The sequence below is a fragment of the Juglans microcarpa x Juglans regia genome, chromosome 5D (assembly GCF_004785595.1).
Source record: "Juglans microcarpa x Juglans regia isolate MS1-56 chromosome 5D, Jm3101_v1.0, whole genome shotgun sequence".
Classification (NCBI taxonomy): domain Eukaryota; kingdom Viridiplantae; phylum Streptophyta; class Magnoliopsida; order Fagales; family Juglandaceae; genus Juglans; species Juglans microcarpa x Juglans regia.
Window position 1 is genome coordinate 33,818,510 of NC_054602.1, and position 70,874 is coordinate 33,889,383.

The following is a 70,874-nucleotide window of genomic DNA, read 5'->3' on the forward strand; positions in this document are numbered from 1 at the left end:
CGGTTGTTAGCTAGGCCGATCGTCGGCTGCAGCAGCAGCAACATCTGTGGGTTGCCTTGTCCATTTCAAGCACGATTCATCAAAAAAAATCAAGGTCATTACATTGTGAATAGCTTTGATTTCTAAGCAATGATAACTTTTAAGAAGGAATATATACACATATATATATATATACACACACTCCAAATAGAGTAAGATTATTTGAAGTCCTTTATCATTCATTATCCATGTGCATGATTTTTAAAATTTATCTTTTAAATTAAATTATATCGTATACGTGAAAGGATCTATTCATACCAAATATCTTATTGGTAATACTTAACTGCATTGACAATTCTGCAAAGCATTGTTTCCCAACATGATCTCTGAAAGCTAGATGACGTTAAATGGCCCACAACAAATAGGACTCAATGATTAGGAGTTAATGAAATAATTGCATTTAGTTAATGCACATGAGCTAGTGGAATTAATTGATCAAACCCCCCGCAAAGTAAGACAGGCATACAAGGTACTAATCCTTGATAATTTGGTGGGACACACTTCATCATCAAGACAATTCAAGATGTCTTAACAACTTCAAGGCTGTATGTTTCCATATAAAGAAAGTTTCCAAAAAAAATTTTTACAAAAGGCTTCTCATCTTCAGTCTAATTTAGATCTCAAAAAGAAGTTTTTATTTAATTAAAAGAGTAATACTACATATAATTTTGAAGTACACAATCATCATATAATTATTTTAAAAAAGAGTGAGGTAGATTATTAAAAAATTAATTTTTTTCATGTGGGTCTTTTATTTATTAACTTTTTTCAAAGGGATTATGCAGTATTTACGCACTCCACGATTGCAAATAACATTTTTCATCTAAAAAATACAATTTTAAAAAGTCTTAGGGAAGGTTTGGATAATGAGTTGAGTTGAGTTGAGATGAGATGAATTGAGATGAAAGTTAAAAGTTAAAAATTGAATAAAATATTATTAGAATATTATTTTTCAATATTATTATTGTTTTGATATTTAAAATAGTTGAATTATTTATTGTATTTTGTGTAAAAATTTGTGAAAATTATAATGATGAAATGAAATGAAATGATTTTTGTATCCAAACCTAGCCTAAACACATTCCCAAATCTCTCTAATTATACAAACTCCAATAGAAAACATCTTTTAGAAAAACATTATCTCAAAATCCCAAGGGGTTGGCCACAGTGGTCAAGGCCTTGGTCTTGGAGTATCACTCCATTCAAGATCTATTGTTCAACACCTCATAGCTGCAAACAATTCTTTGGGGCCACATCTCTTGGTGAAAAGCGATTTAGCCAATTTTATGTAAGAAAACTTCATAGTGTGCAGTGCACGGGATCGGGGTTTACTTTGCAAAGGTAGGTCCGAATGAGCCTTGAAGAGGTTCCCGACATATAAAAAAAAAAAAAAACCTCAATTTTTCTATATGTTTTCACAAAATACAATAAAAAATATATCTCAATTTAAAAAAAAAAAAATCTCAAATAATGAAATCCAAGAAAAACAGTTTCTCTAAGGAGTAAATCTCGAACCCCCTCCTCTTTTGGAGGATATAGGTGGTTTTCTCTTCCTCCTCTAGAGGATGGAGGTTTGGATACCCTTTCCTCATTTGGAGGTATGGATGGTTTTTATCTTTGTTTTCTTACAGAGAGTGATACTCATTATGAAAGTTTCTAAAAGTTAAGACAATGTTCGTCGCAAAGAATTTGTATGTAGGGGAGGTGTATAACAAATGTTAATTAGTTTGGCTTATATTCGGAGGTTTTCTCTGTATTGACTAGTCATAGTTGTAACTTTTTTTATAGATAAAATGAGGTCTATTTCTTATATATATATATATATATATATATTGAAAAAGAAAAAACCTTAGGTAGAATCTCGATAAATTCAAATAAAACAAAAGGACCTAAAAATAATGAAAGACTGAAAAATCATCACGATTATTCAAGATATATCATCGATTCTCAAAACTTTCAAAAGGCTACAAAGTTCAAAAAATTCAACGATATCATCATCGACTTGCACTCAAGGTTGCAATAGGTAGCTGCTGTCTTGGCAGCATGATACCCCTATACAAAATTTCTTTGAGTAAGGAGAGATATAATCACAGAGTGGACAAGCGTTGTATAATTTTTTTAAAAAAAAAGATGTAATTTATTTTTAAAAAATTATTTTTTTATGTGAATTTTCTATTTACTCAATTTTTTTAAAAAAATTTGCAGAGTTTACGTACTAATTACTGCAAATATAATTTACCTTCCCTTTTATCTTCTCTCATTTCTGGTGGAAATGATTCACCGCTATAATTAAATAATTAATATATATATATATATTTGTAATAATAACTTTGTAGCTTGTTTTATGAATCATCGTGATTAGGAAAAGAACACAAGCTGTAAAGGTTTCTGTTATCAGCTATATTGATATTTGATCTTTGTGAATGACATTTCTAAATTCTAATTATCCCTAATCTGGGTCACTACCATTGATCCAAAATTCCAAATTCCATAAACCAGCAGAAGGCTCCGTACTATTCCCTGATAAGACCCCTGGCCTTTCACAGTGACAACGAATTTTTTGAGGACAGGAGTCTTTATCACCTACTGTTATGGAAACAATACGGAGTCTCACTATTAAGCATTACCATTTCCACTAGAAACTGATCGATCTATGATTGGAAATCCAAACATACAGAGACAGAGAGAGAGAGAGAGAGAGATTTTCTTTGTACTCTCTTTTAGCAAGTTGCAGCAAATTACCCAATTCTCACCTAATATTAATTCTAAAAGGTCAACAAAATGGCATTAGCATAGTGGTTGGACCATCAAGTAATCTTCCAATATAAAGACATGCAAGGTGCCCAAGATGTTAGCCTTTCAACTTAATTGCTAACCTCCATTTATATTTTGAAATAGGTAATAACGCCCAACCATACATGGCTTTAGCTTTACTCCTACTCAAAAACCCCATATATACATAAAATGGCCACCTCAGAAACCACTACTTTCAAAGTCCTCATCATTTTGTTGCTTAAATTCCCCCACTCTTTTTTTCCACCATTAAGCTAATTCTGAGATCTTCACTCACGATCATCTCCTCCAATGAGTTTACCAGCTTCTACTTCATCAGGCACAATGAAACCTTCCAGAGGAAGGCCACCTCTTCCCGTAATTATTATTATAGTTTGTGTTGTTGCCTTCATGGCTCTCTTCTATACAGAAACCAGTACTTTTCTTTCTCACAGCTCCATTTTCAGGCTCAAAACCTGTACCAGAAAAAACTCTGTTAGAAAATCAAGTAAGTGTAAGCGCTGCAACTTTGTTGTTCAACACCCACCACACCCCCCCCCCCCCCCCTCTCTTAATTAGTGATGTTTCCCAGCTTGTTTATCGTTATTGGCTATAACGTTGCACCGTCATTTTCCATGATCAGATGATAGAGCTGCGGAGATTAATCATGATATGGATAACTCCATTGTAGATGATAGGTTTGAGTTTGACCCGGAGGAATGCAATGTCGCTAGTGGAAAGTGGGTTTTTAACAGTTCTATAAAGCCCTTATACTCAGACATGTCATGCCCGTATCTCGATATACAAGTTTCTTGCGTCAAGAATGGACGCCCGGATTCTGATTACCGCCACTGGGAATGGCAGCCGGAAGATTGTACCTTGCCTAGGTTGATGATCATAACATGATCAACAGTTTAATATTAATTCTGTGTACAAAAGTACTCTCACACGTACTGATCATTACATGATACTTGGGCTGCTTTATTATATTATATGTAGGTTTAATCCAGAAGTGGCTCTTAAGAAACTGCGAGGAAAGAGGCTACTGTTTGTGGGAGATTCGTTGCAACGAGGTCAATGGCAATCTTTCGTATGTATGGTTGAATCCATTATACCAGAGGACCAGAAGTTCTTGAGACGGGGCCGCTCTCATACAGTCTTCAAAGCTAAGGTACTAAAAGAGATTTTGATTTAACAAATTAAACTATTCCTCCGAGGAGTATGTGCTAAGAAAAGCTAGCTAATATTTTCATTTATATATCCTTCAGGAATATAATGCAAGTATCGAATTTTATTGGGCCCCATTTCTTGTCGAGTCCAATTCCGATATCCACATTATAGCAGATCCAAAGAAGAGAATACTGAAAGTGGATTCTGTTTCAAAGCATGCCGAAAACTGGTTAGGTGTGGATATGCTAGTGTTCAATACTTATGTTTGGTGGATGAGTGGTACTAGACTCAAAACACTGTAAGTTTTCTTGGAACCTAGCTAGCTGTTTCATTGAGAAAACAAAATGTCTAGCATGAACGTTATTATTGTTGCATGCGCAGTTGTATTATCGGTTGATTTCGGTTTAATGTCTAATTGAGCGCAGATGGGGATCTTTTGCAAACGGGGAAGAAGGGTTTGAAGAGCTGGATACACCAGTTGCTTACAAAATAGGTTTGAAGACGTGGGCCAACTGGGTTGACTCAACCATCAATCCCAATAAGACACGTGTCTTCTTCACCACCATGTCCCCCACACACACAAGGTCTCTCTCTCTCTCTCTCTCTCTCTCTCTCTCTCTCTCTCTCTCTCATTCATTTTTAAGGTTTTAAGTGCACTTGAAACAAACTCCAGTTAGGATATAATTAAAGAAAAGGACTAATTTTACTTCATTGACACTTCCATCGGAACTTAAACATCTTGCACCAACTCAAGCCCTCTATACCACTTGCAATATGTCTCGTCTGCACCTACTACTGCATTTTCAGAACAAACTTCGATTTGAAGAATACATACTCTCTCTCTCTCTCTCTCTCTCTCTCTCTCTATATATATATATATATATATATATTATAATGAGTGTATAGATAAAACGATGTTCTTCTTGCTAATGATGCATGGTAGCGATTTCCAAATTTGAATATCTTCACTGCAGAAGCGAAGACTGGAACAGCACAGGTGGATTATTGAAATGTTTCAACGACACAAAGCCAGTGATGAAAAAGAAGCACTGGGGAAGTGGTTCGGACAAGCGAATGATGAGCGTGGTAGCAAGTGTAGTGAGGAAAATGAAAGTTCCAGTAACAGTCATCAACATAACACAAATCTCAGAGTACCGAGTGGATGCTCACACATCTGTTTACACAGAGACAGGGGGAAAAGTTCTAACTGATGAGCAGAAAGCTGACCCACTCCACCATGCAGATTGCATACACTGGTGTTTGCCAGGTGTCCCAGATACTTGGAATCAAATCTTTTTGGCACATTTGTAGCAAGAAACAAGTCCACACGGATGGATCCTTGCGCACGTTTGTGTCACAAACAAGACATGATCAATTATACATACCTTTTGTTTTGTTTTGTTTTTTGTTTCTACATTTGTTTTTTTTTTACTTTTTTTTTTTTTTTTTGTCTATATCCTTTGATTTTGTTTGCATGGTATCATATATAACAAAGCATTCACTCATGAAATTTGATCTTCATGTCTCTGGCCGTAAAAACCCAATCCACGGACTTAATTACCTAAAAAGAGCGTTATCATGATTGTTAGCAATATGACATGGGAGTTTCATTACCGTGAATGTATAGGCACCAACAATGCAGTTTTATAATTTCATTATAACGTGGCCATCACATTAATTTAGTCTAAGGTTTATTACTAAGGTTTAAGAATATATACTTGATGATATGACACATCTTATAATGTCCTATCCCCTAAAGCTTAAAGTATTAATTAAGTTAATTGTCATATATGTATATACCTTCCCAAAAGCCACACTTGGCCAATATCAACTCTCAAATTTTGACAATAACTTAACATCGAAAAAATCATACAGACCACGTTTTGTATGAAAGAGTGTGTAGTAGCTCGATCGTGCGTCGACATTGCAGTAGTATTAAGGATATCTCTCAAGATCCTCCCGATTCAAAGGGATAGCGCACAACTGAAATCTTCTCCTTATTCATAGGGTCAAATAGTCAAATGTATTATAAAGGCTTGATTATAGGAATCTGTTATAGCAGTATATTAGGAATGAGTTTCCTTAACGGCAGCCAAGGTTGCCGTGACCCCTGTCGTCTTTTCTTCCTAAATGGCCTTCCCTACCACATTCTCACCCGTTAACGTACAAAACTTGGTCACCGTTAAACTAACCAAGGACAATTACCTATTGTGGAAAGCCCAAGTTGTTCCCTATCTACGTGGGCAAAAATTGTATGGTTTTATAGATGGAACTATCTCCCGTCCTCCCACTCATATCAGAAATCCAGAAACAACTCTGTCCACCATTGAACCTGCAGAAATTGTCAACCCTGCATTCACCAACTGGTTTGATCAAGATCAGATTGTTCTTAGTGTCTTGGTGTCTTCCTTGTCTGAAGGCATTTTGGCTCAAATGGTGGGGATATCCACATCTCTGAAGTCTGGTCAGCCTTAGAGAGGATGTTTTCATCTCACTCTAACGCACGAGTAATGCAAACACGCCGGTCTCTCTCTAATCTAAAAAAAGGAAATCGGTCCATTTCAGAATATTTTCAAAGCGTCAAAACACAAGCCGATACCTTGGCTTCCATTGGACAGCCTCTTCGACGTGATGAGCTCCAGTCATATGTACTTGGTGGCCTAGATTCAACATATAATGCTATCACCGTTTTGACCAGGCATATCAAGGCGCACATCCCACCATGGCTGCCTACTTGACCTCTCAAAATTCTGTTCCGGACAGCAATTGGTATCCTGATACTGGATCAACCAATCACCTTACACATGAGTTCCAAAATCTGAATCTACATTCAGAACCTTATACCGGCAGTGATCAAATCCAAGTCGGTGACGGGACAGGTTTGCCCATTCAAAATATTGGATCCTGCAACATCTCTACACGCTCTCATACCTTTACTTTATCCCATTTATTGCATGTTCCATCTATTCAAAAGAATCTTATTTCTGTGAGTCAATTTACTAAAGAAAATAAGGTTTTTATTGAATTTCATGCTTCTTCAGTTTTGGTGAAGGACGAAGCGCCGGGGAAAGTTTTGCTGCGCGGCAAGTCTAAGGATGGACTCTACACCTTTCCGTCAACCTCAAACGCTATCCTTTTGAATCAGGAGGATCTTGAGAGATATCCTTAATAAGTAGTACATCTTCAACTTTAAACAAAAAATCTGTCATGTCATGTATGTTTGAATGAAACTGGAAAAAAATATTTATTTTAATGCTAATTCTGTTAACGTTATGTATTATCAACGTCCTGCATCCAAGCAATGCATCACAGAAAGAATAAAGTGAAGAATTCCACCTCAGTTGATCCACTAGAACCGTCAGGAATATTCTTATTTTTACAGCTGTAACCACCTTTGATTCCCTTTTCTTCTGTATATTCTCATTGCCTTTACTTGCAACCATGAGACTATATAAAGGGACGAATGTACTGAATATATACATGGAAAATATTCACAGAACATTATAGTCTTTCTTTTCTTTTCTTTTCTCTCTGTTTCAACATGTATAAATCTGTTCAAACGTTTCTTATGACAATTGTTCTTCGAATGGTTCATTTCTCATTCGAATGATGACGAAGTTGTTCGAACACACCAGTATGTGTTCGAATGATCAAAAATTCAAGAGTGTTCGAACCTACTATTAATATATTCAAACCAACATGCTGAACTATGTTCAAACAGTGGCCAAAAATTGTTCGGACGGTAATAAATAATAAGTGTCTGTTTGAGCTAAATATATTACGTTCGAACGATAATCATGATAATGTAAACAACGAATTTAAAATAAGAAAATTATATTTAAATATTCTAATTAAAATATCACAATTATTTAAATGTTACATTACAGCAAAATAAATCAAAAGACAAAAGTAAGAAAATAAGAAAATAAGTTTTAAGTTGGAGGTGGCATAAGGTTCTGGGCTAACATTAGTAATTAACTGCATCGATTCGAACATTTTTTGAGATTGAGTCTCCATCTTATTTTGCATGTTTTGTTCCAATCGCACCTCTATATCTGTTGCCTGATTTTCTAATTGTGCCTCCATATCTACTGCCTGATTTACTAATTGAACTTCCAACTCTCTTTGTTTAGATCTCAAATGTTCAATCTCGACCTTTCATCTTCTAACTCTTGAGAGTTGTTATTGAATTTGACTTGAGAATATGATAATATTGAGAAACAGTTTAAGCAACGTCCTTAACCCATCAAATATCCAAAACGGGATTCAAGAACCTGAGAAAAAATCTCTACATTACTAATAGAAGATTCATCAGATGCAGCAGTAGCAACAACATTTTTTTGAAGTGAAACCATATTCTCCTACAAAAAAGAAAAATCATTAGAGATAGTATAAATAACATAAATATTATTATGCAATACAAATAATAAAAAAAATTGAACTTACATAATTTGCTTCTGTCCAAACACCATCATGATTTGTATTCGATTTAGCATACAATTGAATCAGATTATACTCAGTAGGACTATCTTGTTCCTGTAGAAGGAAAATTTATATTATAATTTCAATCAATGTTGATATGTTAATATTTAATGAGAAGTAGTATAACGTTACTAGTTTTTTTTATAGTTGATGAAAAAATCTAGAACTCGCATGATGGTGTATCATTAAATTTGCTCTATTTGCTTTGTTGACAGTACTTATTTGCTATAAGGAAAGAAACAACATTATTACTATATATGTTTAAGGAATCTAACATATAGAATAAAAAAAAATAGCAGCGAAATTACCACATATATTGGATCTTCAAACATATCGCAAAACTTCTTCCATTCGTTTAGTGGCATATTTTGAAACGGGTTTTCACGCGTCTCCATTGCACTATTAAACTTTTGATGGTGTGCATGACATCTACCTTTTGTACCTTCGGAATGCATTTCTCATCAGCTCATCAACCGTATAGGTAGATTTTTCATCTCTTAATTATATAAATTTCTAGGACAACATATTTGATATATTTTAATTTACTATAAATAATAATTCATCCATATAGGTAGATTTTTCATCTTTTGAAAATGTAATTAATAGACTCAAATAATATTTATTTTAAAAATATTTGATTGTCTTTCAATAAATTTCTATAATTAAATTTATTTTTGATTGTCTGCTTGAACGACTATTATGATAATTCAAACGGTTTATACATACATTCGAACATCATAGCAACCATTCCCGCCAAATTTATTTATAACTTCCCACAAAAAAATATGTCAAATAATTAAATCTCCCGTTCGAACAGTTTTAACTTTCCCTGCCTCAATTGTGTATATTTTCCCGCCAGTGCTTTTATTTGAACAGTTATGACAACATTCAAACATGAATTAAAATCCCAATCGAACTGTTTTGGGATCATTCGAACGTATTTCTCTTCTGAGACGCTATATTTTGTCCTAAAAAGTTTAGTTGGAACAGATATTTGTCTATTCGAACATGTAAAGACCTGCTGCCATGTTTTGGGACAAAATATAATTTTTGTCCTAAATAATTACTTTTAGGGATGAGATTTTCTGCATCCCTAAAAGATTTCGTCCCTAAAAATAAAATTCCTTGTAGTGGTCATTGCTTGTGTACAATTTTAATACTAGTGTTCAAAAATTAGTTTTTCCTGTCCTTTCCAACTAATAAATATACGTTATTTTTCACAACACTTTATACAACTATATTTTAAAATGAGGAATATTTTTATAAAATACCTTATAAAGTAATATTACTTTACAAAAATACTTTCATTTTAAAACCTTTAGTATATAAAATGTTATGAGATGTGTTGTGTGTGTATCATTATTCATGTTTAAATAGAAATTGAAAAACTTTTATTTTAATAGTAGTTGTGTATAAGTACTTGTACACTTATTATTAATGTTTATTTAATGAAAAATTGAAATTACTCAAGTACCCATGTAACGCAGTAGAAATATGTACCAATTCACTTAACAAATTGGTTAGTAGTCAAGCATGCAATTAATTTAATAATTAAGCAATAACGTAAAAGAAATAAATTGCATAACACCGAGATTGGTATCGAATGGAAACCCTTTAAAAAACTCTTTAAAGGTAAAACCATACGGGACAGCCAAACTCAGAAAAATCAATTTTATTATTTGAAAATCAATTACAAGTAAAACTCAATTACAAAATCATTGTCAATTGACACTCTTACTTAACCAGACAAATGACTTATTTGCCTTCTACTACAGTAGCAGTAAGAATTTCTGACGATTTTCAAATATTGACTTTTCTCCTGGAACTCCAATGGCTGAAACTCGACCAATTAATTCTCCAATATAGAGCACGATCACACTATTTGAGAGAAATAATATGAAAATTCTCCAAGGAATTTTCTCATCAAAATATACAATAAAAAGTATTCTAGAAAATATCTAGATCTGAATCTCTACAGATCCTAACCAATAGGATCTCTTTCATAAACAATCCGAAAATCAATTCCAATTGTTGTAGGATTCTGCTGACGGAACAAATCTGATAAGAGTTTGTTCTGCAGTAGGACTCTATTGACAGAATGAGTCTGGTATGAATTTGATCTGCAGTAGGACTCTACTGAGGAAATACTGACATTTCACGATAACTCTTCATTGCAGTAACATATTTCAGATCAACCTATTCTCTATATAAGTGCAAATTCCTTGAGACTCGATTTTTTTACTTATGACTTATCTAAACAATATTTAATACCTCATAGATAAACTTAATATTATTAGAAAAAGTCAATAAATAATTTACATTCATCTAAAATTATCAATTTAATGATAGGATAAATTCTATCATTTTAATCACCTAATCCTATACAAACTTATCAACTTATCAACTTAATTACGTAATAGTCAAACTTTTATATTTACAAAAATGATATAGCCACCATTGAATTCCACCTATAAAAACTATCGAAATGTGTGTGTGTTTTTTTAATACTTGTATTTATTTACTTTTTAGTATTGTATTTTTTATTTTTCTGTATTTAAAAAAAAACAAAAAAATGAAAAAAAAAAAAAATTCTTGAACAATCTACAAAAGTTGGGTAGTGTACTATGTGTTTGTCGGGAGGTAGCAGCGCCCTTATTTAATTGTTTAAAATTTGGGCCGGTGGCCCTTAGCTCTTGGGCTATAAGTCCCCAAATTCCAACTTCTGCTACTCTTAAAGACGAGCCTATATAAAGCGGGTTTCGTTTCCAACCGCTCTAATCAATCTCCTGCCTTGTTCGAGAAGACACAGCTTGTTCCGAGTCTTCTCCATCGCTTCGCCAAGGTTTCTCAGGTGAAAACCGATTAACGTGTACTGTACACTTCTTTGGGTTTCCAATAGCCGCTCTAGCTTCGGGTTTTCAATACGTGTTTATTAAAATACGATTAATTTGTTTAATCTCTTCAATTTCTGCAATCGAAGTTATTGCTGAGCTTCGATTTTTAGGGTTTGGTATTTGAAAGATTAATGAATTTCGGATATCTACCGATGTCTAATGTTTAAGTGCCTTTTTCTTGGGCTTCGTTTGGTTGCTAGAAGAATGAAAAAGTTAAGTTTTGTTAAATATTGTACATCTTTGTGTTGACTGGTTTGGTATTTTTGTGTGCTCGATTTTATTTTATTCATTTTTTATTTTCTTGCTGGAAGATACTTTCATGGCGGGGGGAAATTTCATGCACAGAGTTATGTCTTACCTCGTGAACGAGCTTGTCGTTAATAGCCTGGCCAACAGGTACCTTGCACACCTGCCACATAATCTGCCTTGGGTGCCCGTATTCTGGTGTTCTGTTTGATATGTATAACACATGATGATATTATAAAACAGAAGCTTCTCTCTCTAGTCACCGTGACGAAACTTTTATTGATTGGCTATAATTGTAAACCACAATTGGATCTATGGAAGCATTGGTTTATACATTCCTCTTAGGCTCGACTTTAGGAATAATCTTTTTCGCTATCTTTTTTGGGGAACCGCCTAAAGCTCCAACTAAAAAGATGAAATGATTTTTTATTATCTCTATCTCAATTCAACTAGTGTTCCCTTGAAGCGAAAGAATCTCAAATTTCCTTGATGCGATCTAGTCTGCGTCCCATAATATTTTTTTCTGCAGCTTACAAAGTTTGAGGAATTTTTTCTATATCTTGATTGTTTATATTGCTTTCGTTTGACCGTTTGGCTGTGTCAATAGTTGTCTGAACATTTAAAAAAAGAGGTTCATAGTTGATTGAATAAAGAGTCTAAGTTATATGAAGTTTCACTGATAAAAAAGGTTATATGAAGTTTCATCACTAAAGCTTCTCTAGTAATCCATTTGGACATGAGGGACGAACCCCTATTTCCTTTTTTTATTTGGTGGGGCGGGGTGAGATGGGAGGGGACACGCAACAAAAATATAAAATATGCATGTGTTTACCTTCTTGACATTTGAGCCATTGTAGAGAATGTCAACATGACAAACATTAGCACGCTGATGAAGTTGAACATTCTCATAGTAATTTGTCTCACAATCGGCTTAGAGTATTGATTATCTCGAAAAAATCTCAGTACGTTTACTTTCTCTATCACTAGTGATAAATATTCAAGATTGTCTGATTACCTTTTTGTAGGTTTCTACCATTGTCGAAGATGATTGCAACAATTGAGAACTTTATGTTCCTTTTATTTTGCATAATTATTGTCTCCTTGAATGACTGTTTAATTGGACTTAATACCTTAGATGAACTGTTTAATATAATGTTTTGTTGTGGTTTATCAGTCCTGCATTCCAGAGATTTGCCGTGAGAACATCCAAGAGGATTGAGGAGGTTTCAATTAAGGGTACGTTTACGTTCTTTCCAGTCCTTGTAATTTCTGTCTTCTCTTTTGGGCATTTGTTAGTAATTGTGCAGTTGTTTGTTCATGAAGCCGCACAGAAGAAACAAGAACTTGCTGAGCGTGTTAAAGATCTGTCTAAGGATTTTGAGGTTGGATTCTATGTTGTGTAATTTGAATATCATTCATTCGTTTATTATTTTAGAGCTTATAGCAATGCATGTTGGATTTGGTTGCAGTCTTTCAAAAATCAGTGATCTGCAATGGTGGACATGGTATTGCGGGTTTGCGACAACCATATGTATATGATTTTTCCTAGATTCTTCTTCCTCCTTTGTGAATGACGAAAATGAGTTTTGTAATTTTAGATTGCGGACGTGTAATATTATCCTCATGAAAACAATGGGCTAAGAGCCTCCTAAAATAAGCTTCTGTTTCAAATTGACTATATCTAGGGAGGTTTGGATGGTGAGTTGAGAAGAAAGTTGAAAGTTGAATAAAATATTGTTAGAATATTATTTTTTAATATTACTATTATTTTTAAATTTGAAAAACTTAATTATTAATTATAATTTGTGTGAAAATTTAGAAAAGTTATAATGAATGTAGAGGAGATGAGTTGTGAGACTTTTGTATTCAAACCTGGCCAATTGTACTGTTTGTTTGAGGATGACTCCTTAGCACCTTGCGATGGTTTGAATCCTTCAAGAAAGGAGCGTGTTTTTCTTTTTGTTGCATTTTTGCGAGAGAAAAAAAAAAGGTTTGAATTGTGAATGTATACAAGACATGATGGGAAGCGGGGAAAATAGAAAGGCAGACGACCGTTTCTGAAGAAAATATGTAGGGAACAAAATATTTTTCGAAGAAAATTGATTCACTATTTTGTCAGGAGTTTAAAGATATTTTCTAGCTAGAATAAAATAAAAAATAAAAGTTTTGAAAACATATGTCGGTGGTTAGTTGGTATGCGAATTGTAACATTGATACAGTAATTGTATTACTTAACGAGAAATGATCATTATAGTTTACGTAAGTGTTGTGTAATTTCTTTGAAAAAAAAAAAAGTAAATATAAGTTTTATATGAAAAATAAAATTAATTTTTTAACAGTAAATTTTATTTTTTTTTAAAGTGATTACGTGGTGTTTATGTACTCTATGATTGTATATAACATTACTTTTAAAGAGAAATAGAGATGTTTGAGATGATCCGGGTCAGGACAATGAGCTAGGTGGAGAAAAGCGGAGAGGGCAACTTGAAGCAAGAACCAAAGAGATTCTATGGCAATTACAACAGGACTGCGGATGACGAGTGACAGAGATGGGGTGCAAGAACAAGCGATAAAGGTTTAAAAACCTAGTTAAGGGATTCTGGTAGGGTTAACACTAGAGATGAAAAAAAAAACAGTTGAACCAACCGAACAGTGGTAATCGGTTCAGTTTGGATTTGGTCCCGATTCTCATGTTTTGAAAATTAATTTTGACTAAACGGGATTGAAATATATATTTTAATTTTGTATGTTATATATAAAATTTAAAAATTTAAACATGTATCACATAAGGCAAATTTATAATTCTAACAAGAAAAATGAAATCTTGATCCCCAGGGCACCAAAGTCATATTGCTGAGAAGAAGATTACTAATCTGAAATCTTTTGGGAATAAAAACCATTATAATATTTTGCTTGAAAGTTGTTCTTCGTCTTTATAAAGCATTTATATTATTAGAAAATTTTTTTTCATCAGACACTATTCACTATCCCATACTCCACACCCTATGAAAAAATCTTCACATCCTATAAAAAAAAAAAAGAATTATAAGTATAGAGTGTGAAAGGGAATAGTGATTGATGTATAGAATTACTCATATCATTATCATCGTTAAAACCTTTAGAATATATTGATAAGTGTCTAAAAAGTAAACAAAAAAAAAAAAAAATTTGTTTCCGAAAGCACAATTCTCAATGCACTAGAAATGGGTGAAATGCAAATTTCAATGAATTTTTAATGGAGTTTGATAATTCAAAAATTGAATCACACTTGTAAACTGAATTGAACTTGACTAAAATTGAAACAATCGAAAGTTTAGGTTTCAATGATGAATTAATCCGCATTCGTTCTTAGATTTTCAAAACTGATTTACATCGGTTCGATTTTAAAATATGTCTAAAATCGGATAAAATCATACTAATTACGCCCCTAGTTAACATATTTCTTTGAACTTGCTTTTCTATCCCTGCCAAACAAAAAATATGAACTAAAACAAGAGCCTACCAAAATGAATGATTTGTAACTAAGAAAATGGTACTTTTTTTTAGTGTCTGAATAAGAAAAGACTGTTGCCTTTATATGTGAATTAGAAACCTGAAACAAATACAGAGCACACATATATGTATATATTTATTTAGAGCAGCATATGATCTCGGTTCCTTAATTGGAAACATACACATTTTCCTTTCTAGACCCTGCACATACCATTTGAGATTTGAGAAATTCTATATTTTTTTGTCTTATTAAAGATTTATTATATTAATAAGACCTCGTTTGATTGTATAGATGAGATTTTTTTTTTTTGCTCGATTGTACAGATAAAATAAAATGAGAAGAGAGTTGAAAGTTGAATAAAATATTATTATAATATAATTTTTTTTTTAGATTTAAAAATTTTGAATTATTTATTATATTTTGTGTGAGAGTTTAAAAAAATTGTAATAATTAGATAAAAAGAAATAAAATTAGATAATTTGTATAACCGAACAATACCTAATTCAAGATAACAAAATGTAAAATTATTTTGAAACTTTATTTTCTTAATTTTGGTGTTGGTGCAGCTGAAGTGAACCGAAGTCACAGTCAGCCCAACTTTAGGCCCAAGGAAACCAACTTGTTTGGATCGGATCTAAATCTGACATATCACAACGGGTCTGGTTTACCCGGCACCGCAAGCAAAACCCCGAGTAGTTGAGGCACCTGAAGAGAGAGAGGGCTTTCTGGATGGGAAGATTCTCGCACTTACCATGGCGACTATCCTTTCAAGAACCCTGAATCATCTCCGCTACGTTAATCGAAATCTCAGCCAATGGAGATCATCGATGCCTTCTCCACCAGTTTCCGAGACGACTTCGAATCGAGCTCTTCCTCTTCTTCAATCGGTTCGTAATGAAGTTGAAATATTTTATTTTTCCTCGTTGGAATCGAAAGTCTTAGGGTTTTAATCTCTCGTTTCTTCTACATGCTTTTCCCGTTGTTTCTCATAGCCAAACACAATCCGTTAATCTTCTATGTTTTATTCTTTCATTTTCAAGTTTATTTGGCATTTGTAACCGAGATTCGATATTTCAGGTTGTACCTCTAGGGCTCGGAATTCAGTCTTCAGCCTTATATCAGAGATGTCTGTTTAGTAGTTCTGCTGCCACTGTTAATCCAGAAAATCAAACATCAAAAAGTTCTGTAGACGCTAAATCTGGCAATGGAAAACACTCCGGAGGATCACACGAGAGCAGTGACGCTGGAAAATCTGTTCGCGGAGGGGTAATATATTTTGTACATACAATGCTTACTATTTATCTTTTAGAATTAATATATGACTAAGGGGATGCTTGGAGGATGTAAGAAGTTTTCATGAATAGTATAAGAGTGTTTGTGAATAGTTTTAAAATCTTGTTTAGAGGATGCTTTGATAGAGCTTTAAAAAGTGGCAGGATCCATGGACGATATAATAAATTAATTAATCAGCCAGAGGCCACCATGGGCGGCCAGGTTAGGGTGGCTGCTGCCTAATTTTTTTTAAATTATTTTAAAAAAATAATATTTGGAAGATGGTTTAGTTTTTGAAATTTTGAAGGGATTTTAACAATCTAGATATTGTTGGTTTGAGAATAAAAACATCTTTGACTCAAAAACTGTCTCTGACTTTAAAGAGAGTTGTGGTTGCCAAACATGGCCAAGTCCTTTGATTTTAGGAACTTAGGTGTTTATGAGTTGATTGAATCTACTTTTGCAGCCCATTTCATGGTTAAGTTTTCTTTTGCTCGTTGCTACTGGAGCTGGAGTAATCTTCTACTATGACAAGGAAAAGAAACGACACATTGAAGGTAGATTACTATGGTGAGTAGGTTATAAGTTGTTGTGATTGTAGAAGTTTCTCATAAGGATAGGATATATCTAAGAATTTCCTGTGGAATTGGTCTCATGAGTTTTTGACTTGGTGTCTTGGTCAAGGAATCTTTGTTTTAGATCCTGTGCACAATTTGATGGTTATCATAAATTATCCTTATTTAATGTGACAAGAAGTTTGAGGGCAAGTCTTTGTTGTGATGTTCATAACTGGTAACAAGTTCCATTGTGACTAGAAAAGCTAACATGCCATGTCATGATAGACACCTGATAGGAGTCCCTGTTTATATTACTGTCCTGTGTGTCACCTTATACCACACCGTTCCTATCTTTCTTTGGCTACGGGGAGTTTTAAATGGTATCATTTATTTTCTTTTTAATTACATTCAGATAAAAATCTTCATGAAAATCTGTTACATAATCTATTCTAACATATTCTTCACAACCAACAACATGCTTCAATAAAATTATTCCAGTGATTGAGTTGAAAGGTGGGATACGTAATGCCCCAATGGAAGGCCCAAGCAATGTGGGATCCCAAGCAATGTGCAAAAAGGTTTATCTCGAGCAAGACCTTCTCCTTCCCTAGCAATGTAGGATCTCATACACCACATACCATTATCCTTATCATATGGGGTATCACAGGATATCTTTCATATTGTAGCATCTTCAATTTTTCCTCATTAATTAAGCCAATAAGGTCTAGCTCAAATGACACTTCCTATAAAAATAGGATGGAGGTTGAGGTTGTGAGAGATGGTGCCTGTGTAAAGAGCTTAGACTTCATTTGTTGATTGTAATTAATTTTAACAGCATGAATTTTCATGAGTTTCTGGTATAATTAGATCATCATGCATAGGTGACGACTCTCTTGTATCTATTCCGTGTACTTGGGCTCTTGCCTATTCTTATTGTTAATAGAAATTTTGTTAACCAATAAAAAAAATTACTGTTTAAAAGTATGCTTTGTACGATTCCAACAACTAGTAGATCATAATTTCTAATATTTAGGTGATGAAATGGATTACAAGTATTTTTTGTTTTTCATTTTAACATAGACGTAAGTCGGGATATTCATTTTTGTGTTTGGGCCTGGTTGCTCACTAACATGTGCACGTATTGAGTGTTGGTAAAACAGTATGGATTTTGGCTTCTGTCTTGATGCATTCAAAATGAATGGGATTAAGTACTGTATGTATAGATAAGGTTATATGATGCAAATGATTGATTATATGGTGGTTGGCGTTTTTGTTTTTTTATCAGTGGCGGTAGGTCTTGATGTCTTTAATTGTCATGCTTATTTAAAAAATGTTTTCTGTGTCATGAGGTTTTAGATTGGCTTCAACATAAAACATTTAATTACTACAAGTGGCTTTATATCTTTACCTATCAAAAAAGGTGGCTCTCTCTCTCTCTCTCATGCACGCATACACACACAAATCGGGAACAGTTGCATGCGGTGTTACATAGAGGTTACAAAATTATATTGGAATCTGCCTCTAAAGTTGGCGTACTGATATATAGTTGCATGCATACCCGATGGGAGGCCTTTATGGTTGCGATAGGAAACTACCATAGTTGCTGACATTGGTAATGAAACTACCACTTGAAGCACTGCAAGCATCTCTTTCCTCTTTGTATTCTGAACAGTAATCAATTAAATGCTTTTAAGCAAGCCATTTCACTCTGTATGCACGAATATGCCACCAAAATACTGAACATGCCAGAATGAAAAAAGAAGGCCATTGGTGTTCATGTTCTAGCCACCTTATTTAACTTGTCGGTACATTTAGTTATGTTGCTTTTTTGCTTAGCTTGCTATTTTACATTTCTGTTAATTCTTTGCGAGGTTGTTGCAATTTCTCAGTATATGGCTGGTGTTTATTCTTTGCGATGAAACACATATAGATACCTAATTTTTTATCCATTGAAAATGGCGCACACCGTTATACACCTTTCATCATTCTACACCTTTTATTCTTGTTTGTTTTCTGTAATATGTTCATTCAATGTAGAATAGAGTTTGAAGGAAAATTTTGAACTTCCAAATATTGGTAGTTTAGCTGATTGTGCTCCTAGTTCTTTGGCTTTTAAATGACTGGCTTGTTTTGTATGCCAACGCGTGGTTTACAGCATTTGTGTATCCTTGACCTTACATATTATTTGGTAACTTTTCTAATTTTGCATGAATTGGTTGGGTGTTATTACTGCAGAAATTAATAATGCTTCAAAGGCAGTAAAAGAGGGACCTTCTGTGGGCAAAGCAGCCATTGGAGGCCCATTTAACCTCATCAACCATGAGGGGAAACATGTAACTGAAAAGAACTTTTTGGGGAAATGGACGTTGGTATATTTTGGCTTCACTCACTGCCCTGATATTTGTCCAGATGAGCTACAAAAGTTAGCTGCTGCAGTTGATAAAATAAGTAAGTTTCTAATATTGATTTTGATGGGCACTTGGTGGAGCAGTAGTTGCAACCAAAATATCATCTGAATATTTATGGGACATTTTCTTAGATACTCTGATTCTGAATATGGCACAAAAGAAACAAAAACAAAAATTTGAATATATTGTTTTTCAATCTGTCATTACTGGGGAATGTTTGATTAGTTATGATTTTAATTATTGGGAGTAAACTTGCTCTGCGTTACTTTCTCAATGCTTTGTCTGGTACTACTCAAAGCCCTTTAGAAGTCCTCAGGTACTTGTCCAGTTGATAAATCTCAGTCCTTCATAATGTGGTACAGAACCTCACTTATAGATGACATGTGATTTACAACAAAATAAAAAACAACTAATACTTTTGCTGAACAATGTCTCTGATTTGTGGTATGGTATTGTTAATTCTGTTTTCCACTTACTAATGCAAGGATGCAAGGGCATTTCTTCTTAGGTCAGTGTGTTAGAATTTGGTCCAAACTATTTTCTATTCAGGATACATTTTGGATTAAACTACAGCTTGTAAACAGAAATCTATCTAGGCGCCATCAATTTGCTGAATTGTGTTCATGACATCTGGTATGGTGGATTGCGCTTGTTCTGATTCTACATTTCCAGACGTATTCATTGAGCAAAGATAGTTACTATAACTAATCCCTAGGGGTTGGCTCAAGTGGTAAAGGCCTTGGTCTTGAGGGTATGCTCCCTCTAGGTCTAAGGTTCGAATCTTGAGTGCAAACAATTTCTAGGGGCCATCGGACTGGGGGAACATTTCCTTGAATTACCTAAGGTGCACTTGCGGAAAACTCTTTGCCGAGGGCCTGTGCACCCCCGGGATTAGTTGGGACTTTGTTCTCGGACACCCAGTGCCAATAAAAATAAATAAAGATAATTACTAGAACTGCTGATCAGATTGGTGAAACAATGCTTTGCATTAACCAAACTAATTTATGAAGTATTATTTGAAAAATTTAGCAGTCGTCGACCTACCTTTGGGACCAGTGACCTGGTAAATCGGAGTCTTGACATGTTAATGCCCCCGTCTGGGTTTAATGACCACAGTTGCAAAAGCTTTCATGATGATCATTGCATTTTAAGTTGCTTGTTTTCATGCTTGCAGAGGAAAAAGAAGGGTTTGAAATTATTCCTCTTTTCATCTCTGTGGATCCTGAGAGGGATAATGTTGAGCAAGTAGGCGAATATGTCAAAGGTGCTTCTTAAGATTTTGAGTAGCATGTTTTAAAGTTTAAATGTACTTCAATGGTCTTATTGCTTATTTTAACTCTCTTTTGGTTGAGCTAAGATTGACTTTCTAGTTTAATTTTCACTAATCCAGAATTCCATCCAAAGTTAATTGGGTTGACGGGTACATTGGATGAGATACGGAATGTTGCTCGTGCATATCGAGTTTATTATATGAAGACAGCAGAGGAAGATTCCGATTATCTGGTTGATCACTCGATTGTCATGTATGTATCAGCTCTTTTCGTTTACTTGTAAAAAAAATATATCAGCTCTGTGTTTGCTTATGCCTAAGGCCTTGTTTGGATAATGAGTTGATTTCAACTCATCTCATCTCATCTAATCATTACAACTTTACTAAACTTTCAAACAAAATATAATAAACAATTCAACTTTCTCAAATCCCAAAACAAAAATAATATTAAAAAACTATATTCTAATAATATTTTATTCAACTTTCAACTCTCATCTCAACTCAACTCAACTCACTATCCAAACCTCTCCTAAATTTTCCACCTAATTGAGTACTTTATCTGTTATGCACTTCATCTACTCTACCAGAATGTTGAGCTATGATATTGGCATGTTCTGTTGTTAGTGTCTGTAACTTCTTTAATAGATGTTTGTGTTCAACAGTCCTCATTGATTTCTAGTATGACGATATCTATGGAAATCTTGTGCAGGTACTTGATGGGTCCTGATATGGACTTTGTAAAATTCTTTGGGAAAAACAATGATGTTGATTCGCTTACTGATGGCGTTATCAAAGAGATCAAGCGGTACAAGAAGTAGAATTATTACTCTTTCCTCTAAACACACTTTTTGAATGGTCAATTTTGAAAATTCTCGGCAACACAGTACCTTTTTTTTTTTGGAAATTCCTGGAGATTGTTCTCAGGAGATAATTGTTCTACTTGGGATCGGAAATTTTGTATTAAACATTGAGCTTCTAGATGATCTACGTGATTGTCATGGCTAAGTGATTTTTAAGCTATATGCTCTGTAGTCTGTTTGAAGAGAGAGCAAAAGCTGAGTTATTTGCATGGCCTAATCCAAAGCTTAATCGGTTTTCTTGGGATGAGTAAAACCAGCTGACTGAGAATATTGTAGCTTTTGAAATGCAAAAACTAGCTTTCATCATCTGATATGGTTAGAGGATAGAATGAGGGTATATGATCGAATTGTAATCCCTCACGCACACACGAATCTATTATCCCAAGCTGGGCTTGCACCTATACATTTTATTATTTAGACACACCGGGACAGGTTGGACTAGTTTTAACAATTAGACCCGATTAAATTACTGGTTGGGCTCCAATGGATGCCTAAAGTTATGTCGTACAGTCGAACAAGCCCACCACCGGTAGCGATGCTGGGGTTTTGTTTGGATGCATTAATAGTGAAAATAATAACAAATAATTTGTTAATAGTAGTAAATAGTTTGTGAATGATAGTAAAATAACTTGAGAATATATGAAAATAATTACGATTTGCTGAGGCCAATATCAAGTCAAAACCCAGTTACGGCTTTGGCCTTATGTTATGCCATTCGACAATGGATCACGAACACCAATCTGATTATAAGTTGTAAAGTAATAACAATAAAAATGCATATAAAGGATGAGAATTCAATATTATTCTATAATTTCTTATTCAACGAAGAACATTACTAGGGCTTGACATGACACAAATCCTCTTGAAAGAGGGGTGTCTTTGGAAACGCATACATAGGTGGTGTATAGTTGTCGTCGGAGGAGATTATGTGGACACGATACTCATTAGCGAGTGTCTAGTATATAGAGATACTTATCATATTTATACTTCTTTTTTGATAAATTCTTAGGTATATATGGTTCCACTTAATTTGAACATATCATACTCATGTCTTCAAATATACTTATATATTATGATAAATAAAATCGAATTAATGAAATTAACAAATACAATAAGGGGTGGGGACTCCAACAAATAACTTGAAACAAATGTTACGGCTTTTTTTTAACACTTTTTTTTTTAAAACACCATCACTTAAGGCAGAGGATTGCCGTGAATATAACCCAAGATGTTGTGGGACCAATTATAGCCCCAAAAGTAAAATACAAAAAAATCAATCGTATTCCAACCTGACCAATAGTACAAATCATTTACACTTCATGTGGGATAAATTAGCACGATTAGTAGCTAACTTACCTTCTATAAATCATGGCAAGTCCGACCTACAATCAAAAACTCTATTTTTTCCGTTTATCTCCAAATTTGGATAAACAGTCAACAACTTGGTTAACTTCCCAAAAACTATTCTTGCAAGAGAATTTGTAGACTTGTTGCAGTTTACATATTTGATTATGAAGATTTCTAGTGAACCAAGGCACAATTCCACTTCCATTTATCTAGGCTACTACTACTACCCTAGAGTCTTGACACCCACTTCTATGAAATGGAACCACTTCTCAATACACAACTTCACTCCTTCCAATAAGTCTCTCGATTCTACTCTAGAGTTGGTTCCTTCCCCATAGTAGTAAGAAAAAGCCATGAGGAAAGCCCCTTTTATCATTCCAATTCACTCCTCATCCACTTATACTTGGATTCCCCAATGATCATCCATCTACATTGAGTTTGACTGTCCCCCCTTATGGTATGAGCCAATACAACAGTTTGAATGTAATTTTGGTAATTTCTAATCTTGGCATGCCTAGTTGCTGAAAAATGAATATGTCCACTACAAAGATAAAAGACACTAACTTTAATTTTGACACCACTACACCCAATATCTCTTTGATTTGAAACACAACTTCCTTATTCCCCTCCATGCGCGCCTTGCATCATCTCACCCATAGACACCAAATAACAATCAGTGGTAAGATGTCAATCATAATACCTGCCTGGGAGGATTTATTAGCTTTATTAAACCATAACATAATTCACTCTCTACAACAATGACTAGAGGAAGTTCTAAAGCCAAGAATGCCCCAAAATGGTTCCACACACTTACTGGTATCTCCCATTTGCCAAGGACATGGTCAAGGGTCTCAATATTAGGAATAGAGCGGCAATTACATTTAGAGACAATAGGGATTTGAATCAGTTGTAATTTACTATCCACTGGTAGGGCCAGATCTAAGCATTTCCACATGAATACTGATATTTTACATGGGGTAGAATGTGCCAAACCCATTTACTCAAGCCAGCAAACATGGAGTATTCTCTTAGTACTAGATGCCAAACTGACTTAGTACAGAATTCTCCAGATCTAGAGGCTGCCCAAATTGGAATATATGTCCCCTCCTTCAGTTGGATTTCACTAGACTCAATTGTATGTGTCATATTCTCACCCATTAGTTGCCTTAATAATCTTAAAGATCTATTTCCCTTCTGTCCATGCCTCCTTCAATTTTAATTTAACCTTGGTCAACCCACCCACTTCAGCAGCAAAACAACCTTCCCCAAACCAGTTATCATACCAAAAAGGTATGTTCCCTTCCTTAACCGACCATGTAGTGCCCCTAGACACCTGTGATAGTAGGGCTGAAATTGATGTCTATAGGCTTGAATCTTGATGCGTTGTTAGAGGGGACCATGCTATTTCATTGATTTTCTTTCATGTATTTAGCCTAGAAAAACCTAGAGCAATGTGAGTTTTCACACATTACTTTCCATGCTAACTTCATATGTACTGCCTTTTTCACCTTTTGTACGTCCTTTACACCCAAGCCTCCCTCCTCCACAAGTTTGCAAGCCTTCTCCCAAGCCAACCATTTCCACTTCTTAGCAAATTGCAAAGATCTTATTCACTACCGGTTTAGGAACATTTAGAATTGACAACAAATGCACTGGCATACTACACAGAATATGTCATATGAGAATGAGTTTACCACTGTTGGAAACTAGACAAGCCTTCCAACTCTCTAATCTTCTTCTAATTTTCAGGAGCAATGACTCTGATGTACTTACCAGCACCTTACCACTATGAACTGAATCCCTTAGGTACGTGTAAGGGAATTTAGCTTCTGAGAAATCCAGTGCATTTAGTTCAATCCTTCTTATGGACACTGTAGCTTTAGTAGGAAAGAAGATAGCAGATTTCTCCTTATTAGTCAACTGCCCCAATATCGACATATATTTGTTCAGCACAACATCAAACACTAGTAATGAAGATCAAGACCCATTAGAGAACACCACTAAGTCATCCGCGTACACCCAATGTGTAACCAAAGGACAGCCTCGCAGACCTTGGAAGGCACTAATAGATAGGAGTATAAGAATATCGGTCCAGACCGGAAAAACTTACTGGACCGAACATGACCGATAGTCTTATTGGTCGATCTCAGGTATGGTTTTTTTGGACCGAAGCCGACCGAATGTATATATATATATATATATATATATATATATATATTTAAATATTATATATATAATATAGTATTTTATATAGTATTTATATAAATTAATTATGCAATTTTCATTCAAGCAATTACCATTAACCATATATACAATAAAATTATTTAATATTCATTACCCATATATAAAATATTAAAGAGATCACTTAATTTTAATTTTACTAATTAATTAATTTTTTTGTCAAGAAAAAAGGAGAAAAATGTTCATGAACCGACCGGACCGATAACTAACGATCCTGTCTGGCAAAAATGATGGATTGAAATTTTCGATCTGTGGCCTCCCCCAGACTGGACCAAACCGATTACACCCCTACTGATAGACCCTACATCAAAAGCTTGATTGATTAATCTACTTAGAACTTCCTGTATTATAGTAAAAAGATATGAGGACAACGGACTCCCTTATCAAAGGCCACGTGACGACTTAAAGAATCTTTTGATGGAGAACCACGAAGAGGAGATACAGTGGACACCAGCTTGATCCAGTCTTCCACAAAACCAAATTCCTTCAACACCACTAGCAAGAAATCCAATCCAATCATATGCTTTAGCTATGTCAACTTTGACCATAACATTGTTGCCTCACACCCTTTTGTTTATGCTATGAACTAGCTCTTGGGCAAAGCGAGACTTTGTAAAAAATGCTTGTCCCCTTCAAAAAAACTCCTTGTTCACTCGACACCAGTTTCACAAGAAGATGGGCCATTCAATTCACAATCATCTTTGAGAAAATCTTATACAGCATTGTGCAAAGACTAACTGGTTTAAAGTTAAAAAAACTCACCGAATCTCTATCTTTGGTTATCAACACTATATAAAGGCTAAATAATATCTTTGTCAAATAGATGCCTAAGACAGCTTCTAACAAATCTTCCTTGATAATCCCCCAACATTCCATGAAGAAATAGGATGCAAAACCATCTACACCAAGGTTGCTGTCCATTGGAATAGCATTGACAGCTATCTTTAGTTCTTCCATAGGAGATCATTTTCCATTTGAAAGATTATAGGAATTACAGGAAATTGGAGATGGAGTTACATGGTTCCGTTTTTATCTTTCTTGACCTTTAGTTGAGAAAAAAGTAACTTTTGTTTGAAGTGGAACTCGATAGTGTTCGAGTGCACACTTTAATTGTTCGTATTGAGGTGTTTGATAAAATTTACTTCTCTCTCATGTCCTTAGAGCATCTTCATTGGCTTGACCAAATCTACCTTCAAAATTTAGCAAATATCACACTTTTTTACATTTACCTATTAAATTTAAATTCAATCCTCACATTAGATTATCCATTCACTTACTTTCTATATAATAATAAAATATTATTAATTTAATAATTTTTTTATTTAATTTATTTTTATCACATTTTGTAGTTCTACCAATTAAATGTTAATAATAATTATATTCTAATTAAATTAATAATAAAAGTCATATTTTAAAAAGTCATTTAATGCTAATAACAAAAAATATTTGATTAAACTCATCTATAATTCTATCTAAATTTCTTAATTACAAATCAAATAGTATTTTAATGTTTGTTTGGAGTAAGAAACTAGTATTTTAATGTTTGCTTAGAGTGAGAAACTAGTATTTTAATATTTGATGAACCAACAATAGTCTTCTATCTTTGGCCTAGCATTGTAGTTGAAATCCAAATTATTTTAGATATCTCCAACCCAATATGGGGTTTTTTTAACACAGATTATCTAAATTTTAACTATCATTTTTATTTAGTCAAGCTAATGAGAGTGCACTAAGAGCATACAAAAGTAGTTTTCGACAAAAGTAATGATAGAAACATGAAGCTCTTGGAAAAGAGGGACAGACACTAAATTTACATGACACACACCAATCAAAAGCTAGAGCTAGCTAGTGGGTATGGTGGGACTGAAACTAGATGACCTTTGGAAGAGCGCATGGATAGGATTGCACTAGGTGGAATTGGAATGGCTAATAGGCCGTATGCCTTCAGATATTGTCTTTGAGCAACATAATATAACCTTATGAAAACTAAAGGCTAAGGAAAATCCGAACAAACACTCCAAATAAGTTAATACAGAGTCGAAAATCAAAACTAACAAATGAGAAAAGGCTACACAAAGTCGATTCTATATCTCTTGGCATGAAGCCAAAAATCTATCACCACTCAAGTGATTTTAAGTATAATCAGTGATGGGTTGTAATAGAGTACATTTTGAAAGAAGTTGATTGAGGCAAATATTGTAAAACATTAAGCTCACATTTTACAAAGGAAAGAGCATAGAGCTCCTGAAAAGTAGTTCACAAAAGGCAGTGAAGTTGCGGAGGAGTTAGGCGGCACGCAAGTCAAAATGAGATTCTAACCAGAGTGTATGATGGAGCGTGATATTCCTTAGGGCGAATGTTGGGTGGTTGGCTACTCCATCTAAGCTCACAGGATTAGCATTGGAATAGGCAAAAGTAAATCTAAAATTAACTCGTTTTGCCTTTTGCATATTCCATTCAAAATCTATTCTCAGATTGAATTATCTATCTATTAATCAAAATAATAATAAAATATTATTAATTTAATTTATTTTTCTCATAATTTACCGTTCTATCGATCATGTGTTAAGTAATAATCAAATTGTAATTAAATTATTGTTTAAACAATCATATTTTCAATGGTCATATTTAATACTAATAACTACAAAATCTTTATACTAGTGTTCGATTTTGGGATGTTGTAGAGAATGCCAGGGTTTGGAGTGAAAAATATTTCTTCAATAACTTTGATAGCTTGGTAAGTGTCAAAACAATTATTGATGCACATAATGTCTTTAGAAAGTAAAAATATAAACATCAGCCTATAGCCGCAGCACATCGTGTGCTGTAGCTTAAAAAAAAAAAAAATCACGTGGGTGTGCTACGGCTACGAGCTAATGTATAGAATGCCTCCTTTAGAAATTAGCAAGGTATTCCTCCAACGTTTCAGGTTGGTTTCAAAGCCGGAAAAAAATAGAGGGAAAGAGAGGTTCTGTGCGTGGGCCCCATGAAAAAGAAAGAATAAAATAACTTTTGGCTGAGCTTCTGTGGAGAGAGAGAGAGAGAGAGAGAGAGAGAGAGAGGGGTTTCCGTGTCGAGAGAGAGTCTGAGTGGGAGGAGAGAGAAGTTATTCATAATTTATTCAATAGATAGGAAACAGTAACCATATAAATATATCGAATTACTGTAGCCTGTAAACAAAAAGTTTGCAGTTGCCTCTTCCAATGTAGACAATTTAGTGGGATTGTTAGTTAAATTTTGGTTTGCATTTACATTTGGCTATATCAATAATAAGAGCATTGGCAATGACCTAACCTAAAATTTAACTAGAATGTTATCTTTTGGCCATAACATAGATTTCTAGCTAGATTAGTCCACATTGGACTAGCTATCCCAAAATCCAAATAATAATAAAATATTATATATTTTAATATTAATTTTAAATTTTTTTTTAATATTTTACAAACACATTTAATCTCCACAAAATGTCTCTCACAAATCAAATTCAACAACATTTCCACTAACATTTAATCCAAAAGTTGAGAAATCCATCAACTTCAGCAACTACCAAACCAACAAAACAAAACATGTTGCTACCAGCCATAAAAACAGTTCATAAATTAGTTGCTATCCAACATTAAATTCCACCAATAAAACAAAATACCTATACAGATTTTCACCAACTTCAGTAGCAGTAGCTAGTCAAATTACTAATTAAAGTTTTAAAAAGAACTTAATAAAGCCATGAAGAAATTGTGGAGTAATCTATCCAAGATAAAAACAGAGTCTAGCACACACATTAGGAACGATATCTGTCCATTGTTAATAATTTCAAAATACAACACTTTCAGCAATGCAGATTATTCCAACACCAACACTTTGATGAATCAACACACATTAAATGGGGGCATCCTATGTTCAAAGGAGAGTTCTGATCCAAAAAAATGCAATATTATTGTGCCATCGAATAAACACATTCGAACAAATATGAGATAACAATAGTCTTTGATCTTTCATCACTATTCTGATATGCATTACAAAACTCCTCAAAACCATGAGGAACTGCCAAGAGATGCTCGACAACATAATTTCTTGCCACAAAATCAATGAAATGCCACTTGTTAGCCTCTCCAACAAAAGGGTTGCATTACAAACTCTATGTTTAAGTGCAAAAGCTTCCACACATTATGGTTTTAAGAATAAATCCACTCTGTCCATCAAGCCTACACAATACTTAAAGCTGTGCACTTGGATCTGCATTGAGGGCCTTATATAGACAAGGGAATCTTGCTCACTCTTATATAGAAGAACAACAAAGAAATAAAAGGAAGATCAATAAACAGGTCAAATCCACTGCTATCTACATCACTTCTAATAGCGAATGGGTTTATTCGAAAATCATTCAAATAATAAAGGCCACTAAGGATTGTTGAATCTAGTTGATAGGTATACTGCAAATAATGTGATTAGCAAAACTCGGGGGGGGGGGGGGGGGGGGGGGGGGGGGGGGGGGGGGGGGGGGGGGGGGGGGGGGGGGAATACGTATTCTTACAATACAAATTCAGGGCAAATCAACTTTTGAGCTTCGACTTTGCGTTTCCTCTTCTTCCTCTACTATGGATATATCATGCATGCTAAAGAGAGATTCACGTTATTGACCTTATTAAAAAAAGCATTAAATCAAAATATAGACAAATACAATCACAGATTCTCTTATTAGTAAAAAAAATCAACAATTCGAACAAATAAACGAAACCCACAAATGTTCTAAAATTTAACACACACCCAGATTAGTATTTCAAAAGAAAAATTGGGACATACATTGATCATGATAGTCTAGGGCAAAAATCAAATCCTCAAAATCCAGATACTCTGTGTTGCTGAAAGAGTCGATGGGTTCTCTGCAAATGGTTGAAGCCAAGTATGAAAGAAAAAAAGGGGGAGGGGGGAGGGAGTCGAGGGTGCAGAGAGAAGACGAAAATGGAAAAAAATGAAAAGGAAAAAAACACAGACAGATGGGAGGGAGGTGGTGTTCGGCGAGGGTGCAGAAAGAAAACAAAAATGAAAGGGAGAAAGGAGAGGGTGCAAGTTCAGTATTTGGCGTGAGAGAAATGGAAGAGAAAAAGAAAGAAAAGGAAATGGGGGAGCGGAAAATCAAGCGGAGAAAAGAGACATTGGAGCCAATTTTATGCAATAAAATAATGTTTGGTCTTGCTATAGTTATTGGCCAAATTTGGAGAATCAGATAGAATTACTGTAACTCAAATCTCAAGCCATTAAGCTTTGGCTAGTTCAATGTAGATCAATTTTAACACTTTTAGCTATAATTTGATGAGCCACTAGCATTTGGCTAGGCCAATGCCAGTGTTCTAAGAGCATTCTTGCCTTAGCCAAATGTAAATGCAAACAAAAATTTGACTAACAATCCCTTAAAATGATCTATGTTGAAAGAGGCAAAAGACAAATATTTTGCTTGCTAGCTACAGTAACTCTATGTTTGTAGGGTTGCTGCTCACCCTCAATTGAATACTTTTTATTAATTTCTCTCATTTTGTACCTACATAACTCGTGCACCACTAATTATTATTATTATTATTATTATTATACATACACAGGTGCTTGAATTCATATAATTTACAATAGATTTGAATCTCAAAATATGCGAAAATTAAATTAGATAAAAAAGAATTATAAAAAAATAAATTTAAAAATATTATTATTATTATTTTGACTAATAGATGAATAATCTAATGTGAGAATCTCTTGAATTGAATAGGCAAGAGGCAAAACGTATAATTTTAGTCAACTTTTAACTTTACTTTTATCTAAACCAATGAGAATGCTCTATCGCTCTTAGCTCCAAAGTCTACAAAAACACCCAAAAAAAGAGGAGTAAAAGCATAAAAATAGTTAAGTAGGGAACAACTCTAATTTGACTAAATGGAGGTGCTTGTGCCTCATGCACCAAAGCAAATTCCCTGTTTACAGCAACTTTGAGTAGATTGGGCTTAGAAGTGTCTAGCGGTGGTGGTCGTATAAGTTGAAAAGGAGTGAACGACCTAATCACCGAAAGTGAGCATGAGGCTCTGATGCTACTGGCCGCCAAAAGTATCTCAAATAGGGGCCCTCATTCAACTTGCTTATCAAAGGATAAGCAAAAAGGAGGGAGACAGCAGGTAGAATATATAGTGGTGCAATTGAGCCATTCCTTCGGTACGCGATATCAGCTCATTTCACTCGTAGGCCAGAAGCTGCCCATGTTTCAGACCTTATTGGTAATCAGAGGTGGGTTACTATAGCAGATGGCTAACCAATTGACTGCAGTCAGTTAACCGCCAATCCACTACAAACAAAAAAAACAAAAAAAGGCATGTAACAAATCCAAACCGTTCTACATTTGAATTAACAAAAAGCTCCAAATTGCACATCTACAAGCACAACAGAACACATTCGGGCGACGGAATAATGCCGAGCAAATGTTCAGATACAACTACTACGAAAACAGTTTTTTATAACCGATGCGTGTCCTACATCATTCCTTGAGAAACTCATTCCACGAGGGGGAAAAAAACCACATTTCGAATGAAAAAAAAGAGTCAAAATTGAACAGAGCAAGAGTCTGACCACTTTCCCTTGGCATGGGGAAGCATTACACTATACCATTTTACACAGCTACAAAACTTGAAAAAGAAAAAGAAACAGCAAGGCCTATTATATCTAATTATGGTGCTTACTTAAGCTAAGAGTTACTATAAAATTTCACTTCTATTATATTTGGCTGAGGAGAGACATCGTTATCTCGTTGCTATAGGCTTGAGAATCCGTATGAGAAGATGCGAATCAAGAAATATATCGTAACATAGATCTACTACCTTGTCTTCAGAACATGTTTTAACTTCTGTTAGCATTCTGCTTTTGCCCCCGCTCAATTTTCAGCTTGCATCTCAGAATTGCATACTCCTCTCCTTCATGCAGGATTAGCAAGTTCCTTGCCTCCTACAAACAAATAAGCAAAACTCACAATTAACAAAATTCATTTACCTAGTAACCAATATGAAAGTTATTAGAAAAGAAAAAGCATGGAGGCCACCTCTAAAGTAGGGAAATATTCAAGGATGGATCAGGTGCACAAGTGCCTTCCAAATTACTTGTCCACTTCTCGAGGGATAATGGCTTTGCCCAGATAAACCTGTTGCATCTCCTCCCTCCAAATCTGCAAGCATTACAATCACATCATTTAGTTCTTATACTCCTAGGCTCAAGTTTGGTGCGAAATTATTTGCATAATATTAGAGTAATTGAGAAATCAAATACCGTATGAAAAGGGAGAACAGCAAACAGGTGGGTGGGGGGTTCCAAACTTTCATTATAGCCAAGCACCTGCCAGTCCTCCAAAATGGAGGGTGGTCTGGGCGGGCATAACAAAAAGGCATTAACAAAGACAAGAGACAGATATCAAAATCATACCGCTTCACGGAATTCCAGACGAATATGAGGCACATTAGTTTTGCGAATGTCATTTCCATCTGGTCCTCTCTTGTAGTACTCTTTCCCAATCCAATGTGACTGAAACAGAAACCTAATTGGTCAGAGGACAACCATGGGAAGGTGACAAAGCATCTCCATGTAATACAATCTTTTCTAAACATTTTAGAACTAAAACTAAATTCAGCTAAGTTGATTACATGGTTTAACTAAAAACTTATTGAATGATCAGAATATTTGGGAACAGAAAATAGCAGAAAAGTCTCCTACTGGAACAGAACCTCAATGAACCACAGTTCTAGATACGAGGTGGTTAATTTTCCATAGGTACACACGAAGTGTGTCCACAACAGTAGAACAGAAATCAAATTGATAGCATTGCGAGGTTATGGACATCACATTATCTGTGTAGCCATCAGTATCAAAGATGTCACAAGTAGTAAATCTCATTACTCAAATGAAGACAGAAGACTAATTGCCCACAGATTATCCTGATCCAGCAAAAAATTCAAAATAATGGACAAGTACCCCATGCAGAAGGGAGCAGCAAGAGATCTCCATAGTTTCCTGAACTATTAGCATGTCCTCTCAAGTCAAGGTAAAAGCAATTACCTTCAGGGCATGCGAGAAACCCGATTGGGAGACTGAATTACGGGCAATCTCACATAGATCACATGAACTGAGCTTCCACACCTGCAATGAAAGGCCATGAATATACTTGAGCCAGTGTAAGTATGTTGGAACCAAAATACATATGCACAAATGAGAGAGAGAGAGAGAGAGAGAGAGAGCTCACTGAAGCTGCTATGCTATATTCTTCAACCAAGGGTTCTTTTGTTAAGTGGATTTGAAGTGGATCATCGGTAGAAAGAGAAACATTGAGACCCCGCAAAAAAAATACAGGAAAAGGATTTCGATGATAGTCCAAAAATAAGGAGTTGTTACTCAGTGGAGACATAGCCAGACCAATCTGATAACCAACAAGAAGTCTTAATCAAACGAGCAGTGAAAGTAACCAAATAATAAACATCAATCCAAGATATATTCCACCTGTGCTAGATAATACAGATACTGAAGTACAGGCGATTTTCTCAAATTGATCCCATGTGCAATATTATGAGCTGTAAGAAAGGTTGCAGCAAGGTGGTCGATGTCACCAGCCTGGAAATATTACAATACGTGAGGCAATGAAACAACTGACATCTGCATAAAAGTATAATAAATGTATGATAAATACCTCCCCAGAATGTGGACGGAATTTTATCATCGTCATGCCTTTTGATTCACGAAGCTGAAAATTGTAACATCTAAGAGATCAGATGATTCAGATCCAATGCATCAAAATCCAGGCACAGGCATCTAGAAACTATTCACTTGTCAGAATTAGAAAAGGCACTACAACCAACAAGGAAAGCAAGCTACTTATCAAGTTATACTCTAAAAACATTGTTAAAGCTTATTGTCAACGGGACTTTCAGTGCTGCTGTCTAGTTGTTCGTTCAGGAAGGGAAAGATGGAACCTTACTCATCAAAAGAGGGGAAAAAAGAAAAGAAAACAAACGTTAACACTACGATTCTGAAAGAGAACACTCAAAAGTAGCAATATAATACCTCGAATTGTAACATTAACTGGTTCTTTTGGAGGGTATGCCCAAATGTAGCTTGGGCTTCTCTTGGGTTGTTACAGTTAAAAGTCAGGTTATCAACCTCAGGAAGTGCACAGAAATTGGTAAAAATACACAATTGCAGCAATCTTGCCATCTACATGGGTCATAATTTTAGAATTTACTAATGTCTGGTGTCTTGTTTTCTTCTGTTTCTTTGAGCTTGGTAGCCTGTTGTATAGGCTGTTTCTACATTGGTTTTGTCTTCAGGGTCATGCCCTATGGCTTGGTCATTTTTTCTTTTTTGCTTGCTTACCCAAAAAGGAAGCTACCAACCAATGACAGGAGCAATAAGCAATGGCATTCAAAGCTAAGGACAAGTAAGCCGTGCTGCTATTGCAACTAAGTGTGTCTCAATATGTTTCTTTGTTTTTTTTTCTCCTATCTTCTGAAGATGAATGCAGCTTCCCAAGTTATAACGAGGAAGGAACACTCCAGTCAATCACAACAACTAAGAAAATATGTACAAGGTAAGATAATATCCCTTCTTGATCCCCAAGTTACATCATTATCTTTCTAGAGAATAAGAAAGAAGGGAGGGTAGGGGAAAGTCTTAAGCAACCCAAATCAGACGCGTAAGAAGTTTTAAGATTGATTGTAATGGTAGAACACATACCTTATTAAGTGTGTAGAGGTTAGCATAACAGTAATAGGCATAGTATGAAAATGCCGGATTGAACACATTGGTCCACTGAGCTGGTGTTGGCATGTGTTTTGTAGGCCGTCTTTCAGGCTTACTTTCATCATCAACCAAATCCAATCCAACAACCTGAACAAGCAAACATGACAAGCCAGACATCTTAGCATTAAATCTTAGACCTAAAATATTTTTAAACAAAATTAAAAAAACAAACTTAAACCAAGCACAACATGATTTTCTCCAAAAAAAATAAATAAATTATTTTTATTGGTAAACAACACTCCAAAATTTTAAAAAATTAACTAATCAAAGCTTTGTAATCCAAATTACTTAATGCAAGCCTGTGTGTGTTTTTACACCAAATTCTTGTACATGAACTACCAGTAACTCCTTTAGTAACAGTCTTTTTTCTTTTCTTTTTTTTTTTTCTTTTTGGCTTGGGTGAATCCTTCATAACAACGGCATCTTCACTTTTAACACCCATTGATTAAGATTCTACTAAGAAAGAATTCATATTAGGGCTGCAAGTGGAAAAGGGGGGGGAGGGGGAGGATCCCTACAATAGCTTCCTCATGGTAAAAGTCTATAATCAACCTCACTAACACTCTCGTTGCGATGTGCCAAATGAATCCGAAAATCAAGGTAAACTGAATTTGAAGATCAAGAGCGATGAGCTTAGAAACTTTTTTTTTCAATACTTTACTCCACTGGTCAATTTAATTGATTTTCATGGCATGACCTTTCATGAATTCCTTGTATCACTTTCCAATCAAATGAATTCCTTGTATGACTAAACTAGCATGCTTGGGCATTACTCTCGTATATGTCCTGTATACTTGGGCTCTTGCCTCTTCTTTTGATCAATAAAATTTTCTTTACTGATTAAAAAAAAAAAAAATACAGGAAGAGCCGAAGAGGTTTAAGTTCTGAGAAAATAAAGTTTCATGCAATTAAATTTTTTGTTTAGCCCAGTTTCAGAGCATTTACAAGCTAGTACATTTTTTTTTGGACCATATTTTCAAGGACTTGAGAACAGACCTTTGGTGATTACAGAGACCATTAATAGAATAAATGTCAACATTTGCAAGAAATGAGCAGATGCAGTTTTTCGATATATTACGAACAAAAGACAACTGTTGAACCTCTAATATGAAAATGAGAAGATTTAGAAACACGAGACAGCATACCTGTTTCAAGAAAACATGCAACTGAGGATGTGAATCTGGATCCACTGTAACCTCAAATAGCGGAATAAAGATATTGTCAAGAATGTTCTGAAAAGACGTCACAATTCCCATTTCCTTGTACACATTGTACAGTCGTGGGAGCTGAAAAGACAAAAAGAATTGCACTGTGGTAACTTAAGATATATATTGACCAGATTCAATGTTTTTCTTCTACAAAAGAGCCCCAAAGTGGAGGACAGCTGCCAAAACTGTACAATTATCGCACCTTTCATACAGATGCTATAAACTTTAAAAATGAGAATATAACCAAAAATTAGGCACGATATAATTGTAACGTGATTGCAGGCACAGCATAACATCTTAAATTTCCATTTCACCAAATATAATATATATATATATATATATATTTGTTCTTTAATAAAATTCGTTCAATAAAATTTCATTTTACTTATCAAAAATTTGTTCTTTAATATACGACACATTCTTATGCGTACCTGAATCAACCAAACGACATTCTCACTATACAATTCATTATTCACTATCCAACTTGCCATTTGATCCCACTCGCTTTGCTTCCTTCCATATATTGATATTCTGTACTCAGCCATCTGCAGCAAGGAAATGGTTCCTCAGAAATCAATGCAGTGTTAATTATAAAAAATTAAAAAAAAAAAATGTGTATTAATAAGGATCCCTCCTGAAAGGCAATGAACATTCTTAAAGCCCAAAGAACAATGATTATCCGATTCTAGAATATTACATGAGTAATAATACCCACACAACACATTTCACAACTATGTTTTAAGATGGGGGTATTTTTCTAAAATGGTGTTACTTTATAAGTTATTTTACAAAAATATCCCTCATTTAAAGCATGGTTGTGTAAAGTGTTATGAAAAATGTTGTGTAAATCAATTTCCTTACTACAACTACATGTCAGAGATGCTAAGATGTTCAACCGCCAAAACAAGGTTTTCTTTTTTGTGTGTAGAAACAACAACCACCATAAGAATGTAAAAGATAACTAAAATATTCATATCGCGAGAACTGATGGAAATGGAAATGTTCAACAGCATGCACAACTCTTACCCATTGAATGAAAACCACTAGCAAGTATGTCAATACAAAATTTTACAAAAACAGGCTGCAGAAAATTGTTGTGACAATTGATTCGACTTAATTTATCAGCATTGAAAAAGGAAACTATTTCATAATCTGTTTACATGCCCACATAATTCACGAAACATTCAGAGACTCGTAAGGCTTGAAGAACTAAACTGTACCCAGCAAGAATGTCACAATGCACCAGACTCTTGGGGCGGGGGGGGGGGGTGTTAACATGGAAGTTCAAAATATTTTCATATTAAAGATTAGACTACCTAGACTACCTCAATATGCCTTTGAAAGGGGGAAAATGAAGAGCTGCACACCAAACTATTGAATAACACATATATTATAGGAATTAGCAACAGCATGCTATTAGGAATATATATTATGAAGTTAGATTCTATTCTCAGCAATCGTTACCCCTTAGTTGTAGCATTGCATTTCAATTACCCGATCCCTGCTAGATGCCATAGCATCAAGTAATGACAAAAAACCCAAATCGGAAAGCAAATGAAGGGACAAGAAGGAAGCACCTGATATTTACTCGCAGCAAGATCAGCAAACACTTGCTTTGTCAGCTCAGCAAGGAAACGGCCTATTCAATAAAAGAAGACAAGAATTCAAAGATTGGCAGCTCAATTAAGTAAGGACAATATGTTCCATTATAAAAAATAATCACAAATCAGGAAAGAGAGAATCATCAAAACTTTTTGGATAAACTGAAATTCCCTACAACACACAAGCTCTCAAATAAAATAATTTTATATGTCCATTCATTTATACCTTTCTACTGCCAGAATAAAAACAAGAATTACAATATGAATAAGGTCCAGTACGAAGAAATCGGTGATTTGCTCACTTTGGGGTCCTAAAACTCTTGATCAGCACATTTATCAATTAAGGTGAAGATGCTTTTAGTTAAACCCACTATCCTTAACAAAGTGCACGATCCATCAAATTATACATAGTAACTTTTTACAGTTCCAAAGAGATAAGTGGCCTGCAGCAAGAGAATACAGACAGGAGCAACATGTATAGTAACTAAGAAACGCCAGCAGAAAATACCTTGGATAAGATTATCTTGCTTAAGGAAAATCTCCCTGAGCCTACTTTGACCACAGGGGTTGTACTTCAGATTAAACTTATCAAAGCGATGAAAAGTACTCTTGTCTGCATGAACATCCAAAAGGTCAACATTCAGATCATACCTGTTCAAACAAATGTGAAGAGAGATCACAAACTGATTTTTTAAATAAACAAGTTTAATCCCACATAATTATAACAGAATTCAAACATATTTTCTTCTCTGTCGGGGGAAAGCAAAAGAAAGTTTCATTACCCAGTTAGGTCCAAGCTCTCAAACACTTCTTTCAAAGTCAGATACGTCCCATCTCGAAATATCACAACCTGAGTAAAAGTACAAGAAATTCAGTGCTTTGGAGAAAACAAATGCATACCCTTTTTCCAAAACAAAAATAACATTAGTCAATATTGATCACCAAGTGAACATGAAGTTAATTGATTCAACAAGTGCCACTGCTCACATGAAAGATATTTGTTTTAGAAAGGGACAAGTGTACTTAGTGTCAACCATAAAAGGAATCGCCAAACAAGCAGTTGACAACATTTTTTTTTTTTTTATGACGGGGAAACCACCCCACGGCAAAGCCCTTAGGACTCAACCATGTAACCTAAACCCCTGAGGAGACTAGCACAGCAACCCAGTGTCATGGCCTCCCACTTAATCGCAGTTCAAGGAATCGAACCTGTGACATGGGGCTTATGCACACAAGTTCGCCCTTACCACTTGGGCTACCCATGGGTGGGTGTTGACAGCATATTAGCAGAAAAATCCATATCATTACCTCATCAGGCTCTTTCCTCAGCTTTGACTTTATAAATCTCAAAAGATGTTTCTGGTTCATGCATGCAGAGTGATGAACATGTGTATCAACTTTCCTGACATTGTAGAAGTCACGATGTGGGGCTGTTTTTTGAGCAAGAAATTCTCTATCCGCATTAAGCATCAAATGAAGATTGAATTTCTGAATGGTGAATGGGTACACAAATAAGCACAATGTCGAATTATAATTATTATTAATGAGAAAAGAGCAATATCATGCATCTTAATCGCAAATAATCTCAACAGAAAAATATGTACTTGTTCAAGAAGATTCAACCGATGATGACATAGTGTTCTAATATTCCCTGCTGCAATAACCCGAAGTATGTGATGCAGATCAGTGAAAAAGGTTGTTGCGTCTGCAACAGGGAAAAGCTCTTCCTTTGCATCTGCAACAGGGAACAGGTGAACATGCATAAATGTTGTAGCAGATGAACATGTCAATAACAATTAGAAAAATAAGTCCATCAATCAAATCTCTTAGATTCTTACAATCTTTATTTGCATAGACATGAACAACTCCATCTTGCATCTCAAAGTAATGCTGCATAAATATTGGAACATGTTAATGAAAAAATGGAATATGAGTGACAAACCAAAGTGCAATTCTTATGAAAAGTGAACTCACATCAGACTTTCCCTCAGAAGTATAAGAGAATGGCTCAGGATTAGGCTTTGGAGTACTGGGATCAGATATAACTTCTTTCTCCCATGGAGCCACTGCTTCCCTGAATACATATCTTTTTCGCAATTCAAGGCATTCTTGAAGAACTACATATGCCTCCACTTCATCAGGTGATGGCACCTCTGGTAAAATATACAGATTTTAGAAAATAATAATCCACCGCGTGCAAATCATCAATTTTCATCGGAAACATTGGAATTGGCAAGCTTAGAAGTAAACCATTTTGAAAAAGAGTCGCTACAGATCAACTAATAGAAGTACTTACCTCAAAATATTAAACATTAACTATCAGTGGAAGGTAAGGTCAAGAAAGAAAGTCAAGAAAGAAATGAACTTTAAAGAGAGATAATGGGTAGTCAATACCGGTAGGTGATATTTTAAGTCGGGCAAAATTTTCTTGCTCCGGCTCTTTCCTCAAAATATCAGCTGCAATTGGGTCAGGCTGAACGCCATGCAGGTCACCAGATACACTATGGGATCGAATCATACTGGATGCAGCAATAGGCAATTGCTCTACATTTGCTTTAATGTGGTCTGGTAAATTTTCATATAGGGTTTTACTCTCTGGCCCCTGCACAAAAGAGGTAAGAAAGCAACCCTTCAGCTTCTTGATGAAGTTTTCTTTTAGAAAAGGAATGAATTCTTTGAAGAATGACAGAGACATAGGAAGGAAATATGCAGATTGCATACAACGAGATAAATGTGCTCTTTTTTACAAGTTAAAATATCCTCTTCTAAGTGCATTAAAAACTCACAGCATTCCCATTCGTATGCAGATATGCAGTATCTAGTTTAGCAGTGTCAGTCATATTATCTTCATCATCAGAACCTTCAACACTCTCGAAGGCACTGGCACTTGCAACGGGAGACTTCGGAGAAGTTGGTCTGATAAGAGAACTAGTTCTCTTGGTTGCACTTGCATGCCCAGGAGATTTCCCTGATACAAACAATTTACGTAGTTAGTCAGCAACAAAGGAATAAACATCAAATCCAACCTCTTTCCTCCCCCCACACCCCCACACCCCCCTCCCCCCAAAAACAAAAGGGAGAGAGAAGACAACCTAGAAGACAGGAAACACATTGAAGACTATGTTTACTTTCCAAGGACCACAGAAGTTTGTGTGGCTAAATTTATGATTCATAGAAAAGGAAAAGATCTTTGAAATTTATGATTCCTAGGAGAGATCAATTACATTCTACCTAAACAGTGGTTTCATTTAAACATCGTTGTTGCCTTTCTTCCTCAACTGGCGATCTCCCTTTCAAGTTCTATTTTGTAATGTCTTTTTTAAGATTAAAGGCTATGATTTTTTTTAACAATAAGGAAAAGAGAAAATTACGAAATGGTGGTATTTGAAGTGAATGCAATTAATCTAGTGGTAGGCAGGCTGTTGGTTGACAAAAAATAAAGAAAGTTGTTGAAGATAGACTAACTCGCTAACCAATAAGTAGGATGAAGCCCATAAATTGAGGTTCCCAGAAAGTGTTGGGTTGCTAAAATTGCCAAACTAAATTTCAAATTAGACGACCTTATTATGAACATAAGTTGTCTGCAGTTACTAACAAATTAATATAACCGTTCAACTGCTAAGTCCCATGACACGACAGCAGAAAAGATTACATGAGAGTTTGTGAATAAAAAGATGGAAACTTGAGACTGGGACAACAAGAGCATTGCGTCAGAGGGAACTAGCAGAGAGAAAGACAATTGCACTATTTCATATCCAATCAAAATTCTTTTTTTATAGGCAAAATAATATGTTATTGATGAAGTACATAGGCAAAGCCCAAGTACACTGGAAGATTACATGGATGCAATCAAAATTACTGATTAAAACAAGTACCAATCAAAACCTTAAACCAACGCAAAAAGGTAAAGAATATAAATGAAGTGTTTCTGTTTCAAAATATGCAGTGTAATATGTCTAATCAAATGGTGAAAAAGTTTTTTTCTTCACTAGTTGAATTCATACACAATAAGGGTTTTAGACTAGCAACGCCACGGTAAGTTTCTTATACACATGGAAAATTAGGCCTCAACATTTAGAGGTTTCTCATGAAACACGGTACGCATTCCAATCCCCCAATAACCAGCTAAAGTCCCATCCCAGTTTTCCACAAGCACAGGCACTGTGATGTATAGCGATCTTATAATACGACTCTCCCGTTAACCATTACAGTTGTTAAAATTGTTAAGGATGAAATATATCAAATTCACGATCTTCATAAAATTTCATCTCCCGCACGAGTATAAACATCAATCGCGCCCTGGTTTCCAAAATGAATCCATCAAACATTACTATTCCGAATCTTCTGATCCATACTACTCTCAAGTAGCAGGAAAAAATCCAATATAAAGCATATAGGAGCCTTTATCCAATTTATAACTACCGAGTACAGAAGAAAGCGCTATTGATTCGTTAATACTTGTTAAATTCATTTTCCAATAAGACGCACTATAATTGTAATTCTCAAAAGCATGACGACAATATATCCAGATTTTCTAATCCAAAGTTCATGATCACTCTCCTGGAGAGGAATCCGAGAGAGCCATACCTTCGGGAAGAGTATGCAGTCTCGGCAACCCGGCCGGAATCCCGTCCACGTGGAGAGGCCCGTTGCGCCTCTCCTCGCTGCCGTCGATTCCGACGGAGATCGCCGTGACGTCCGGCAGAGAAGCCGAGCCGCGCCGGTAATAGCCGTTCCCCTTCCGGCGTGAGTGGGCCCGCCGCTTCTTCAGGTGCTGCGGCGACTCGATGTCCGAGTTCTCGTCCCTCTCCCTCTCCACTGTCTTGGCGAACTCCAGCAAATGATTTAGGGTTTTTCGGTGCATATAGTAAGCCGAAACGGCGACGACCGACGCTCCCACCAGAGCGGCCACGGCCAAATGCAGCGCATACGCGTCCATTAACCAGAAACTTAAGACTTCCTCCCCCTTACAAACTCGTAGAAAAGGAAATGATTGTTTCAGTTGGTACAGAGATAGCAAGAGAGAAACCCTACTGAGGAGTGCCGCGGGTGAGAGCAGAGAAGAAGAACCTCAGTTTTATTTTTTAATCGGAGTAACTGAGCCTTCCCCCACTATTTATAGCCACAGAAAGAGACGACAACGAGCACAATCTCTCCCTTTCTCTGTTTTTTCGCTCTACTTTCGGACTCATTGAAAGTGGTTTGCTTCGTATTATCGCCGCTTTTCTTTTACACCGTTTTACTATGGATTGTTATTATTTTTTTATATCAAGACTTTAGAGCAACTCTTTCTCTTTGTCGTATATATAATACATTATCATTTAAAGAAATGCTACAAAAAAGTTCTATATTACAGACTTATACTTAATTAATATATAATTTATCATTTTTATCCTTCTATTTAAACATATATATTTAATCATTAAAATAAAAAGATAAAAATAAAAAATTATTTATGCACATTTATTGATGTGATAATGTTTAAATAACAACTATTAAAATTTAAAAAAAAAAATGGACTTTAGAGCAACTATCCGTATTTCTTACGAAATTTTATTACGAAGCTCTTTTATATGCGAGTCGGTGAAAAATTTACATTTCACATGTCACAAATTTTGATTCGTAAGACATCTAATTTGTATTAGAAGGTTGAAAACAAAATCTCCTGTGAATCAATGTTTGTGATATGAAATATTTTTCTCACCAATTATTATTTACTATTTTACATCTCACATTTTATGAAAAATATCTTAACACTCTATAAAAGAAAATTATAAATATAAAATGTGAAAGTAAATAATAATTGATAAGTAGAATTCTTCTGATCATATACGCAATGGTGAAAGTGTATCTTTCTTACCAGCTTACAAATAGAAGAATTTTTATTACTCAGGAGTGATTTAGATTCAGAGATAATTTGAGATGGGTTGAGATGGTTTATGAATAGTAGAATAAAAGTTGAATTATTTATTATATTTTATATAAAAATTTAAAAAAATTATAATAATGAGATAAATTGAAGTGAGTTATGAATTTAAACTGCATCTAGATTTGAATGTAAATACACCTCTTTTGTGGGCAATTAAAAAAAGATAAAATAGTAATGTGTTTTATTAATTAATGTTGATTTTTATAAAGAAAGTAACCGGATCCTAAAAGGGTCCCCCACCCTTTTTTTTTATATATAAAAAATAGATTTATGTTTGTAATTCAATTGTTTAATGAGTGGTAGGAGGTGATAGTGGAGGAGGGGTACGAACCTTGTTGTTGTTTTTTGTCGGGTATGGGGTGCGGTGGGCCAGGCCTCGTAGGAAGAAGATGGGAATCGTGTTAATTTGGCTGTGGAGTGTGAGTCATTTCCGTTATCCATACGTATATATACGCCTACGCCACATATGCCAGCTAGCTACTCAGCACACACGTGTTTAAGCAACAAATAGGGAATATTACCCGAAGATAAATCGGATTTGGGCCTTTTACATTTGTCGCCATGTATTCCACGAGGGGTTTGTCCCCGTCCCACCTCTAGACGCTTTTAGCTGCCTGGCCGTCTTCTTGGTCATAAAGATTTGAAGATTTATGGCTGGGTTAAAATGAGGTGAGAGTTGAGAGTTAAAACAAAATATTATTTTAATTTTAATTTTAAATTATTTATTATATTTTATTTAAAAATTTAGAAATATTATAATAATTAGATTAAATGAGATGTTATCCAAATAAGTCCTAAAGACTCCATAATGATTTGTAACACGTGCAAGTCTATTTTACATAAAACAATTTAAAAAAGAAAAATATATACATGCAATTTTTTTTTTCAAATTCTTTATATAATTTTATTTTAAATGATGAATGTTTACGTAAAATAATTTATAAAAATAACATCGTTTTAATAAAATATTTTCAATATAAAATATAGTTATAAAAATAATTATAATTTATTACTCTTTGAAAAAATCTTAACAGTTGAATTTTAAAAGCGCACTCTATATTTTGACATATAAATACGCTATTTGTTTCAAAGTCTATATAATCATTAAAAAATTAAAACATTAATATTTTTTGTCGTGCATGGGCTAATGTTGACCATTAATCGAGTGATGCAGTACTACCACATCTAGGGTTATAATTGAGTCGAGCCGAATTGATTTTTGGATTATCAAACTCGGCTCAACTTAATAAACTCAAGCTTGAGTTCAATATTGTTATCTAATATTTATTCGAGTTCAACTCAGTGAGTTAAGTTTTCAACTCAAGCTCGAACTCAATCAAAAAATGAGCTCAAGTTGAATCGAGCTGAGCCGAAATTATTTATTTTTTAGTTTTTGAATAAGATTTAATAATTAAGAAATTGGATAGGTAAAAAATAACAAATTCAAATTTAGTGAAATTTTTACAACTAACAAGTAAACCCTCTATTGAATTAGAAAATTATAAAAGTTTATAAATAATTAATATGTAACTAGTTGATATTTATCCAAAATAACCACATATTGTACGCTTGATAGATAAATTACCAATACATATTAATAATTTGATAGTATATATTAACATTTCATATATATGATTCATACATACTAGTATATGAAATTATTAAATCTTACGGACTAAATATTGTACAAATTATAAAATAAATATGAAGTATGTTCAATATATAGTTATAAATAATTAGGTTACATACTATATATTTAATTACAAAAAGTGTTATGCTTATATTATTAACTATTATATATTTATGGATATACATTTATCAATGTATGAATGGGTTTTAATCAAGTCGAGCTAATGAGTCGACTCAAGCGTAAACGAGTAGGCCTTAACGAACCTTAGCCGAGAAAGTCGAGTTTAGTCAGGTATGTATCATTCAGTAATCGAGCAGGTATATGCTGTCATGGGCGGGCCTTTTTTTCACGAGTTGAGTTCAATTCGAATTTAACCGAGTGAGTATCAAGCTAGTTATCAAACAAACTGATTCATTTATAACACTAACCACATTAACCTACACACCAAGCATTTTTATGCTTGTTAATTGTTATGATGACGGTTCCATATCAATAAAATGTCGGATGTATCAATAAACAAGCTTGTAAATAAATCTTTTATGAGAATTGGTATTTGCAGTTTTAGAATATTTAAGTTTCGTATACTCCCTTTAAAAAAAGTTGATAAATTTGTAACACACATAAAAAAAATTATTTTTAATAGTAGACCCCAATTTTTGTTCAAATTATGAATGTGCTAGACTTGTACACCTAAGATTATATTTAACATTACTCATCATTTATTAACCTCAGCTAAATAATAAACCTTGACTTAAAAGGGCTCGGAAAATGATCATCTTTATTTCAAGCAAAACATATAGTATTGATCATTTGGTGTAAAGTTTATATTGTTTGTGACTAAAACATGAACGTCCCATCTTTCTTTACACCAAATGAATCTCATCCTTTTAAATTCAAATGGAGAAGAATCTATTCTACCTCTAATATTTTCTTAACAGAGTGCATTCCCTATATATCTTCCCATTTTTAATATATTTTTATGTTTTTTTAAATGAAACAGACAACAAGAAAAAAACGTATTGTACTCACTCGTATACAAATTTAGACCAATATTATTTTTTATTTAATATATATTTTATTATCTTCCATCACATCAATTGATGTGTCATATAGAAACAAGCGAAGCGTAACGAATCACATAGATAAGCCCCTACCTGCCAGCGGACGGGCTTCTAACAGCATTTTTCATATATAAATTCATAGAACGTGAGCAAATTAGCAAAATGCTTCCTCTGATTACAAGGGATAAGATGAAAGGAATACAGATATGAGTTACGAATATTCGGTTGTGCAGTGCCTACAAGTGGGGTGGGGGAATGTGGTATTTCTAATTTTATCCCATATGCTAATTAATTATACTCTAGATCGATCGGGAGACGATCTTGACCAAAAATGCATGCCCTGGGAAAGTGGGATCTGCATGCATGATAATGGGACACGGTGCATTTAGATTCGAGCGTACGTAGCAAGTAATTGAGAGAATTTCCTCGCTTATTGGCTACATAATAGACGCAAAGATTAAGCAATCTTTTTGAAAATAAGTGAACTGCATGCATGCAGAATGGCGAACAGAGAATAGACCGGATATGCTTCCTTTCGTTTTCTTTGAGGCTTCAATTCGAGTAGTAGTACTGCTGTTGCCTCTGCATGATTGCATGGTTCTTCTTTTACTTCAATTCATATTTGGTATGGCCGTGCGTACGGGGCTTTGTTGTGAACCCGGCCAGCTAATGTAAGTACGCTCATGCATTACTTCCCTTTTTCATAATTTATTTCCGGGTAAAATATGGATAAAAATATAGTAGTTTTAATAAGAGTAATGTTATTTAAAGGCTTTTTTACACCACACACTATTCATATGGCATAAAAATAAGTATGTTACATTTTACATTACAGCCCCCATTAAAACTTGTACATTGAAGTTTTGAACCCCCCACTCGTTAAGAAATAAATTATAAATAGAACACTTGCGCTAATTGTGATTGTTTAATGAAGGTTACACGATATTAAAACTTGTTGATAATTAGAGAGTGCATGCGTTAGTATCGTATATAGTTCTTACAATTATATATATATATATATAGGAAAAATCTTTTGGAAGCGAGTTCGCTTAACTATATATATTAGTATCATATATAGTTCTTACAATTATATATACACACACTACTGTAGGCTGTTTTACGTATTTTATTATACAATATATGACTCAATATTATGTTTTAGAGCGGTACCGCTCATGCGTATTTTATTATTATGTTTTAGAGCGGTGCTACTCTGCCGCCTGAATAGCACCGCTCTAACCACTAGGCCAAATTAGTCTATTCATTTTTTTCAATTTTTTTATTTATATTTTTTTATCATTTTAAAATATTTTTAAAAAATAAGAAATATATATCAATACATTAATAGTAACTTCCTTAACTATTAAGTAAAGAAAAAAATTAAGAAAAATTAAAATATATGAGATGTCAAAATGAGAGGCAAGACAAAATAATATTTTTCTATGTTTTAACTTGAAATACAATGAAGAAAAAGAAACCTTAAAAGACACAGATTGAGATACATATATAAGTACCACTTGGCCACTTGGGTTTTATGCATGAGTTGCATGTAGATTGTTGCGGTCAAAGAATGAAATTAAGGTTCTTGCATGTCTTTCCATTCGATCCTCTCTCTAATTAATTAATTACTATCAATATTCAATATGGCTAATTGACTATTTTTTTTCTCTCCATAATTTGATCTTACACTGGTTGTTAACCTTTTATATGGTCAGATCGATCTGGTAAAATTGTTTTTCCCAGTGTCGTTTCCCAGTGTTTTTAATTAAGCTGTCGGCATTTTTCGATCCGCGTACCGATGGATAAGTTACGTAATTAGATCTGCTGTTACTTTTTTTTAATTGTTTTCCTCATCTTTTCCATGACACGTCAAATTTATCATTAAAATCTAAAACCTTTAAGCGCATGTGATTATGATCTCAAATTCTTATCCAAATATAAAGATTTCAAATTAAAGAATGATAGATATACAAGCAATACATTAATATTGATCATTGTTATAATTTGTACAAATTATTTATATAATATTCAATATTCAATATTCAATAAATATTATAATTATTTTATGTGTCTATCTCTCATTCAAACTCTCAAATTCTTTAAAGGCATGTATGAATCTTTAGAGAATTTGGAGTTTAGTGATCTTAATATATACTTTTCACAAGAAAAGCCAGTCGACACAAAGCTAGCTACCAGCTTGGGCTAGCTGAGAAATAAAAGTAATTCTACATACAATCATAAAGTGTGTAAACGTCACGTAATCGTTTTAAAAAAAAGTGATATCCACTATTAAAAAATTAATTTTTTTCATGTAAGTCTTATATTTTATTTTTTTATTTTTTAAATAATTACACGAAGATTACACAATTTGCGATTACAAATCTCTTTTCTCGACAAATAAATATCGCTGAAAGATGCATGGCATTTGGAACAAAAAACAGCAAGATATATATAAATAGTCTACGTACAATAATTTAAGACACGTGATGTGTTTTCCACTTAACATGTCCATTCGAATTAACCCTCTAGTGCTTTGGGATTTTATGGCCTAACCGGAAAAAAAGCGACAAGAATATGACAAGATTTCATTGTTGATTCTAAACTAGCGTGCGTGTGTATAATATATGTGACGTTTAAATTAGTAAGTACGATTGAGAGAGAAATAAAGAAATAGCTTAATCTGAATTAGCTGCTGATTTGGCCTGATCTTGGGTTTTTCGTTGTGTAGTGATCATACACATATACGTAGAACGAAATGATCAAGTACTGCCTCAACTAGTACGTACTTATCGCGGTACGTATGTTGAGACATATATAGCCACAGATAGATAAAACCCCCGTCGTTGATCTTGGATTTGGTCACAACCAATTAATTAATTTCGTGATATGATCATATATATTTTAAGTGACTATATATATATATATATATATATACCTTAAATGTAGTATTTGTTAACTTTATATGAAAACTTTCGGAAGGTGAGTCTCTCGATCGTACTCGTATATCCCAATGTTCCTAATTATACCGGTGAGTGCCACAAAAGTTGGTGACAACACGGTATATGAGTACGTCACGAGCTTTCTCCTCATTGCATGATGCGCCACTCAGCATTTATCCTGCAAACATGTGGGCTAACAAATTGTACCTGCAAAACGCACAAGTATCAGTCCTGCACCATCTGAGATATATGGTCAACCGAACCATTGACTGAGATGATGCCACCCACTTTAATTAAAAGTGCTAATCGGCCTAGCTAGCAGTTTCTGATGCAGTACTACGCCTTATAATTTGAGAGCTTCTCTTTTCTACGTTCAATATCTCCGCCTTTATCAGGTATTAATCCAGCTATATTCTATACTGTCTGCATGCAAAACAATATTTCAATTAAGGTGATGGTCTTTGTTTTTCCATTCTACTAGATATATTTACATTCTTTCACTCACTGCCTGCCAAATGTCACGTTAAGACATAATACAATTAAGAGAATAGTTAAAAGGATACTAAGGTCTCGATTGGTTTCACGCATATAAGATAAGATAAGATGAGTTGAGATTAAAGTTAAAAAATAAAAAAAAATATTGTTAAAATGTATTTATATTTTTTAGATTTGAAAAAGTTGAATTGTTTATTTTATTTTGTGTGAGAATTTAATAAAATTGTAATGATTAGATAAGATGAATTGTAAAAATAAACGAGACCTAATTGTCGAAAGAGACTTTGATGCATGCATCTTATATATGCTTGTGTGATTCCTTACAACAAGACCGAAAATTCTAACATAAAAGATGGATTTTCTACCAGATAATTCGGGCATCTGCCAACAACCTCAATCCTGATCATCTTATTTTATTGGGAAAAACCTAAACAAAATTCCTCTCTTAGATCAATATGATATGTGATTCTCCTGACATTGATATTAGTGATTGATAAGAGCCTTTGGGCTTGTGATTTCAGGAATCTCATTCCCATCTTGAAGCATATAATCTGGGAAGCAGATTTCACTATTTCAGCAGCAGCATCAGAGCTTGTAATTACAAAAGCAGGAGAAGTGGACAACAAAGGAGGGAATATATTGGTAGCAGCAGTAGTACTGGGTGGAGCATCTTGCTTACATTGGCAAAAGTTCCCAAATGACAGCCTCCCCCTTCCCCTCCTAGATTTAAGAGCTTGCCCATATCCAATATGAGTAGTGTTAGAGAGAAGTCACTGTAGCAGTGCACACTTTGCACTCACTACATAGCTACTTTTAGTTCTCTACTTTTTTATTTTAGATTTAGGAGATGTGTGGTTTAGATGATGCCACATTATGTGTGTAAAATGGTTGCTCCCAACAGTGACTTGTATCTATATTTATTCTACCTAGTATTGACATTTATGAAGTTACTATTCCTGGTAGTACTTGTAATGGTGGGTTCCAATATTTTAAGAGAATTAGGTCCTTTTGTTATCTAACTCATATTTGAATAATTATATAATTTCCATTATTAGGGAAACCGTGCATCCAGAAAAAGAGGGTTATAGTGGGAACGTGATCAACCTCTAATTCCAATGACAACGAAAATTCATGCCATCTTGCAACAACTCCGAAGAGAATATAAACCATTATGGAACAAAATGTCCAACAATACAAAGGACGCCTACCCCAATTAGAAACGTGGTTGATCAGGTCGTGTAGGTCCTTCGGTTCTTGTTTTTTTCTTTTCGTTTTTATAGATAATTAAATAAAAATCGATGAGTGATGTTGGACAAGACCAGCTTCATGTGGCCATTTATTAAGATTATTGCAAAATAATTGTGCCTTTAGATTTATTGGAATCAAAATTTTATCCATATCTATGATCCAAACACTCTTTACATTTCAAAGATAGATATACATACAATACATTATACAATGATGTTCATGTGCTACGTCTATTTCTCTCTAAATTATAAGAAATATTTAGGTAAAAAACTTGTAATAAATCTCAATCCAGGATTTTGGTCTCTAGATTTTTATCTTGCTGCAAACATTATAGTAAGTTTATGATTAACAAATAATCTTTTAATGTAAATCTCAAATTTACTTAATTTTTTTAAAAAAAGAAAGAGCAAAATTTACGTACCTTGAAATTATAAATATTATTTCTTTTCTTTTAATATCCATCTCAATTCACGGACTTGAAATGGGTTCTTTTTAAGTATGTGGTAGGCTAAGCATTGCTTGGACTCAACTCGATTAGCCCAACCAACAACTCTTTGCAACTTGTTAGGTTGGCTTCGAAGTTCCAGTGAAAGTATATGGTTCAAAGATGGGCCTTAACAGGAATTGACTGGCCTGCACATTGGGACAAAGGATTTTATTTCGTTTTTATTTTAAGATATTTTAGGTTGACAATTGAAATAGATATCTCGTACTGTGTAGTAAATAGACATGATATATTTCACTTGAATTCTGTTCATGGAGAATGGGTATGAATTTATTTGGGATGTACAAGGACTGAATCTAAGGGAATTATTGCATGACAATCTTTTTAACTATTCATCCATACCCTATAAATTATATAAATAGTGTTATATATACTTACATTTTTACTTACAAGACTTGTTCTATTAGTTTTATTAATTTTCTTTTGAAATTCAGATCTTAAATTTTGAATTTCATGATTTTTAACATATCAATAACTGATACATGGATTAGTAAGTTTTTTTTTAAGTACATTTAACATTTTTTAAATTATATTGCCTTAACATATTGTACTTGATTTTACTGAATTAACCAGTGGTGTTATGTCATCTTTGATTAGTATTATTTGATAATCCAAAAATTAGTTTAGGGTTATCTAAATGTAAGGACCAAATTAAAAATTACAAATAATTAAGGGTTAAAACAAATAATGGTTGCCCTAAAACCAATTAGACCAAATGAGTCACTTAAAAAAAAAAGAAAAAAAAAAGAAAAGAACTTAGACCAAATCATGGGTCACTGGAATATATCAAGAACAGAGCCGGCTCAAAGGTAAGGTCAGGCCATTGCCTAAGGCCCAACCTTGTATGGAAAGGCTCCTGAATAAAATTGAACTTTTATTTGTATTTGGTGTTTTTGAGAAAAAAATATAAAAGCCATTAAATTAAACTAAAATCTAAAAAAAGTACCATTCTCAATATTTTTTCATATTTTTAATGTGTGCAAGGCCAATACAAAATTTTATATCTAAATCAATGAATATATATATTTTTAAATAATTTTCCTAAATTGAAACTTAGGAGAACATTTACAATAAGACCTCATTTTAAATTATTATATCAAATATAAAATTTTAAAAAAATTCTTATTCTATTTAAAAACTTTAAATAATATTTCAATAATCATTTATATTTTATTATATTATAAGTAAAAAAAATTAAAATTAAAATTAAAATTTTGACCCCAATAATTTGTATTGGGCCGGTAAATGTAAAAACATTTTCCTGGATTTTTACCTGTTTGCAAAAGATTTCATGAGTTTTTAACTTCATGTATTAATAGTATTGCATGGTTTCCTAAGCCTTATAGCGAAGTCATTCTCACTACAAACGTAAAAAAAGATAAAGCACAAACGTACAAGAGGATAGATTATAAAAAATGAAAATTAATATTTTTTATAATATCATTAGAGAACTGGCAGCAACTCGTCAAATTATAGCTAATTATGTCAAAATCGGTCTGCATTAGACTAACCATTGAGTTTTGGGCTACAGTACTTCCATCTATTTTTTTAAATTTGATCGGTTACTGTTACTCTTTCAAATATTATTTTATTGACTAAAATTAGCTCTCAACGTCTCTTTCTTTTTCTTTTCCTTTTCTCTCACGCTGAATCGCACCCTCTCATTTCTCGTTTTGGATAAACATATTGCTAAACAGCTATTATGAGATTTTTTTTTTTTAAATTGATTATTATATTTTGGAATTGTGACTTGATCTTCAACAATAGCATGTTGGAAATGTTAACTTTTTTGTGGGCTGATTGCCATTTTGCAATCTCAGTTTTGCAATGCAGTCAAGATTGTCATTTTATCTATAGCCTATCTATGTTCTCTTTGTCCAACTAGAATTGCTCGCTAGATAGTGTATGGTAATGTGGATTATAATTGTTACCCTCATTGAAGCCATGAGGAAGAGGGAGAACTACTTTTCTGCTGTACGTTCGATAACCCAGATTTCAAAAAATTTATGATTTCAGTTTATAATCTCTATCACGTTGAAAAGAAAGAATTATTGAGGCTTGCTTCGAAATTAGTCCAGAGATGTTCTTTACATAAATATGAATTGTTTAAAGGAGAAAGCGATGGGAATTTAATGTCCAAATTTATTTAGGTTGGTTGGCTGTTGCTTGTATCACGACACTTTCATGATTCTCTTTCGTTGGGCTCTCTCTTTAATTTGGCCAACTGTGTTGCCTTCTCTTTTAATATGAAATTATAGTGTAATTATAAAATATGAAAAAAATTAAAAATATTATTATTAAAAAAATAATATTATATTATTATTTTAATGAATATTAATTCAATGTAGAGATTATGAATAGAGAAGTTTTAGAAATATAGAAAATATGTACTTTTTATCAAATTTTAAATATGACTTTAATGAAATCAATGCCATAATCTTTTCACACCATGTCAGGATAAAAAATAATACTAATAAAATTTAAAAAATAAATAAAATAAAATCCAATCATGTGAAATTATGACTAAAAAAAGTTAAAAATATTAAAATAATAACTATTATTTGCTTTCAGATAAATGGACTTTATGCTCACCATTTAAAATTTGTGTCCTTTATACTTTTACTTTTCTTCACTTTAATCATCCCAATACAAATCGGTAATAATTTGTTAGAAAAGGCAATGTCGACATCAATAATTGTGTGGCATGTGAAAAATAATAAGTAAAAATCATTTAAAAATAAAAGTAAATAAAAATAAAAATAATCTAAAAATAGAAAATAATGTAAGAACTAGTTTGGATATTGAGATATTCTTAAATATTTCATTTTCAAACATCACTCAAATACAAAATACTTTTCAATTTTAAATTTTTAGCTTTTTCATTACTTAATCATTACAACTTTTCCAAACTTACAAATAATATATAAAAATAATACAACTTTTTCAAAAAAATAAAAATTATATTAAAAAATTATATTCTAACACTTTTTTATTTTTATAATATTTTTGCTCAACATTTCTCTATCATTTCACAAAATCTAATAAAATATTTTAATTTAAACTATTTTACTACTATTTACAAACTAATTTTTTATTATTATTTATAGATATTCTGATATATTTTAAATGTCCAAACGAGCCCCAAGACGACTCAAGATGCCTAAATTACTTGTAGGTCATGTTCAAGTACTGGCATTGGCATATGTTAGTACGTGCTAGGTAAAACTTAGCTAATTGACGTAAACATCGTATGTAATGGATTAGGCATAGTCATCTAACTTTGGTTATTAGCCATGATACTTCAACAAACCTGTTTGTGTACAGTAACTTATTCATACATTTATTTATCTCATTTTTAGACCCTTAACTACAAAGTCTCTCTCCCGAAATAGAGACTCCATGCCAATCACCGGTGTTGAGCTTTCATCCCTATGTTGGCAACAAGGGCACCTCTGTTCCATGTTGCAGCTCCTTATCTGTACATCTCCGTCGACAGCAAGATCATGCTTATTAGCAAGATGTATAAGTTGTTGTTTTCGGCATAGACTATTATATATAGCTGATTGTAAATCAACAAGATGTATAAATTGTTATTGTACATTAACAAGATATATAGATTGTTGTTCTGCAGTCACCCATGGAGCAGGTTTCTGATTTTGAAAACTTTTTTATGCTTTGTGCATGTTAATTGCATTAGAGCATTGGGAACAGTCTAGTCATTGTCAAATCTAAAATTTGACTAAAAGTTAAGGTTTTGGCTAAAGTTAAAACCATTGGAGAGGAATCCACATTAGACTATCTATCTAAAAGTCAAAATAATAATATAATATTAAATATTTTAATAATAATTATATATATATTTTACAAATACACTCTATATATTAATTAATAATTTAATTTTTACTTAATTAATGTTTTCCAACTATTTTTTTCCTCAACCTAATTATCTAATAGTAGGTATTGAGAATATTTTTAGAATAAAATATTATTTTGGATATGAATAATGGCTGATCAAATTTAAAGAAAGTGATGAATTTATTGTAGCTTAAAAGTAGAGTTTTGAAGTTTTGACTACTCCAATACAGACCACTTTTAAGCTACTTAGCCAAACTTTGACTAGGCCAATATCAATGCTCTTAGGTTGCTCGACAGATTTTGTACATTGTGGTGGACATGATTTTTAATTGTACTTATTTTGATGCTTTGTATTTGAAAATGAAGTTAATTTATTATTAGACAGGTTATATATATTTTGATGTATAGATTGTTAAAAATTATGAAAAAAATAAAAAGTATTTACTTCAACAAATAAAAAATATGCATAAAAAAAAAATATAATATTTTATTATTATAGAGAATAAGATGATTAATCCTGCTTTAATTTATGAGTGGGGAGCCAAAAACTAAAAAGAGACGTATTAGCGAAATTTTGCCTAAAAATATAGCTAAACCAATGCTAATGTTATAAGGTTGGTGTGACCCAACAATTTTTCTTTTTTAAGATTTCTTTAATTCTTTAAATTGTTTTATTTTTTAATTAATTTTTTCTTTTTTATATAGCCTATGCTCATTGGTACTGAATCGGCCTGTTCACGCGACCCGAATAGGTTGAAAATTCCCGGATTTATTTCGGGTTGGAAGAAATATTTTCAACCTGGAAAGATCCAACCGAATTTCTGACTCAAATATTATTTAAAAAAAAATTGATATTTTCGGTTCATTGTATTTTTATTTTTATTTTAATCAAGATTTAACTACATCATTGAGTTCGATGAGCCCGTAACTTTCGAAATATAATAGAAGTATGTATTTTCAGTTTGAGAAAACGTTAGCTCCAGTTCATCCAATTTTATCCAATTAACAGTCCACCAATAGTTAAATGACACGTAGGCTTCCCACCATTACTATCATGGAGATGATGTGCATCTCAGTCTCCACTCGTTTCTCCCTTCGAACTTGTTTGTTCCTTTACAGATGAATAGCTTGCTACACCTCCCTTTCATCTGCTTCCGTTTCTTTGCACCGCCGCCCAAAAGCAAAGTCAGTTCCTCCGCCACCATCTTAGCCCCTTCACATCCCTCTTGCATGTCTGCCCCTTTGCACAACTTTGTCCCCTTCACATGGGTTTAGCCCCTTCATCCCCTCTTGCATGGCTGCCCCTGCGCATCCCTCTCGCACGGCTGCCCCTTCACACGGCTTCGTCCCCTTCGCACGGCAACTGCCCCTTCATCCCCTCTCACATCCCTCTCGACACGGCTGCCCCTTCGCTCTTCCTGGACCAGAACTAACCTCAAAGTCCCTTGATCTGGTGACCCACTTCCATCTCTCTCAAAGTCAACGACAAAGGACTGGTACCAACGACTGCCAAAGAAGACGCAACCTTCGAAGTCTCTCTGGTATGCTATTTCCCAATGTGGTATACTTGTTCATCCGTGAACAACCAGTCTATAATATTTGATTTTTAAAATTGATTTTGTTTGGTGCTTAAGTGAGCTAAGTTTTATGAATAATTTTTCTTATGATTAGTTGGGAACCATAACTATTAAGTTGTACTGATATTTTAAGATGCACTCAGATATATGTTCAATTTGGATGCGTTGACTGATTGGTGAACTCCATTATGATTTATGACCTACATGTCATAAATAGTTGTTGCGAGGGCTTTCATTGGTGTTGAAGACCTGACATGTACCATTTTTTTTTTTATCACTGTTAAGTGTCTAAACATGCAGGATTAAGATTACATGTACCTATGGGCATTGGGCTGGGGATGAAAATTCCATTGTTGTAAGCTACAATGATTTTGGGTGTCTTGGAAACTAGTGGTGTCCCAACACATAAATTCCATACCAATGAATGCCTCTAAAGGACTACTACTTAAAGAGAAAATTACATTGATTCCTCCATCTATCTTCCACATTCACATCACATTGAATGTCAACACTTTCAACCTCAAGTTCATTACTATCAAACAAGAAATTTATTCATTTCATGCAAAACCACAACATTATAAATTCAGTAGTTATTTAAAATGGGGGTTTGAAGATTGAAGATGCTTAATTAATTTGTAGCTTGATGCTTCAAAGAAATATTATGCCCAACCAACCCGAAATATATATGCCACTCATTAATTAAAGAAAGCTATAGCTGGAATAGTCAAACTTCATTATAATAATAAAAATGAAAAATGATGATCGTAGATGGGAGGACTAATTTAAATGTTAGGACAGTGGATCGAGTAGGAGAGATTGATCAGATTTTCAACATTCTCCGTAAGCTAATTAAACATGCATTATTAATGGAAACCATTGACAAATATTTTTTATAAAGCAAGTTCAAGGTTTTGCATGGAGCCCATTGACTAACATAAGCAATTAGTTGAGACTTCTGTACTTTTCAACATTCACTTGCAGTTGTAATTTGAATCGCAATTAAGTTTGTGTTGTAGCAATAAAAAATTTCTCTCAAACATTCTGTCAAACACTTTTCATGCAATAGTAATCATTCATTTTCTTCTATGCAATAGTATACTTATTATAATTGGTGTAATTTGTTTAAATTACTTTATCAAAAAGATTAAATGAGATTTTTTTTGGGCATAGTTCTTGAAAAGAGAATACTTTAGAATGTCGATTGAGTATTGAGAATGGTAAAAAATACTCAAGCAACACCAAGGTCAACCATGAACAACCGTTAGTTGGTGACTAGGATGGTGGGCAACGGACCAGTGGCGGCAAAAATCAATGTGAAGGAGCAGTCGTGCGAGAGGGATGCGAAGGGGCAGTTGTGCAAGAGGGGAACGAAGGGGCTGAAACAGTGCGAATGGGACGGAGTTGTGCGAAGGGGCTAAGAGTGCAAGAGGGACTAGTGGCGAAAATCTATGTGAACAACGGTGGTGTGAAGTCCGTGTGGGTGAGATGGTGGGAAACACCAAGGTAAGCAACGGAAGGTTGGCATCGGACTGAGATGGTGGTGGTGGAACTGACTTTGCTCTTGGGTAATGGTGCAAAGAGACAGAAGCAGATGAAAGGGAGGGGCATTGAGCTTTTCTGGTAGTGGGTGAAATCGAGCTTTTCTGCAAATGATGTTATTATGTGTGATTGAGACTATTGTGTGATTTCTGACGTGGTAGCAAATGAAAGAATGGTTGCTATATATCTAATATCAGCCCGACCACTTAGAAGCAGAACCGTTTCAGTTTTTGACCTGTTTCCCATCGAGTCAGTTATTTAATGACTTTTTCTGTACACTCTAACTACAATGTTTTGAATGTTAAAGAAAGATAAAACAATAATTAATGTATATAAGAAAACAATAATTAAAACAATAAAACGATTGAAATTAAAAGCACAAGAAATAAGACATAAATAAAAATTGACCAATTTATTAAAAAAACAAACACAAGAAGTATATTATTGTTTTTAGCCACTATGGTTCAAATAGAATTATTTTTTATATATACACAAATTTTATAAATAAATTTATAGATTAACGTAATTTAACTTACGTTTAGATAGTAAGGTGATCTTAAATATTATGTGAATAGTAGTGAAAAAAATAAAAAATATTAAATAATAATAAATAATAGTGAATAATAGATAAAAAATAATAATAAAATAATAAATAACCTTTAATATAATTTAGTTATTGTTATTGTTATTGTTATTGTAAATAAAATTTGTCTACAGGCAGACCTTTCTCAGGTTCTAATTTTCTCTCACATTCACTGTTTACTCTTACATTCTACGCGTATTTGTTTTTTCATGAGGTATTTTTTTATAAGTGTGGGGGTAGTGAATTAAATAAGAAAGAAGTTTTCTTTACGAGAGCTTCAACAAAGTAAACGTAATCCGAGTACAAGGCACACCAAGAAAACGCCATTTCGTTAATTTTTCGAACATTTTTGCAGGAAGAAGTTATCAACTAAACCCAAAAGCTCACTCCTCTATCTTTCTCTCCACCCTTGCCTGCTCGGAGTCTCTCTCTATTTCTCCCTGAGCTATTCAGAAGCTCAGTCTCCTATGGCGTCCGTTCTGAACAACGTTTCTTCCGTTTGTTTGTCGAATCTCAACTCCAACCGAATTCGAACTCGGCCGCCCGTTTTGACACCGATTTCTGTGTCCTTCACCCGTGAGTTCCTTCAACCATAAATGCTCCGTTTGGTTGCCGAGAAAAACTTAGTAAAAGAAATGAAATTTTGGAGTCTTATAAACTACCGTTTCATATTGACCTCTTTGTAAGATGTTTGGAAATTTAATTCTACGTACTATACTTTTCTTAGCAACCAAAATTCGGCCTTCGGTTCAGTGCTCGAACTTAAGTTGCATGCTTTCTCTATACTGAGAGATTCTGCGAAATTTACAGGAAGGAGACTTACGATTAGAGCAGCGGAGACCGATGCAAACGAAGGTCTTTTGAGCTTCAATGATTTTGTCTTCTTCTTTTTATAAATTTCTGGTTGTCAGCGAGAAATTGAAGTTAATATTAGTAGTTAGGAACTAGTTAACTCCATAAAATAGCAATTGATAATGAGGCAGTGCAAGGTCTTTATGGTAGCTATTATTTGTGTTTTCAGCAGTTAAATCTCAGGCACCAGATAAGGCACCGGCTGCTAGTGGTTCCAATTTCAACCAGCTTCTCGGCATCAAAGGAGCGGCGCAAGAAACTGTGAGGCGTGAGCTATATATTTTGAAGTTAATTTCGTGTTCTCTAGGCATAACTTGAACCGGATCTTGAATGCTAATAGTTCCCATTTCAATTACAAATTTACAACTTTCATGCAGTCACTTGTTCGAGATTTCCACTTTTCAAGTGTAATTATCACGACTTTACTGTAAATTTGTCTAATTTAATTTAGGCTTGGCTTTCTGAAGCAGTTTACTGCATATACGTAGTGTATATGTATAATGTTATAGACAAGCATTTAAACTGGAGTAGACGTTGTGAATTTGTGATTTATATTTGCAGAATAAATGGAAGATCCGACTTCAACTTACAAAGCCTGTTACTTGGCCTCCACTTGTATGGGGAGTGGTTTGCGGAGCTGCGGCTTCAGGTACCCTCTTTGCATACTGAAAAATCAGTAGCATCTTTTCTTAGGAATATTCTAATCCTAGTATTAGGATTTTGTTGGTTTAGCCATTGCCTGTCGTCTTTTACTTGTTATTTCCAGTCAGTACGACTTGCAAGCAGATGATATATGTTAAGATATAAAATAAAATCTACTTCTTCCCATCAGTTTAAACTTTTGGAAAAAGTGGTGATTTCACATGGTATCAGAGCAGAGGTCCTAAGTTCGAACCCTAACTCTACACTCTGCCCCATTTAATTAAATATTCCACTTGTTGGGCCTACACATTGAAGGGAAGTCTGGCCCACAAGTGAGGGAGAATGTTAAGATATAAAATAAAATCTACCTCTTCCCATCAGCTTAAGCTTTTGGGACAAGTGGTGATTTCACAATATATATGCTTTTCTCTACTAAATATCTCCCCGTCTTGATACATTCACTTTTAGCATAGTCAGCCATGGGTTTGCCTAACTATCTGTGATAAATCCTGTCAAATTTTAGGCTTAGATCGATTTGCTATCCAAGAATTTTTCAATGCCTAAAATTGCTTATTCACAAGACTGTTTTTAATGTGTCCGTAGTGTGTCTGTGAGTATGCTTTCAATATTTTATTCTTCTGATTCGGTTTTTCTTGCCGGCAGGAAATTTTCACTGGAACTTAGAGGATGTTGCCAAATCAATTGCTTGCATGATGATGTCTGGCCCATTTCTAACTGGTTATACACAGGTACAATTCTTGGAGATATATCATAGGGCTCCACTTCCACTGCACAAGAACTTCAACTCATCTAATGTAAACTTCTCTGATTGTTCCACGTTTCAGACACTTAATGATTGGTATGACCGAGAAATTGATGCAATAAATGAACCTTATCGTCCAATTCCTTCGGGAGCTATATCTGAGAGTGAGGCATGTAACTTAACTCTTTTTCCCCCTTTTGGACTCAGCAATCTAATCAATTGCCTTGCATGCACACAAGTACTACTGCGTGGTTCACTTATAATCATTTCCTTCTTTTTTGAAAATATTTCCTCAGGTCATTACACAAATTTGGTTGTTGCTTTTGGGTGGACTTGGCCTTGCTGGTCTTTTAGACATTTGGGTGGGTAATTTTAATGGGTTTTAGTTTTACTAATTATAGAAGTATTGAAGATGAATACCAGTTCCTGAATCCATGTTCTTTTTAGGCCGGGCACGACTTCCCTACAGTTTTTTACCTTGCTGTCGGCGGATCCTTACTTTCTTACATATACTCTGCTCCACCTCTAAAGGTGCTTAATTTTTTTGGTCATCCTTTTCAATAAGTCAAACCATTCTACTTTCCTTCATGTCTAGTGGAAAATCTGCTTAAACCATGACTGACTTCCAAATCCGGTTGCAGCTGAAACAGAATGGATGGGTTGGAAATTTTGCCCTGGGAGCAAGTTACATTAGTTTGCCCTGGTAAGAGCCTATATTGCTGCCCTTGCTAATATAAATGTAGACAGACCCAGAGTTGTCAACATATATACTTCTTTCTTTCTTAAGCTCATTTTTCTATTCTTTTTTATATCAGTAAATGGGAATTTTATTAAAAATAGGCGAAGCCAAGTTCACGGGACATATACAAGAACCACACCTATGCATGACTGTCTAAAGAAAATCATGTACATTCACACCATTAAAGTTTATTACAATTGACCAATGGAATAATGTATGAAGAAAAAAAAGTTCTAATCTCGTCCATTGTCCGTTTGCGATCCTCAAAACTCCGATCATTCCTCTCCATCCATATGCACCACCATAGGCAAATCGGTATCATCTTTCACATAGCTGCGATTTAAGAGTTACCTTGAATGCCTCTCCAGCTGGCCACAAAGTCAACAACCCTTCTTGGCATTATCCAAAGGAGTCCCACTCTAGCAAAGATATCATTCCATAAGCTCATGGCTACATCACAATGTAATAATAATCCACAGACTCTCCGCTTTTCTTACACATATAACACCAATCCAATACAATGGGTCGGTGTTTCCTTAGATTATCTCAGGTAAGAATCTTCCAGAGTGAAGCTGTCCATACAAAAAAAGAAGCTTTTAGGGGGGCCTTAGTCTTCCATATGTTCTTCCATGGGAATGTTCTTGTAGAGTGTGTCATGAGGGACTTATAGTAGGACTGTACAGTAAAATTCCCCTTTTTGGATTGTGACCACATAATCTTATCCGCTCTACCAGTTTCATTTTTCTATTCATTTATACCTATCAAGAAAAAAGTGTCTAGTTGTAAGTGCTTTTTCACATGGTGCACGTGAGGAGGCCAGGATGTGTATGATGGATCTGAGCAAGTAATCCTTTTGTGATCAAAATTGACTTTGAGTTGCGATGGTTGTCAATACCAAAGTTTTTCCTTGGGAAAATTACCACACCGTTTCTGGTTGTCCATTTCTTATAGCCGAGGATTCTTGAACTGGATATTTGTTACTTGTTTCTGGGTTGGATGTCTTTCAGGAAGGAAAGTCATTCAGGTTATAGGTTTAATTCTTCTCGATTGGGTGGCTCAAAAATGTTAATTCAATGCGAGTTTCATACAATGGACTAATAAAAAAAGATCATAACTTCATAATTCTAATGTTTTGGGTGAATAAAGGACTTCCACCATGTTACATAACTAGTTTAAATTCAATCTCTTATTGACAGGTGGGCTGGTCAGGCTTTATTTGGGACACTTACACCAGACATAATTGTTCTGACTCTCTTGTATAGCATAGCCGGGGTAAGGTTTTTGGGAGTGTCTGTTTATGTATGTTAACTATGTGATCCAGTAATCGATATTTGATTATTGCTACATCACATTTCAGTTGGGTATTGCCATTGTCAATGACTTTAAAAGTGTTGAAGGAGATAGAGCATTGGGACTTCAGGTACCTATATTGTCTCTTACGTTTTTGTAGTACAAATTCTTGCTGTGTTAGAAACACTTTATTGCCCATCCTTAGAAGTAGCTGCCACATCCTTATGTATGGTAATGCTCTCTGAACAGTCACTTCCAGTTGCTTTTGGTGCTGAAACTGCTAAATGGATTTGTGTTGGCGCTATTGACATAACTCAGATATCTATCGCAGGTACGATGTTTTTTACTATTTCTTTAACCATATTTATTTGGTGCTGGTATTATGTTGAAATTTAACTTCCATTTTCAATAATGAATTGATGATTGCAGGTTATCTGCTTGGGGTTGGTAAACCATACTATGCCTTAGCCTTACTTGCTTTGATATTACCACAAGTTGTTTTTCAGGTAAAGCCATTACACTTGTTCTCGATTGTAGAAATTTAAGGTTCGGCCTTGAATATTTAGTCCCTTTTTTTCATTCTAGTAAGTCTCAATTCAGGTATATCTTGCCGCCTATATACTGAATTATTTTCTCCTTTGCCTCAAGTTATAATAGGTGCCATTCATGACAAGCATTATGCTGTTTTGATTATAGTATATACTTATTTACAGTGGTGTTTCTTTGTCATTATTTTACAAAATAAGCACTCTGCTAATACCAATTTTGTGCACTGCAGTTTCAGTATTTTCTTAAAGATCCTGTCAAGTATGATGTCAAATATCAGGTACATATTCATCATTGGGTACCACCAGAATTTTCTGAAATGTGAACATACTGCTAGATCAAGTTCGTTGAGAATATGCCTTTTAATACAAACAACTTGTAGTGGACATGAACTACTAAGTACTAGCAGACGATAGTTGTCTCATTCGTCAGATGCACCAGTAGTACTTCCAGATTATAGATTCTGATTCTAGTCTATTATGTCATGTGTCATAAGTCATAACATGTCCAACCTCCAAAACGATCCAAACAGGTGCTTTATGGGTGACGTATTCAAAATAGTGTGGATTATAAATCCTTAATACTTCAGCATCCTATACTCTCTAGATCTTTCCATGTGGGATTTGGGATCACCTTATGGTACTCCTAGATGTTGTGGCACAACCCAAGCAGGGTTTTTCAACCCAATACTGGTTTGCCCATTTAGGCATTCTGTTTAGCTGGTTATTATCCTTGGCAATATGGACTAAAATATAACTTCTTATATTTATTATTTCAGGCAAGCGCCCAGCCATTTCTTGTGCTAGGTCTTTTGGTGACTGCTCTAGCAACCAGCCATTAGTTTTTATCATGTACCACTTGCTAAATGCCACAGCAAAGACAGAAGACATGGATGCAGAGTGAAAAGCTCTCTTAACAGGGGTTAAGGTGCGAAGCTACTCCTATCTAATAGAACAGTTTGTAAGCATGTTGTGCTGATTAAACTATATCAGAGTTTCCTCTTTTCCTCTTTGCCTGAAGAAAGATCAATGTAGGCTTTCCCAGTTTTGCTGCTTCTCGTGTAGCAGAAGGCAGACCTAGAAAGCAGTTGTTGTATATGTGGTGTTTGTTGTACCATTGTTCTTTGTTGATATCCTAATTTGCATTTCACGGATGCCTAAATAATGCAATCTTGATAGTACTCTAAATTCAGTGTTTCATTCAGTTTTGAAATGAGATTTTATCACATTTCTTAACGAGTTCATCCATCCTATCACGGCATTTTGTGGAATTTCAGAATTTAGATTTTTCATTTTCTTAAAGTGTACTTTTTTATATTTCAGATGTGCATCTTACCATTGTTCTCCCTAGTCTTCTCCCTTGACCAATAAACTTTCAGATGGATTTCACTCCTGATTCCACTTGTCTGCTATTCTGCTCCGTGAAACAATAAACATGACTTTGGCTGAATGGAAAAACCATAATTCAATCTTGGAACCCATCATGTTGCGGTAATATTCAATGAGTGGGAGAAAATTAGTAGATACCATGTTATGTAATTAAAACTATTTACATAAACACTCATATTTAATTACATGGCATCTAGTGATAGGATAGGAGTACTACGTATTCGTATTTGAAAAGTATTATAGCTACAAAAAAATTTCACAAAAATAAACTTAAACTGACATGAATTTATGTGATACGTTATAATAAAAATAACTTTACAGTCTAACGTATCATATCAAGGTACGTGTCTTTACTTTTGTTAAACCCTTTTGTGAGTGGGATATTGAAAAGTTTTGATTTGCAACCCCAAAAAGATTGTTGATATTCGATCTACTTTGGAGGCCAAAAGACCCAACTGTAATGTTAAAACAAGGTTTTGAAAGAATCGCAACTCACAAGTTAGCTGAAAATCATTTCACCGACTTACTAAAGACGCATCATTATGATGTTTTGTATCGATTTAGGTTGTCGTTCTTTCTTTTTTAGTTATGTCATTTACAAGTGTAATTTGTAACATATTATTTATTGTGAGACCCATTATATTTATAAGAAGAATCAAAGTATTAATATATTTTTATATAAATTGATGTGGCGGACTTTCACATAAGTAGTGTATTTGATGTGGCAATAGATACGCTTGCAAATAGATTTATTTATTTTTTAGATGTTTGGAGACTGCATTTAGGTAGTTATTATATGATAAGCATTGTGCATACACGTAAAAGATTGTCAATGCAGGCAAGGAGACGTAAAGAAAGTTAGCTTCTGCTATAGAAAGTAAAATAGGCTATAGAGCCAACCGTTACATAGAGGCATTATGATGTGAAGAGGTCAACATCCTAAGATATTATGATGTCCTTTACCATTCTAAAAGCTTCTTGTTTGTTCCAAAAACCAAAAAGTGCAATTATCACTATAACATAGAAAATTCTTTTATTTACAAAAAATATTATTGATATCCCTTATATGAATTAATGTGGCTTGGGAGATTATAACTTATTTTTAGTGTAAAGTAGATTTGATGTATAACATCAAGTTGTGCTATTTTTTAAGGTGATTTTTTATAACTCTTTATAGACCTATTTTTTTACAATGTCACGTATCCCACAAATCATACCATTTTATAAGATATATATATATATATATATATATATATATATTTACAATTATATTTGTAAGGTAGTTAATTAGGTTACTGTGGGATTTTTATAGGGATTACATACTATGGATGAATCGGGTCTACCGTTAATTTTTTAGTTCATCACTATTAATTGAAAATACGTGGACTAATTACAAGCTCCTACGTGTCAACATTAATTTCTTAAAAAAGCCAAAACTATTTAACGTAAATTGAAAGAAAATTAAAAAAAGAAAAATTGTTTATTTCTCCCTTTTTAGATTTTATCTCCATTTTTGTATTTTAGAAATTGTTCTCTATTGCAAAAAATTAATTTATATTTATTTTAAAAAATTTTGTGGTGTTTTTTGTAAAAATACGAAAATACATGCTAGAAAGTAGAATTTGAATGAACCAATACAGAATATGAAAATGGTGAAGATGTACCTGCGGAAGGAGAATGCAGACAAATAGATCTTCCCCTCCTTGCTCATCACAAATTATTAGTTATCAATGGAGCAAGCCAATGGATATATGGAGAGGAGGAGGGGCCTAGTCTCTTATAAAAGAAAACTTATGGAGTCCTCCCATTAAGGACTCAAATTTCAATGGATCTATAAAAATTCCAGAATAAAAACCTTTGAGTTTCCAGGCTTACATACGTAATTTTACCACAATATAAATAGGATATAATCCTATATTACTAAGGTGTAATAAACCCCAAATGATCACTCAACTTAATGGGTTAAAACAAAATACTATTGTGAGCTATATATATGTCTAACCCGTTTTATAAAACATGCAATCAAATGAAGTCCATATTTAAAATTATTCCAACATTCTCCCACTTGGGCAAATATTGATTGCTATAAAATAAAGCTTGTTTGAAAAATGACTCTCGGGTTAGACTACATAGGTGGCCACACAAATATATAGCTCAAATGATAGTACCTTAAAAAACACGATCCGGTTTAACAAGAATATCAACATCGAACATGGAAGTCGTTACACTACTTAAACGATGTAAGACCACTCCACAGCGACAAATGCTAATATCCTTATTGACATGGATCCCTATCCTCCGACCAATGTGGTAGTATGTAGTATGAACTTAGCACCAATGTGATCAAAAGCTGTGCTAATTCATATCAGTCCTCGTAATGCTTCAAAATGAACCCACATGTCACTAAAAGAGACTCATCTTATGTTTTTTATCCATATGTATCGAGATCATAATGATATCATAATAAAATACATAAGCCAAATGCATACTCAAAAATAAAGTTTATGAATAAGGGAGATTTATTTATTTTTATTAGAAAGGGGCTACACCCTAAAACAAATGGATTGCCTACGTACCCTGTGAAGGGATCAAGCCAAAATGTAGTTCTTTTTACATAAGTAACTCCCACTAACCAAAAACATCAAAAGTTTCCACAATACCCATATTAGTAACATGTGTTTTAAAAACTTTAGGAGCGAGACCCTTAGTCAAAGGATTTGCAATCATCGCCTATGTATTAATATGCTCTATCTTTGTCTGCCATTCCTTAACTCTATCTCTGACCACCAAATACTAGATGTCAATGTGCTTGGATCCACTAGAACTTTTATTATTCTTTGAAAAGAACACCGCTGCACTATTATCACAATAAATAGTAATTAGCCTCGAGATGGAATCAACAATTTTTAGTTCAGAAATAAAGTTCCTTAACCAAACAGCTTGGATAGTAGCTCCATAACACGCCACAAATTCAGCTTGCATAGTAGAAGATGCCACCGGAGTTTGCTTTAACACTCTTCCAAGAAATAACACCCCCAGCTAGTATAAAAACATAACCTGAGGTCGATTTCAAATCATCTTGACATCCAACAAAATCAGAATCTGAGTAGCCTACCACCTCAAGGTGATTTGAACGCTGGAAAGTGAGCATGTAACCTTCAGTTTTTTTTAAGTATCTCATAACTTTCTTAGCTGCTTTCCAATGCTCTTGCCCTGGATTCGATTGAAACCTACTAAGAACACTAACTGCATAGGCAATATTTGGTCTAGTGCAAACTTGAGCATACATCAAACTCCCAACAACACTAGCATATGGTATGTTCTTTACAGATTCCCTTTCGAGCTCATTCTTGGAACATTGAGGTTTATTAAACTTATCTCCTTTTATGATGGGTACATCACCAGGTGTACAGTTTTGCATTTCAAACCTTTGTAGTACACGCCGTATATAAGCTTTATGAGAAAGTTCCAATAAACCACGAGCTCTATCACGACATATTTCAATGCCAAGCACAAAAGAAACTTCTCCTAGATCTTTTATCTCAAAATTAGCAGATAACATTTTCTTTGTTTCATGAAGTAATCCCAAGTCACTGCTTGCAAGCAAAATGTCATCTACATACAAAATAAGAAAAATAAAGTTTCTCCCACTGGTCTTGCGATATATGTGATACCCCGTATTTACGTGTATTTTGACTAAGTAAATTATTACATTTATTAAGATTATGAGTTTTCTTATTTTAAATTTTAGATGATTTACGTTATATTATTTTAAGATTTTTAATTGTTAATTCAATGTGTTTTCTTGTTATTAATAATTGTTCATTATTTAAATTGCTCTTTATTTTAAACTAGTTTATTGTTGGATTTAATTATTTTATTTTCATTTTATCATTACGTTTAAATTATTATTTAACTTGCTGCTTTGAAATTATTTTCGTTGGATCGTTTTTATGACCCAAGATGTGAGGATTGAACCTCACTCATTTCTCTCACTTTTCTTTTTCCCCCTTTTTCTTTTCTTCTTTTTTCTTTCTTCCCATTTCTATCTCTCATTTCCCGTGCGTTGCACCTCTCTCCCTCTCCCCATGCGTTTTCGTCGTCCTCCAGCCTGCCGTCGTGCACCACTGTCCAGCGACACCGCCCCTCCCATTCCCTTCCCCACCGGCCGGCGACCACCCCATTCAATCCCAGCCCCTCTCGCGCCGCCGTTTGTCCCCACGCAAGACGCAAAGCGGCGGCACCTCTTGTGCTCGCGGGCCGCCGTCACGCCACCTCCGGTCACCATTTCTTCACCACTTCATCATTGACCTCATAGCAACCTAATGCACCCATCCTTAGCCCCGATCTGCCACCGGTGAAGCACATTCATCAACATTTTCGATTTAGGCATTTTAGCCTTCAACCACCCTCTACGCCACCACCCACGACCAACCACCACCAATACTAGCTTCAACGACATTCCTAAGTCCTTCCCTATCAATCTCGGGTCTTGGTTTATCCTTGTTCAAAAGTGGATTTTTGAGACCTACGGCCACAATGCATTTTGCACTGTTTTGTAGTTGTGTTGCCACTTCTTGCAGCTCCGTGATCTTTCGAAAATTATTATATAACGATGTAAGTATTTTTTTAAATAACTTTCATGATTTAAATGTATTTTTGCACTGACTCATTTTACTGTGAACTGGTTGGTTATGCCGGACTGAGTTCGAGGAGTAAGGGGGTTGGATGGATTGGACAATGGAGTTGTTTGTGTGATTGGATTGTGTTGACATTTGTTGGTTGTTGGATATTGGTGTCGTGTCTTGTTCATTGCATTTGCACGGATGTTCATGTTTGTAATTGAAAACTGGGTTTTCGCATGATTGCATATTTGTTCATGTGTTTATTTGAAAACTGGATTTTCATGTGAGAAATGATTTTGAGTATGTTTGAAATGATTGGATTGACTGGTTTGAGAAAAAGGAAAAGAGACTGTAGGGATGGTAGTATAATCCCGCCTATGATTCCCGCCTACGGTGCACGAGGTAGGGATGGTGGTAGAGTCCTGCCTGTGATTCCCGCCTACAATGCTCTGATAAGTAACTCTTGTGTGAAAGGGAACTGTAGGGATGGTGGTAAGCAAGGATGGTGGTATAGTCCTGCCTGTGATTCCTCCCTACGGTGCATGCGGTAGGGATGGTGGTAAGCATGGATGGTGGTAGAGTCCCGCCTGTGATTCCTTCCTACAATGTCCGATAAATGATTTTGTTGTTGTTTCATGATTTAATGGTTACGAGCACATTTTCTGGAAAAATGATGGATATTATTCATGGGGTGTTTATGGTCAAATGAGATTTTTGACTTGTGTTGGAAAATAATCATTTTCGGAGAAAATGAGGTATTGGGATCTGTTTATTGGTAGCATTAATGCGTTTTTATCCTGATGGATGTTTGGATTATACTTACCTGCGGTGCCGTTTTATGGTAACGCAGATTTCGATGTAGATGAAGCTGAGGGTGAGCCTAAAGATTCGGCTCCGCTCGAGGAGTGATTTGTAATCACTCATATCTGTATTTAGCTTGTATTATATTTTATCTTGGGATAACTGTATAACTTTTTTAAACGTTTTGCTTATGTAAA

At 34.2% G+C, this 70,874-nt stretch overlaps 5 protein-coding genes across 7 annotated transcripts; 4 read left to right on the forward strand and 1 right to left on the reverse strand.

Annotated features, from left to right (window-relative positions):
* The first annotated feature begins 3,023 nt into the window (after nucleotides 1–3,023).
* LOC121264604 (protein trichome birefringence-like 3) lies at nucleotides 3,024–5,394 on the forward strand. Of its 2 annotated transcripts, none has more exons than XM_041167864.1 (6): nucleotides 3,024–3,325; nucleotides 3,455–3,698; nucleotides 3,811–3,982; nucleotides 4,080–4,279; nucleotides 4,407–4,565; nucleotides 4,956–5,394. In XM_041167864.1, exons 1-6 carry the CDS (start codon nucleotides 3,124–3,126, stop codon nucleotides 5,290–5,292), a joined length of 1,314 nt encoding a protein of 437 aa, XP_041023798.1. In that variant the 5' UTR covers nucleotides 3,024–3,123; the 3' UTR covers nucleotides 5,293–5,394. The 2 variants fall into 2 exon arrangements, with proteins under 2 accessions (XP_041023798.1, XP_041023799.1); XM_041167865.1 differs by having other exon boundaries at nucleotides 3,025–3,319.
* Nucleotides 5,395–11,161: 5,767 nt separating this feature from the next.
* Nucleotides 11,162–13,281, forward strand: LOC121264605. The gene is made up of 5 exons (XM_041167866.1): nucleotides 11,162–11,314; nucleotides 11,669–11,753; nucleotides 12,778–12,839; nucleotides 12,927–12,985; nucleotides 13,073–13,281. Exons 2-5 carry the CDS (start codon nucleotides 11,677–11,679, stop codon nucleotides 13,088–13,090), a joined length of 216 nt encoding a protein of 71 aa, XP_041023800.1. The 5' UTR covers nucleotides 11,162–11,314; nucleotides 11,669–11,676; the 3' UTR covers nucleotides 13,091–13,281.
* A 2,463-nt stretch (nucleotides 13,282–15,744) lies between these two features.
* On the forward strand, nucleotides 15,745–21,604 carry LOC121264606 (protein SCO1 homolog 1, mitochondrial). The gene is made up of 7 exons (XM_041167867.1): nucleotides 15,745–15,983; nucleotides 16,174–16,362; nucleotides 16,835–16,925; nucleotides 19,161–19,373; nucleotides 20,508–20,597; nucleotides 20,724–20,856; nucleotides 21,313–21,604. Exons 1-7 carry the CDS (start codon nucleotides 15,849–15,851, stop codon nucleotides 21,419–21,421), a joined length of 960 nt encoding a protein of 319 aa, XP_041023801.1. The 5' UTR covers nucleotides 15,745–15,848; the 3' UTR covers nucleotides 21,422–21,604.
* Nucleotides 21,605–31,519: 9,915 nt separating this feature from the next.
* On the reverse strand, nucleotides 31,520–42,834 carry LOC121264608 (AMP deaminase). The gene is made up of 20 exons (XM_041167868.1): nucleotides 42,258–42,834; nucleotides 40,457–40,638; nucleotides 40,065–40,272; nucleotides 39,645–39,823; nucleotides 39,509–39,560; nucleotides 39,275–39,405; nucleotides 38,979–39,158; nucleotides 38,453–38,520; nucleotides 38,179–38,321; nucleotides 37,647–37,708; nucleotides 36,501–36,614; nucleotides 36,007–36,147; nucleotides 34,796–34,948; nucleotides 33,753–33,806; nucleotides 33,566–33,676; nucleotides 33,312–33,485; nucleotides 33,128–33,208; nucleotides 32,498–32,596; nucleotides 32,121–32,243; nucleotides 31,520–32,026 (listed from the first exon to the last, which is right to left on the reverse strand). The coding sequence occupies exons 1-19, from the start codon at nucleotides 42,607–42,609 to the stop codon at nucleotides 32,175–32,177; spliced, it is 2,553 nt and encodes an 850-aa protein (XP_041023802.1). The 5' UTR covers nucleotides 42,610–42,834; the 3' UTR covers nucleotides 31,520–32,026; nucleotides 32,121–32,174.
* Nucleotides 42,835–59,367: 16,533 nt separating this feature from the next.
* On the forward strand, nucleotides 59,368–65,050 carry LOC121264609 (chlorophyll synthase, chloroplastic). 2 transcript variants are annotated; one of them, XM_041167870.1, is made up of 15 exons: nucleotides 59,368–59,607; nucleotides 59,842–59,886; nucleotides 60,056–60,144; nucleotides 60,445–60,532; nucleotides 61,189–61,274; nucleotides 61,371–61,457; nucleotides 61,585–61,650; nucleotides 61,736–61,819; nucleotides 61,930–61,991; nucleotides 63,224–63,299; nucleotides 63,385–63,447; nucleotides 63,567–63,648; nucleotides 63,747–63,823; nucleotides 64,096–64,143; nucleotides 64,642–65,050. In XM_041167870.1, exons 1-15 carry the CDS (start codon nucleotides 59,499–59,501, stop codon nucleotides 64,702–64,704), a joined length of 1,125 nt encoding a protein of 374 aa, XP_041023804.1. In that variant the 5' UTR covers nucleotides 59,368–59,498; the 3' UTR covers nucleotides 64,705–65,050. The 2 variants fall into 2 exon arrangements, with proteins under 2 accessions (XP_041023804.1, XP_041023803.1); XM_041167869.1 differs by having other exon boundaries at nucleotides 59,370–59,607; nucleotides 60,053–60,144.
* Nucleotides 65,051–70,874: the final 5,824 nt, after the last annotated feature.

Excerpts from the sequence above, each read along its gene's own strand:
- LOC121264604 (XM_041167864.1), top strand. The coding sequence starts at position 3,124 with ATGAGTTTACCAGCTTCTACTTCATCAGGCACAATGAAACCTTCCAGA. Across the intron at positions 3,983-4,079 it reads ATACAGTCTTCAAAGCTAAG|GAATATAATGCAAGTATCGA; the intron begins GTACTAAAAGAG and ends TATATCCTTCAG. Across the intron at positions 4,280-4,406 it reads GGTACTAGACTCAAAACACT|ATGGGGATCTTTTGCAAACG; the intron begins GTAAGTTTTCTT and ends AATTGAGCGCAG.
- LOC121264605 (XM_041167866.1), top strand. The coding sequence starts at position 11,677 with ATGGCGGGGGGAAATTTCATGCACAGAGTTATGTCTTACCTCGTGAAC. Across the intron at positions 11,754-12,777 it reads GTTAATAGCCTGGCCAACAG|TCCTGCATTCCAGAGATTTG; the intron begins GTACCTTGCACA and ends GTGGTTTATCAG. Across the intron at positions 12,840-12,926 it reads TGAGGAGGTTTCAATTAAGG|CCGCACAGAAGAAACAAGAA; the intron begins GTACGTTTACGT and ends TTGTTCATGAAG.
- LOC121264606 (XM_041167867.1), top strand. The coding sequence starts at position 15,849 with ATGGCGACTATCCTTTCAAGAACCCTGAATCATCTCCGCTACGTTAAT. Across the intron at positions 16,363-16,834 it reads GAAAATCTGTTCGCGGAGGG|CCCATTTCATGGTTAAGTTT; the intron begins GTAATATATTTT and ends CTACTTTTGCAG. Across the intron at positions 16,926-19,160 it reads AAAGAAACGACACATTGAAG|AAATTAATAATGCTTCAAAG; the intron begins GTAGATTACTAT and ends TTATTACTGCAG.
- LOC121264608 (XM_041167868.1), bottom strand. The coding sequence starts at position 42,609 with ATGGACGCGTATGCGCTGCATTTGGCCGTGGCCGCTCTGGTGGGAGCG. Across the intron at positions 40,639-42,257 it reads ACTGCATACTCTTCCCGAAG|GGAAATCTCCTGGGCATGCA; the intron begins GTATGGCTCTCT and ends TGTTTGTATCAG. Across the intron at positions 39,159-39,274 it reads GGTTGAATCTTCTTGAACAA|AAATTCAATCTTCATTTGAT; the intron begins GTACATATTTTT and ends TTCACCATTCAG.
- LOC121264609 (XM_041167869.1), top strand. The coding sequence starts at position 59,499 with ATGGCGTCCGTTCTGAACAACGTTTCTTCCGTTTGTTTGTCGAATCTC. Across the intron at positions 61,820-61,929 it reads ACTCTGCTCCACCTCTAAAG|CTGAAACAGAATGGATGGGT; the intron begins GTGCTTAATTTT and ends ATCCGGTTGCAG. Across the intron at positions 61,992-63,223 it reads AGTTACATTAGTTTGCCCTG|GTGGGCTGGTCAGGCTTTAT; the intron begins GTAAGAGCCTAT and ends TCTTATTGACAG.